Here is a 72,089-nt window from a genome sequence, read left to right as displayed (position 1 = left end):
TATCCCACTTGGTGATCTAATCACCTCAATTCCCAAGAAATAACGCAGCTCTCCCAAATCCTTCATCCCAAACTTCTGCTTCAATAGCATTTTCACATGAAGGATATCTTCATTACTATCACCTGTCATAATCAAATCATCAACATAAATGACAAGTAGCATAATACATTTCTCTATTTTTCTCACATAAAGTGAGAAATTTGCCTTGGAAATCTGAAAGCCAATAGTGACAAGATACTATCCTATCTTGTCAGACCATGCTCTAGGTGCTTGCTTCAAGCCATACAAGGCTTTCTTCAACTTGCAAACAAACTCAGGATGAATGTCATGCACATAACCTGGTGGCTGCTCCATATAGACCTCTTCTTGCAAATCACCATGCAAGAAGGCATTCTTTACATCCATTTGATGTAAAGACCATCCCTTTGATGCAGCCATAGCAATGACTGCTCTTACGATTTCCATCCTTGCAACCGGACTGAATGTTTCTTTGTAATCAATGCCATATGTTTGTGCATACCCCTTGACTACTAATCTTGCCTTGTATCTATTCACAGAACCATCTGTATTGTGCTTCACCTTATAAACCCACTTACAACCAATTGCATTCTTATCTTTAGGCAAAGGTACCAATTCCCATGTATCATTTGCTTCCAAGGCATCCATTTCTTCATCCATGGCTTTCTCCCATTTTTCTTTTCCCATGGCTTGCTCAAAAGAAGTGGGTTCTAGTTCCTGTATCACTTTGACTATATAGGCATAGTGAATGGCTGTAAATCCATCATATTTCATCCTATCCACAGGATACCTAGCTCTGGTAGACCTACGCAAAGTAGGCTCACGTCCAGGTGCTCTCAAAACATCCATGGTTTTCCTTAATCCAGGTGTAACAACAGAAGGAATACCCAACTCATCATCAATGCTCTGTTCTGAGCCACTGGATTCACCATCCACATAAAAGTGACCTGCATTCACATCAAACATGGGCTAATCTACCTTCTCTTTTCCTGTTCGTGATACTTGCATACCACTATCTGCATTGCTTTGAAGAGATTCTCCTGATCTCAATCTACCTGTCCATGGCGAAGAATGTGAACCACTGCTAGAGGACACTCTAGGTCCACTAATATCTTGTGACTGCTGTTGTGAATTCTGTGCAGCATTACTATTTTATGCATCTACATTATCAATCACATTTACTGGTTTATACCAACTACTCATCTCATTAAAAAAAACATCTCTGTTCACTGTAAGCTTATGAGTAGAAGGGTTATAGCATCTATACCCTTTCTGCTGCAAAGAGTAACCAATAAAGATGCACTTCTCAGCTTTTGGATCCAACTTGGATCTCAACTCATCTGGCACATGAACATAGACAATGAAACCAAGAATTTTCAAATGAGAAATATCTGGTTTCCTACCAGTATCGCTCTCCTCTGGAGTCATCCCATGTATTGCTGCAGTGGGAGTCCAGTTTATTATGTAGACTGTTGTAGCAACTACTTCAGCCCAGTAAAAATCTGGCAAGTCTTTTTCGTTGAGCATGGCACGAGATACCTCTCCAATATGCCTATTTTTCCTTTCTGCAATTCCATTTTGTTGTGGGGTATGACTGCATGAATATTGTTGTTTTATGCCATGCTCCTGCAGGAACCTTGCAAACTCATTTGAGAGGTACTCTCCCCCTCCATCTGACCTTAGGCATTTTATTTGCAGGCCTGTTTCTTTTTCAACCATAGCTTTAAGAGTTTTGAAATGCCCAAACACTTCACTTTTCTTTTTCATAAAATACACCCAAAATTTTCTGCTATAGTCATAAATAAAAGTGACAAAATAATGACAGCCTCCAATAGATGCAGCTTTAGTAGTCCACACATCAGAGTGGATTAATTCCAATGGCTTCTTATCCTCAATAAAGCATCCATGAGGATTAAATCTAACCTGCAAGCCCTGCTAAACCATTTGACCACAGAAACCAGATTCTTGATGATATTCGGGACATGAAATACATCTGACAGGTATTTCTTTTTCCCATCCTGCATAGACAAAGGAAATTTTCCAATCTGCACGATAGGATGTGCAGTATCATCACCAGTCTCCACAAATCCTAAATTTTTCATTTTCCTTACATCCTACATCCATTCTGCATGACCTGTCATGTGGTTTGACGCACCTAAGTCAACATACCACACTTCGTTGCTTTCTTCTGCACTTGTCACAGAATTGTTCATATGTTGCACCATAAACAAATGTCATTTCTGTCATCACCCTGTCTACTAGAAGATGCATAATTCCCTTGTTGCAATTTTCCATTCATGATGTCATTCTGCTTTTTATAGCATTCTTTAGCCATATGACCCATTTTACCATAGTAGTAGCATTCAACATTGCTGTTTGCATTTTAGCCTCTTTCCCATCCACCACGACCTCTTTGGCTGCCCCTGCCTCTAGAGTTACCATGTTCTTCTCCATACGATTGATTTTCTTGAGTTTACTGCATATTCTGATTTCTACCACGGCCTCCATATCGGCCTCCTCTACCTCTGCCTCTACCTCTTCGAGCATTTGAGTAGAAGACAGTTTCTTTTGAAGTTCCTCCTGAAGAAGATGCACCACCATTTCTCTGCTCCTCAGAAATTAGAAGAGCAATCAGCTCCTCAAAATCAGAAAATCTTTCACGGACGGAAATGGATGTTTGGAACTGTACATAATCCTTTCCTAGACCATTCAAGGTCACAAAAACTTAATCATTATCTTCCACTAGCGATCCAATGGAAGCAAGTGCATCTACAATCTTCTTCACCTTCATGTGGTAGTCATTGATGCTCATACTTTCTCTTTGCACATTGTGCAACTCTTGCTTGAGCTGCATTTTTTTGGCTTGCGTATTTGTGCTATACATTTTTGACAAAGTATCCCATGCCTCCTTTGGCGTACTTGCATCCTGAATATGCACAATCATAGAGTCTGAAATACTGATAGACAGCCAGTACATAGCTTTTCTGGCTCTCTCATGCCATCCTTTAAATGCATGCATTTGTTGTTGATTGGGAACATCAGGAAGAACTGGTTCTTCTTCATTTCCTACAACAAATTCCCAATATCCTTTTCCCATAAGGAAATTCGTCATTCACAACTTCCATGCTTGGAAGTTGTTCTTGTCAAGCTTTTTAGTGACAATCTGTGAAAGAGAATCAGACGCCATTACAGAACACTGCAAAAAATTCTGTCACTGCAAAAAACTCTATCACTGCAAAAAATTTTGTCACTGCAAAAAGATTTTAAGGGTTGCATGAAATAGGTTAACTCTAGCTTAAATTAGCATGAATCTCAATTATCTACGTAGTAGTTAGGAAAGGTCGCATAATGACATTCATTGTACAAAAGAATTTCATTCATCAGGAGTCGTATTTAGGGAAAAATTGCATGGTTCATTTAAGCGTAAAATCCTAAAAGCTTAGTGGCAAGATTCGTGAATGCAAGTCCTAGTAGGATCAATGGAAATTATGCCATAATTTAACATGTGCTTTGGTCTTAATAAGAAAAGTTAGGGATTGTGAATCTAATCGTACGTAGAGACAATGAATCGCGTGCTTACGTGAATTGTGATGTAATGCAACTAGTTTTTCCCTTTTAGATCAAGACAACATCTTTAGGAATGGTTTGTCCTTATCGTAAGATAAGTAAACTGGATTACCTAAAACACCTAAACCGTAAAGGATTTGGATAGGAAGGTTAAATGGATACAATAAATACTCCAAGTGCTAACTAGGGTTTAGCACGTTGAGGAATTGACCTAGTTTGGCACTTGTTGCCAAGTCGAAACCCTCATACCCAAAGGTCCTACCCACATTCACAGAATGTAGGGACAATTGGACGCGCTTGCAAGAAACGATCTAGGGTTTCTACCCTAAGGATCACTTGATCAAATGTTGAAAATTGGATTGAGTTGGAACCCCTAGTCAGCCTAGTGCAATTGAGAATGGGTTGAATAAGAAGACACCATAAACCCTACTTCTTGTCTAATCATGATTTTGTGACCAAAAGACGTCGTTCGATGGGTGAAATGATCCCATGGAATAGATGTGACACTTGTGCAACAAGTTGAAATGTCGCATGATCTTGTGGTTTGATCATAAGAGAGTTGCCAATTCCTTGGAATGAGATTGACAGATTCTTGCGCAAGTTTAACTTGAAAGAGGATGAGTAGCCGTTCTGCTACAGTACCTTTCTTGGGAAAAAATTGCCAAGATAAGGGAATTAGGTATTTGCTTGGAAGCAAAGAACCAATCAATAATTCAGAGCGACATGGTCACCATGATTCACTGTTAATAAAACCTAAGGTATTGGTTAAGTTGGGTTAATAGGGTACGGACCTAACCCAAGGACAAAAGGGAGAACAGACAAACCCTTGGGGATCTTGCCAAGTTGCAATTGATCCCAGATTGAATGTTGGATGCATTCGGAGAGAAGGATTCACTCCTTAGCAGTTGGCCAAATAACGACCACTCGAAATGATTGTGCTTGTAACAGTTTAGGGAGCATTGTTTGCTTTGTTTGCTCAAGGAACTAAAGGATGGAAAGATATCTAATGCTTCAGGTTGAAGGCCTGAAGGGAGAGGCAGCCTCAGTTACCCCGGACTGCCTGCTTGACCCTAACCAAGGGGGTTGTTAGCTACACCAAGAACGTGGATCGAACCCGCTGCGTGAGGTCTTTCTGTTGGGCACTACTTGGAGTAGGAAGATGCTTGGGTGTCAGGGGGGGCTCTGGCCATAAATCCCTCGCCTTCCAGGCCCTGCACAAGAGGCCAACGTGGCTCGTGATTGGATCTGGAGGCCTGCATACTAGTCTGTGGGCAGAATCTTGGATTAGTAATCCTTGTGGATTGCTGGATAGCCTTCGCACAGATTATGGATTAGCCTACTGGTTGGACTTTATGGCTGTATTCCAAACATAAATAAGATAACATGTTGAAAATGAACTTGTTTGACACTGCTTTTGTATGTCAAGTGCTCCCATACATCTGTCAAAGAATCAACTTATTTGAATTAATGAAGCTACTTAATGCATGTCCAACTAAATGTAGTAGGTAATTAGATAACCAAAGCAACCTTGAGGAAAGTGCGATGGATGTGGTGATGGGTCCGTCCTATGGATGGGTGGTCCCGGTTGGCTGGGAACTTTTCTCAATCGTAATGGACAGCAAGGAGATCTTCTTAAAGGAAATGAATAGTAAGGGCGCTGACCTAGAGTCTAGGTTACAATAATCCCAGTTTATGCTATTTTAGGGGAACAGAATGGGACTATGCCTTATGGCAGAGAGGTCGAGCATTGCATCCCTCTCATTTTCCATTCTCCTTGAACCAAGTGCAGTGTGAATTCGCTTCGGCCTTGGTGTTTCTGCATAAAGTAGTTCGCTTGGGGTTTGATGCTAGTTGCCGTTTAGGAAAATGACCATTAGGGGAAAATCCTGATTCAGGTCGGTCCTAAGTGGGAACGACCGAAATACTTCCGCTACGTGGCAGACACGGAAAGTCCTAGATCACAAACCCCGTAACATTCCATGGGAGTGCTGGGCGGAGCTTTCTAGACTCTCTTTCCGATGGACTGCTAAGACGTGTCCTAAAAGGGAAGAGGTGGACAGGTTACACATGTAAAGCACCTTATAGACACAATAAAATTGAACACAATGAAATCCAAGCCCAAGTTGAAGAATTGTAAAGTCAAGGACTCATTAGGCCCAGTAGTTCTCCTTTTGGTGCACTTGTTGTATTAGTCAAGAAGAAACATACTACTTATAGGATGTGCATTGATTATCATGCCCTAAACAAGATCACTATCAAGAATAGGTATCTGATTCCTAGGGTACAAGGAGCCACTATTTTTAGCAAAATAAATCTCACATCTGGATATCATCAAGTACGATTGAATACACCTGACATTTTCAAAACTGCATTTAGAACTCAATTTGATCATTATGAATTCCTTGTCATGCCTTTTGGTTTGACTAATGCACCAGCTACATTCAATCATATGATGAATCAAATATTTTTGAAGTATTAGCATTGTATAATTGTTTCCTTTGATGACATATTGGTTTTCAATAAGAATGAGAATGAACAAAATGAAAATTTATCTTTGGTTTTCAAAATTATTGAAAGAGAATCATTTGTAGGCTAACCTTGAAAAGAGTGAATTTTTTCAAACACAAATTGAATATTTAGGTCATATTGTTTCTTTTGATGATATTCTAGTTCATCCTAAAAAGATAGAAGCAATTTTGAATTGGCTAGTCTCTAAAAATTTGCATGAGTTACATTCTTTCTTAGGTCTTGCTAGCTTCTTTATAAAATTCGTGAGAAATTTTTCATTACTTACATTACCTTCAACAAAACTATTAAAGAAAGGTGTTGTATATCATTGGTTTGATAATCAACAAAAGTATTTTGATTTATTGAAACATAATTTAACACATGCACTTGTTTTGCAATTACTTGACCTTAATAGACAATTCTTTCTAGTAGTCAACTGATGCTAGCGGATCAAGAATAGGAGTTGTCCTTATGCAAGATTCACATCTCATAGCCTATTCTAGCTACAAACTTAAACCCTATGAACTAAAGTATTCTACCTATGATAAGGAATTATTAGCTGTAGTATAGGCCTTACTTCAATGAAAACACTATCTAATGGGATCTCAATTCATGTTCAAAATAGACTAGCAAAATATCAAACATCTTCTTAGTCAGTCACAAAACTCTGATGATCATATTAAATGGCCTGCTTTATTCAAATTTTTAATCCACTTATCCAATATCAATCCGAAAAGGAGAATGTTATTGCCGATGCCTTAAGTAGAAAACCAAGTATCCATAATATCTCCATAATATCTTTTGATTCTCTTATCCCTATGAAGGATACCTATGATCAAGACCCCAATTTTCAATCTCATTGGAATAAATTAGTTGCTAATAACTAGATTCCAATTGATTCTTTCGCTTATTTTGATGGAATTATGTTTTATGAGAAAAGATTGTGTGTCGTTGTTTCATTTAGATAATTTGTGTTGCATAAAATTCATTGTCCCCTATATCAAGGCCATAGAGGTATTATTTTTCTTTTACGTACATTGATTGAAGATTTTTATTGGCCACAAATAGAATCTGATGTTTTTAACTTTGTTTTTGAATGTTTAACTTGTCAAAGAGTCAAGCGACACCATGGTAAGAAATATCATTTACTAATGCCTTTATCAATTCTTGAACGACCATGGGAACATATTTGAATGGAATTTATAATTGGTTTGCCTGACACACAAGCTAATCATGATATGATTTGGACTATTGTAGATCCATTTAGCAAACAAGCATATTTCATTCCATGCAAGAAAACATTAACTACATCTCAAGCTGCATAATTGTTTTTAAAGACTGTTTTCACTAACCATAGTTTGCCAAAAGTTATTATTTGAGATCGTGATTCTAGATTCTTTAAAAAAAATTGGACTATTTTGTTTGTTAATTTACGTACTAAGATTCATTTCTCATCTGCATCTCATTCTAAAATAAATGGGCAAACACAAGCTACTAATAGTACAAATTTAGATATTTTACGTGTGTACACAATTTCAAAACCACAAACATGGGATACACACTTGCATTTACTTCAATTTTCATACAATAATACACCACATACAACTACACATAAAGCACCTTTGAAATCATTTACGGACATAGATTGCCTACACATGTTACATTATTCACTATAAGGATATCATGCCATAGCGGCGTGGATTAGCGACGACAAATAGCAACGTCGCTATTGGCGTTGCATTTGCGACGCTAATAGCGACACAAATAGCGACCGTACCCAGAGCAAAAAAACGCAGGCCAAAATCAGAGCGCGTTACATTTCGCATATTCACGAAAGAGAGCGAGAGGGAGAATGAGAGGGAGATTGACCGTCTTGCTAAGAGGGAGAGAATGAGAGAAAGAAGGCTTCTCACTGCCACCGCCGCCACCGCCGCCACCGTCGTTGCTCGTGAAGAAGAGGAGGAGGTGTACAGAGGGCGAAGAGGATTTGCCAAACCCTTCTTCGAGTCTTTACAGTGAGTGTATTCTCTCTCTCTTTTACTCGTTTTTGGTATAATTTGTGTATATTGAGAGAGGAAGAGGAAATGAGAGAGAAAGAGAGGGAGAGGGAGGGAGAGGAAATGAGAGAGGGAGAGGGAGAGGGAGGAAATGGGAGAGGGAGAGGAAAGGGAGTGGAAATGAGAGAGGGAGAGGGAGGAAGAGAGAGAGAAAGAGAGGGAGAGGGAAAGAGAGAGGGGGAGGAAATGGGAAAGGAAGAGGGAGAGAGAGGGAGAGGGAGAGAGAAAGAGAGAGGGAGGGAGAGAGAAAGAGAGGGACAGGGAGAGGGAGAGGGAGGGAGACATTAAACATAATAGGAAAATGAGAGAGAGGGAGAGGGAGAGGGAGGAAATGGAAGAGGGAGAGGGAGGAAATGAGAGAGGGAGAGGGAGGGAGAGAGAGAGAAAGAGAGGGAGAGGGGGAGTAAATGGGAAAGGAAGAGAGAGGGAGACATTAAACATAAGAGGAAAATGAGAGAGAGGGAGAGGGAGAGGGAGGAAATAGGAGAGGGAGAGGGAGGGAGGGAGAGAGAAAGAGAGGGAGAGGGAGAGGGGGAGGAAATGGGAAAGGAAGAGGGAGGGAGAGGGAGAGGGAGGGAGAGAGAAAGAGAGGGGGAGGGAGAGGGAGAGGGAGACATTAAACATAATAGGGAAATGAGAGAGGGAGAGGGAGAGGGAGGGAGAGGGAGGGGGAAGAAATGAGAGAGGGAGAGGAAGAGAGCAAAAGGAAACGAGAGAGGGAGAGGAGAGAGAAAAGATGTTAAACATAATAGGGAAAGAGAGAAAGAGAGGGAGAGGGTGCGGGAGAGAGAAAGGAAATGAGAGAGAAAATTCATTAAACCTAATAGGGAAAGAGAGAAAGAGAGGGTGAGGGTGAGGAAGGGAAAGGAAATGAGAGAGGGAGAGAAAGAGAGAAAATGAAGTAAGACCTTACAATAAGCTCATCCTAGGCGGGTTAGGCCAATCCCAAACAAACCTAAGGGATATATGGCTAGAGAACCCTAGCACAACCATGAAGCTAGACATCATGCTTTGGTATCTGTGGAGATCCCAATCTCATGCCCTCATAGAGATAATTGTAGTATGCAATAGTGTGGAGAGAAGGTGGGTGAGTTATAAATGGTAAAGGAGAATTCTATTGATGATAGAGAGAAGATGAGGTGAATCGCCAATTCTATTCTTAGTGAGTGCAATCTACCCATAGTATGGCTTCCATGACCGATTGAAATCAGTAAGACTTTGAAATCCTACCTCGAGTATTATAACTATTGTTTTGTGGTGGATTTTCTTGCCATAATTCAATGTCAATTTGTGCTTGTGTTTTTCACAGTGTGTTGACTATGGGTGTCAAATGCTGTATCTCTCTCTTTCTCCTCTCTCTTCTCTCAACCCTTCTCTCTCCCTCAATCTTCCCTCTTTTTCTCTTCCTAAACTCTCTCTAAATCCTTCTCTCTCCCCCTATCTCTTTTCTCTCTCTATCTCTCTTTCTATTTGTACCTCTCTCACTTCTCTCCTCTTCTTCTTTAACTTTACTCTCTCCCTAACTCTTGTCTCTCTCTTCATCTCTATATAAGTAGTCGTAGCCGTAGTCGTAGTCATAGTCACGGTCGTCATGGTCACGGTGGTTGTGGTCGTGGTGGTCGTAGTCATAGTCGTGTTCGCCATGGTCATGGTCGTGGTCGTGGTCAGAGTCGTAGTTGTGGTCGTGGTTGTGGTCATAGTCGTAGTCATGGTCGTAGTCATCGTACTCGTTGTGGTAGTCATGGTCGTAGTCATCGTACTCGTTGTCGTAGTCATGGTCGTGGGGTGAAGAAATTCCGGCATTATCTTTTGGCCACTCCCTTTACCTTCTTCATGGACCATCAAGCCTTGCTCTATCTAGTAAACAAACCTTGCACTACAGGATGCATAGCTCGATGGCTCCTTCTGCTTTTAGAGTTCGACTTCTCTGTGGTGGTATGGAAGGGAAAATAGCATTACATGGCTGATCACATGTCACACATTCCCACTGGAGAAGCCGTTGGACAAGGTGTTGTTGATGAATTACCCAATGCCCATATGTTTAACCTTTCCAGTGAGAGAGATCTATTTAAGGCTGATCTAACGCCATATTGGGAAGATGACATAGTCCAAGTGTTTGAGCACGGACTGCTAGCTGAGATCAAGAGCTTCCAATCGCTACCCATCTTGTGCGAAGGCGGAGCTCCTGGAACGATCGGGCTCTACAGTCAATCTCGTCGCGAACCGTCGATACAGGCAGACTTCTGGCGATCAAGAACCCCTGTTTCTACTCTCAGATCGCGAAGGACCAGGCTGTACAGGCGGAGGACCACGCATTCATCTCCTTCATCAAGTCGTCAAAAACCAGAGCTAAGTTTCATCATTACAAGCCTAAAAGCTTTTTTAAAAAAAATCAAAAGTATTAAAGCTTAGTTAAGCTTTAATAAGCTTAATCTCGAAAATTCATCACGGGCGACGTCAGTATATTCTCGCCCAGTTCAATCACGTCGTCAACATGCCGCGATACCAGAAAATCACATTTGGCTTAGTAAGCCATAAGTCCCATAACTAAGCTAAGTCATTCAAAGCTCTTAACTCCAGCAAGTCAACAAACTTCAGGTCCTGCACCCCAGAAATCAAGTCCTGCAAGTCGACTGTGATCAAGTTCTGCAAGTTCACTAAGTCGACCTAAGTTCTGCAAGTCTGCAACTCTGCAAGTCGGCTAAGTCTGCAACTCTGCAAGTCAGACTAGTCAACTGGAGTCAGAACTGACTAGTGCTCAAAACTCCTAGAAGGGTTGTTCCTGCGCAGAAACTCTGAACTGCAAAGTTGTTCGTGGCAAGGTATTCTACCCATATGCAGGTTTGCTGAAGTATTTTCAGCATACAAAGAAGGAAATATCACAGATTTTCTAAAAATTGAGAAAGAAATACCCAAAAACACATAGCCTTATAACCCCGAATTTGAGCTACGCTCATCCCGCTAACCTGATTTTGAGTGAGAAAGGTCTTTTGAGTTTTACAGGATGATGACACCACATATGGACGATCCTATGGCTGAAGACGACCTACCTGAGCCTACTATGGAACAAAAGCTGGACCTAATCATGATGCAATTGGAAGAAGAACGAAGGGCTAGGCAAGCATTGCAAGCGTAATTGGCAAAATTACAAAGACCATCTACCGACAAAGAAGAACCTCAAGCTGAAGATTTCATTCGACGTACCATCGACACCACTCTTGAAGCTCAAACCATTCGCAAGGAATCAAAGATAAGTAAACGAAGTTTCAAATTTCGCACTTTCAATGGCATACGAGAAGGAAAGACTGTTTTATCATTCATTGGCCAGTTTGATGACTATTTCCATGAGGAAACCTATCCAGAAAAAGATAAAATCAAGTGTGTTACTAATCATTTGGTAGACAGAGCATCACTTTGGTGGACTGTAGTACGCAAGAGCATAGAATGTCCTGCTACTTGGGAAGATTTCAAGAAGAAGTTCATGCAGAATTTCCTTCCACCGCAATTTCATGAGAAGGCTATCAAGCAATGGGATCTACTTCAACAACGGGATCGTGAGCCTATTCCTCAGTATACAGAGCATTTTTGGAATGCACTCCTATAGCTACGCATGCTTGAAGACGTACCAGAGACGACACATAAGCGGAAGTATATGTTTGGACTTCTTGGACATTACTACGCTGAAGTGAACATGTTCAAGCCTGCTACCCTTGAAGATGCCATCTCACTAGCTCACGACACTGAAGATAAGTTACGCGGTAGAGACAGACGACCACAGCAATTCCAAGCCAATGGTAATTATGGATCTAAACAATTCAATTCCAATTTTAGAAGATTTAATCCAGGTCGTTTCTCTTCACCATCTTTCCGCAAGAATTGGGCTAAACCACCTGCACTACCATCCAATGTCAATCCAAATCCTAAGCCTATTCCACAAGCAAATCCAAATGTACATAGACTTCCAGCCATTTCAAATAATGTAACCAAAGCCAAGCCAATAGTATGCTATAAATGTCACCAGCCTGGGCATCTCGCAGCAAATTGTCATTCAAAGAAGCCACCAGCACATATCAACTATCTTGGAGCCATGGACGAAGACGAACATGAGGAAATGCCTGATTTCACTGAAGATGAAGATGACACTATTACTACTTCCGACACTTTACTAGGTATGCCTACTCCACATTCATTATTGACTATGAAATGTTTGGTGCATGGAAAGGAAAAGACTATCTTGCATGATGACGGTAGTACTCATGATTTTATTTCAGCAAAATTGGTAAAGGAATTGAAATTACAGACTGTACCTACGCATTATCGCATAAAAGCTGCATTTTTAGGTACTAGGTATAATGGTACACAAGAAGTACAAGACTTAGAAATTCAAATTGGTTCATACACTGAAAGAAAAAATTTCTTAGTTGTTCCATTACAGTCAAGTGACATTATTTTAGGAATGCCTTGGCGACACCAGTATAATCCAGATATAGATTATTCCACACACACAATGAATATTAATTTTCAAGGAAGATCTATTACATTATATGGTATGCATGCATCTAATGTTTTTCCACTGCTTTCGCATACTCAAGCAAAACATGCATTATGCAAGAGTACTAAATCATATCTCATTTGGGTGAATGAATTGCAAGTAAAGGAAAATCATATGCACCCTAGGCATAAGGAATTTCTTGCATATTTTAAGGACTGTTTTGCAGAAGACCTACCACCAGGTTTACCTCCTTCACGACCAGAAGACCATAAGATTGATTTGATACCTGGCACACAACCACCTTGCAAAGCACCATATAGGCACAATTAGATAGAGCAAAAAGAAATCCAGAGTCAAGTTGAAGAATTACTAAATAGAGGTTTAATTCGACCTAGCAGTTCTCCATTCGGTGCACCTGTACTCTTAGTCAAGAAAAAGAATAATACCTATCGTATGTGTATTGACTACCGAGCTTTAAATAAGATCACTATAAAGAATAGGTATCCTATACCTAGAGTTGATGACCTTATGGACAAACTGCAAGGATCTTCTATATTTAGTAAAATTGACCTTAAGTCTGGATATCATTAGGTGAGGTTAGATAAATCTGACATATTTAAGACTGCATTCAGAACATAGTTTGGCCATTACGAATTCTTAGTCATGCCATTCGAATTGACTAATGCACCTGCTACCTTCAGTAGAATGATGAACCATATCTTTTTAAAATATCAGTACTGTATGATTGTTTTCTTTGATGATATTTTGGTGTTTAGTCAAAATGAGAAAGAGCATTATGAGCATTTGTCATTAGTTTTTCAATTATTGAAAGAAAATCAACTGTTTGCAAATCCTGAAAAGAGTGAATTCTTTAAGACAGAAATTGAGTATTTAGGTCATATTGTATAATCTGAAGGAATTAAAGTTGATTCTAAGAAAATTGATGCAATATTGTATTGGCCTGTTCCTAAAAACGTGCATGAGTTACGCTCATTCCTTGGTCTTGCTAGTTTCTATAGGAAGTTTGTATGTAATTTCTCATTACTTGCTTTACCCTTAACCAAACTTCTCAAGAAAGGAATTGTTTATCAATGGACTGAAAATCAGCAGAAATCCTTTGACTTACTGAAACATGCATTAACCAATGCCCTTATTTTACAGTTGCCTGACTTTAATAGACCATTCTTTCTAGTTGTGACTGATGCTAGCGGATCAGGAATAGGAGCCGTACTAATGCAAGACAATCATCAAATAGCATATTCTAGTTGTAAGCTGAAACCCTCTGTGAGTTGAAATATTCCACATATGACAAAGAACTATTAGCAGTTGTATAAGCATTAAGACAGTGGAAACACTACTTAATGGGTTCAGAATTCATGATAAAGACCGACCAGCAAAGCATTAGACATTTACTTAGCCAACCCCAAATCTCTGACCGTCATATCAAATGGGCTTCCTTTATTCAAAGTTTTCATCCTATCATTTAATATCAACCTGGAAAAGAAAATGTAGTTGCTGATGCATTGAGTAGAAGACCTGCAATTCATAATATTTCTATCATATCTTTTGATTCTTTGATTGCTATGAAAGATACATATCACCAGGATGTTACTTTTCATTTTGATTGGAATAAATTAGTTCAAAATAATTTCATTCCTGTTGATTCATTGTCATATAATGATGGATTTATGTTTTATGAAAAGAGACAGTGTGTTACTATTCCATTCCGATCTTTTGTTTTGAATGAAATTCATTGTCCCCCATATCAAGGTCATAGAGGTATCATATCTACATTACGTATGTTAACTAAAGATTTTTATTGGCCGCATATGGATGCAGATGTATCTAATTTCGTTTCTGAATGTTTGATTTGTCAAAGAGTTAAGAGACATCATGGTAAACAGTATGGATTACTAATGCCTTTGTCTATTCCATCTAAACCTTGGGAACATATTTCTATGGATTTCATTACTGGTTTACCAAATACTAAATCTAACCATGACATGATTTGGACAGTTGTAGATAGATTTAGTAAACAAGCATATTTCATTCCATGTAAGAAAACTTTAATAGCATCACAAGCAGCACAATTATTTTTGAAAATTGTTTTTACTAACCATGGATTGCCAAAAGTTATCATTTCAGATCGTGATTCTAGATTTTGTAACAATTTTTGGATTACACTGTTTGCTAATCTAGGCACAAAGATTGATTTCTCATCTGCATTTCATCCATAAACTAATGGACAAACAGAAGCCACAAATAGCACCATTCTAGATCTTTTACGTGCATATACTATCTCTAAACCTCAAACATGGGACACTCATTTGCATTTATTACAGTTTGCATATAACAATACACCGCACACATCTACAAAGAAAGCACCTTTTGAAGTCATTTATGGATATAGATTGTCTACACCTGTTGCATCTTTGTCTAATAGAATTCAGAGTGCTGATGATATTGCTAGTATGCATAACAGTATTTTTGATGAGGTTAAGGATATGATTGATAAAGCCCAACAATCATATACCAAACAAGCTAACAAGAAAAGACAAGCCATGAATTTCAAAGTTGATGATTATGTTTGGCTGAGAATAGAAAAACATAGACTGCAAAGTGTAGATAGACATCCAGTTGTCAAATTAGCTCCTAGATTTTATGGACCATTTAGAATCATTCATAAAATTAATGATAATGCATTCAAGTTAGAATTACCATCTCATTGGAAAATTCACAATACATTTCACATTAGTTTATTGAGACCATTTAGAGGCCAATTACCTGTCCACCCTGTTTATGAAAACCCACCTTTATTAGAGGAAGAGACTGAAATACTTGAACCAGAAGCTATCATAGACACTGATTATATGACCACTAGAACTGGCCGAAGATATTCTAGATATCTAGTTAAATTTAAGAACCATCCTGTAGAGGAAGCACAATGGATGCACGCTAGAGACTTAAATGCTTTCCCCACTCTATTAGCTCCACATTGAGCTAATAGCAATTGAGGTCAATTGCTATCCCACCCCGGGGGTATGATGCCAGGAGGCATATTCCACGGTGGATTCCGTGAGATTTTACGGTGGATTCCGTAAACTTAGATGACTGAGGCTCATACACAAAGTGGATTCTTTGTGCGAGAAGTTGATGGGGACGCATGTCCTTTTCGGACGTTTCATTAATTTAGTGTGTACATGGGTGATTCCATAGCGGGTGATTCTGCAAAATACATATTAAATTAATAAACGTTTATGAGTTTAGAGTGCGCACTCGTAATAAATTAAGGTTAGGATTTATTTCTAACCAGTTGATTTATTTATGTAGCTGTAGACTGCTAGGTATTCACTTTTGTCGGTTTAATTGTATTATTTTACTAACGATTGTGAATGCTTCAGTTGATGTGTAGAGATAGCAACAGTGGCGGAGGAAAGCATTGGAGTCTAGCGAGTATTCGACCTATGGATTATATTTTGATAGGCACCACGCCTATATTTTGTCATGACTATAGAGGCATCGATTATTTATTATTATTTTGTATGCGCCTATGCGCACGGATATGTTATTTCTATTTGGGACATTGTGTTGGGCGTGCCAGACTCCATGGGCACCGTCCATTAGCTTTATTTCCTATTTTTGTAAAAGGCAAACTCAAAAGCTAAAAGCTTGTCATATTTTTGTAAATTGGGCTATTATTGAGCATGAAGATGGAAATATACATAAAATACATGCTTTGTGAAGCGCTCACACAAGGCATGGGGGGAGATTGAACCCAATTGGTCTCTTGCTCTTGTCGTTCATGCTTTTTACATTGTTTTTTTGTGCAAAAAGGTAGATTTCATTGTTCCTGGGGACCTTCCGGGATTCACTACGTGAGCATACTGCGACCGATCTGCGCACCAATGGACCTGAGACGAGATCATCTCATTAGTTTTCAGCAGACCCAACTAGGTTAGGACATCCAAGCCGCATCTTTACTTTGACCCCTAAGACATCCATTCTGTAAGATTTTGTTTCAACTAAATCCAAGCTTTTTCTTCAATCTCTTCAATTTGATTCATAAGAAAATGGGTAAAAGAGTCCCATGGTGTTGATGCAAATTGGTAGGGATAGATATACTAAGGATAATCCTTAAGCGAATAGAATAGAAAGTGAAAATTTTCACTTTGATCTTGACACTTGAAAATAGAATATCTTCATTATACAGTGTTGTAATATCAACTTTTTAGCAAGCACTAATGGATAAGACAAGGATAATATATTATAATTAGAAGAAAGGAAGTACTTTGATTTCTAGGAGATAAAAATATTTACCTAGTAATAGATTGAAAATGTTTATTATTCAATTTTGTCTCTTAAAATATAAAAAACATTAAACAAGTAATAGATAGAAGTATTAGTGATATTGTGTATCATATCAACTTTAGGACTAAGATGATTTTATGTGTGCAGGATACTTCGAAGAATATGAAGGATACAACTTTCTACTTGATATTAGCTCTTGGGAGTATTTTTCTCATCATACCCTCAACTATGATTAGCACTATGGGGTTTCAAGTTTCAATATCTTCAATTGTGATTCTTATTAGCACTATCAGATTTCAATACCTAAATGGTGGCTTGATGTCATGGGATGATACTACTCATGCTATCATATCCTAGCAAATCTCTTAAGATCTCTTCCCTTGATTTGTAAGAAGAAATAGAAAGGATTTGACTCTATTTCTTTCTCTCAGAACTCTAATTCTAATGCAGACTGATTTTATAATTGAAAGCATCACTACATTATTGATGCTTTATCCTTGTATATCTTTTTTCAAATGTAATATATCTCAATTTCACAAAAAAAGACCATCAAAATAATCTTTGTGATTATAGATATCCTTTACTCTATAGCATTCATGATCTTATTTATTTTTTAAAAATAGTTTAAAGAGTATTATATGATGTTAAACAAAGTTCTCTACATGAAATAACATGAACTTTTGACAAGTCAATGAAGTTAGATAAATAAATAACATGAACTTCCTTGAGTAGTAGAGCAAAAAAGAGCCTAAAAACGACCCCAAAAATCACAAAAAAACACCTAAAAATAGCATGTCCGATACGGCGCGACCTCGGACACCCCATTTTTGCACCGTATCGGACATGCTATTTTTGGGGTCTTTTTTAGGCTTTTTCAAACTAAAAATTTATTTTAAAATAGTAAACAAGCTCAAAAAATCTTAAAAAAATTTTAAACATTTTTTAAGAGCCTAATAAACTTTTGGAAATTTTTTTGAATTTTTTTTATGGGTTTCAGGTCTCACAAAAAATAAGTCATTACAAGGGGGTGTCCGAGCAGCTTTGAAGGACCCCTACGGAGATTTTGTTGTGCCACTCTCGCACCATATCAACTCATCCACAATACAGAGCGAGAAGTATAGTACCAAACATTATGCTTTTTGCCACGCTCGCGCCGTATGAGCTGCTCCACGATACAGCGCGAATATGACCCTGCGAAAATTTGGCTTTGCTGCTCTCGCGTCTTATCAACTTATTCTCACATGGTTGACTTTATGACTTTATGATTTATTCTTACATTGTTGCTGCTCATGCTCATAATATCACCCTAATAAATAAAGATTTTAATATGATTAGCAGAATAAGGTACCGAGGATGATGTTTGTAAGAGAAAAATCGATGTAGTTGGACCTGTTAATTATAAGAGAATGGGTGAGATGTATGGGCAAATGGTTATCAATGTTTCTTGCACTTTTGAGGAAGAGGACTATCTTAGCATATCTCATGAGGACAAGTTCATGCTAGTTGTAAAAATGATATTTAATTGTTAGATTCTATAGTTTATTATTGCATAAGGTAAGGCATTTTGACTCTAAAATTTTTTAGTATATAGAATAATTGTGCTATTGATTGCAAATAACACCCCTTTATTTTTGCTATTAGCTTTAGGACATTGATTGCATCTCTTAGCCAATAAATCTCTAAAATTATGTGTAGTGTTGATCCACTGTTATCAATGGAATTTTTTTCGAGATTTGGTTCAAATATAGCAATGTCTTTCAAAGCTTTTGATTCCATCACAACTACCATTTTTTTTTTAATTACATCGGATACACTCACCAGAGAAATTATCCTAATGAACTCTCCAAGTGGTATCCATAGCCAAGGAAGAATATGGGTTGAATGGAATACTACTTGCTTTTTGGTTAATTATTTATTTTATTTGATTGTCTATTTTAGTTACATGTTTCCATTTGCAGTGCTGGCAGGCTCATGACTACCTTCTTGGACACCACATATGAGGATATTGTTGATCCTAGAAAACCATATAACTCTCTCTAACAAGAAGTACCATCACAAAGTCACAAAGTCATACATATACTTGTGGAAAGAGAGTGCTTTTCAAATGTCTGCAGGACAATAGATTCAAAGATACTCAAGATAGATGGAGTGAATGCAAGTCTCTTTCATATTGTTGGTTTTTTTAGGGACCCTTTTTTACCAACTTGTCACATTTTTTCTCGTAGTGCTAAGATTACCCTAACTCATATATGCGATGGATAAGGAAGCAATGTATTGAGTTGATTTTGGATAGGGTAATCACACTAGTTGATTCTGATTCCCCTCCACAAAGCCACGAAACATGCACAATAAAAGAACCCACAATCTGATTAGCATACATAATGTCTGTGAACACCTTATGAATCGCATGGAAGGTTCCACTTAAGCTTGCCATAGGTTGCCATTCTGTACTTGTTGATAGAAATATATCTACAACCAAGAATTCATTATTAGTACTTGCTTAAATGAAAAAAAAAATTGTTATCAACTCAAGTCTTACAATGTGTTTGCTGCGAAACATACTCGTTTGGAGGCAAATGGATATCCTTCGCCATATAAACATGTTGCAGTTTGATAAACCACCCTTCGTGCATAATTTTGAAAGAAATGATACGTCCCTTCCAGTGATGTTTAATATCCTCTCGTTTTTTTCTTTTCACCTTTGAGAGTCCTTGCAAGAGGGCAGCATGGCAACCTAATCGTTTATACTAAAGATCTTTGGCTCCCAATTCTCATCAACTCTGCTATAGACAGTGCAAGAGTTTACTAAACGAGAAGAGCACCTTCTGGATACCATACTTAAATTAAATTCGCAGAGAAAGAAGCTCATCGAGAAAGATGAATGAACTAAAAAGCAGAGAAAGAAGCTCACTGAGAAAGGTGAATGAACTAAAAAGGAATATTAAGAAGACTAATGAAAATATATTGGGCGCCAAAAAGTATTTGACTTTCAAAAAAATCATCATTAACTTCACAGCAACTTTATTATGTCATTTGTCAGATTTTATAAGTAAATAAGGACTTCGAGACTACCAAAACATGTCAGACATTGGAGATTTTGGCTAAAAAGGAGGAGAGAATCACGAAGTGGACTCTACTATCTCCAAAAAAGAGGAGACAAGAATACCATATTCTTGCACACGTGGCAAACTCTCTTTGGCCCTTTTCTTAATCCCATGATTAACAAAAGTGCATTTTTTGAAGCGTTTTCGGCCCTAATGGATTTGGCGAGTTTCAATCTGAGATCATTGATTAGGCAATTGCGGATTTTCAGCAAACGGCCAGAAAAGTTAATATCAATCATGCATTGTACTCGCAAGCTAATTGAATACCATATACAAGAAGATTGGGTGTGGCTGGCAAATTTTCTATCCAGGGAGGTGACGTCTCGTCCCAAGGAGGAGTGCACCCTTTGCGGCCAATTAGAAGAGTTTGTGGACGTGCAATGGATGGAATGCATGAGCCAATCCACCACTTGCAAGGCACTACCCAATCTATACCGTCAATGCCAGAGGAGATAGGCAGTCTTCCAGAACTACCTACAATCTTGGAGCCTGAGATGGAGGCAATGATTGATGCATTGATTCCCATGGATGTCGAGACTTTTGATCTGCTTAGAGAGGAAGCATTCATACCATTATGTGATGGGTGCCGAGTATCTCGCCTGAAGACACTACTTGCACTCTTAAGTGTGCAAGCAAAATACGAGTGAAGCAATGCGAGTGTAACGGATTTGTTCAGGTACCTTGTACATACGCTTCGTTGATTTCTTTTCGGCACTATTATTAAATACATTTGTGCTTTTTCAAGGTGTTTTATGATTTTTTTCAGGTTATTGAAATATCATATATTACCACTTGCAAATACCATGCCTGAGTCTCGTGATGATGCACGACATGTTTTACGAAAGCTTGGCATAGACTACAACAAGATCCATGCATGTATCAACAATTGCATACTATTTCCAGGAGAATACAAGACTATGGAGACATGTCCAAAGTGTGTTGCTCATAGGTATTGACAGGAATTGCAAGGACAACACATCCCTCAAAAAGTTCTTAAACACTTTTTGCTTATCCCCCGCATAAACCACATGTTTCGTATGTTCGGCATGGCGAGATTGACAACGTGGCATGTGCAGAATAGATCTACAGATGGAGTTCAACGAATATCAATGGATTCAAATGCATGGATCCACATTAACTCTACCTTCCCAAGCTTTTCCCGAGAGCCAAGGAATCTTCAGATCGGTCTTGCCATGGATGGTGTGAACCCATTTGGTCTATGCTCAACTTCTTACAGTGTGTGGCCTATAGTCCTTGTGAACTACAATATCCCTCCATGGATTTCTACGAAGAAAGGATATCTCATCCTTAGCTTACTCATCCCCGACTGCTAAAAAGTCAAAAATATGGATGTGTATCTTTGTCCATTAATCGATGAGCTTAGGATTTTGTGGGAGGAGAGGGTCATCGTGCAAGATATGAGCAAGCGTGATGGTCGACGGTCCGCCAATATTCGAGCCATTCTCATGTGGACGATGCAAGAATTTCTGAGATTTGGAGAGTGCTATCTCGTTCAAGCTTGTATTCACTAGGTCGTGATCTTGGATCAGGTTTGGTTACCTCAGGTTATCATGCATGTCCATTGTGCAGGCCACAATTAGACTCCTGAAGGTCACGAGCCATAAAGAAGATGGTATATCAAGGAAACACCGCTTTCTTGCCAGAGGATCATGAACTCAAGGAAGGTTTTCTTGGATGACCTCCAACATGTATGAATGCCACAAGCTAGTACGAGCTGAAAATGGTCCACGCGGAGTCACATCCAAAGGGAATGCAGCGGTTCTCAATTTTCTATGAGTTGCCATATCGGACCCACTTACAGGTCAAGATCCCATGCATATTTTCAAGAATGTGGGCAGCTTGCTATGGGACCACATCAAAGGAAAGAGAGACACTATAGGGGCATGAATGGATTTGAAGGAGGTAGGAAAGATGGAGACGCTTTGGCCGCAGTCGAGTGCTAATGGTCGCATGCAGCTACCTTGCACTCCTTGGGTTTTGTCCACTAAAGAAGAGCGCATTGTGAAGCAAGTAGTCAAGTCTATCTGCACTTCGACGTGTATGATGCGTTCTCTCAGGTTTGCATTTTCTAAAGATGACCAATTATCAGAGCTAAAATCCCATGATTGGCATAAGATATGTCAGGTTTGTAGTACGAATAGATTGTAATTGGCGTGCACATTTTGCTATTTGGAGTGTAGCCATTGTTCATAATGCTTTCTCATTTGTGGCAGTTTGTACTCATCCTTTTGTGATGACATGTCTATCAACCTTCTAGTGTATGCAAAGTTGTGTTAGCAGATTAACATGGGACCATAGGATACTTTATACTTGGAGCATCCACTTACTCCATTCATTGAATAATCGCTTATAAGGGTACATAAGATATGCATTTTAAGTGAGATCATTTTTTTAGGATTTATATTTCTGTGCTTTGTATGATTTAAATTGATCATGCTAACATCAATTTTTATCTGTGCAGGTGACATTTTTAGGATGAGCATGTCTCCAGATCAGATCACGAGATTCAGAGACATGACAGACCAGGAGCTGTCTCGGACATCATGAGGCCGCTGTACTAGATCTACTTCAGCGCGATCAGATGCTTCAGCTTCGAGCAGATGAGATTGACGCTTCAGACTTGGGTGAGAGGGAGGGAGTACTTCAGGATCAAGGGGATGTTGTAGAGATACGGAGGCAGTGAGCCCACGATTGGCACGGGATAGGTGTGACTCCTCTTTCTCGTGGTGGTTCTAGGGAGCGTGGCTCAGGTGGATGCTGTGGAGGAACGGACGCAGTATCTTAGTTTCATCATTCTGCTAGAGTTGCATCACCTCCAGGATTTGTCACATCTTTGGGGACATCTACTCTAGTTACTCCGGATTTTTCTCAGCCATCTATAGGTGGCACCCCTGCCACTCCGATAAACATTACCCCGGTCGGTACACCGGATGTACAAGGGTCTCCTGGATATGCCCAAGAGCGTGGATGCAGGTGGGAGAGGACCCATCTTAGGCATACCCCAGGGGGGCATGCCTATCTTGTCGATGATAGGTCAAGAGCCATCATCATGAATGATGAGGGGAGGAGGGTGATGGCTCGCATGAGAGAGTTGTGCCAACAAGTTTTTTGGCACAACGTCTTAGATCATTGGAAAAACATACTGGAGGTGAGCAAGGAATACATAGTAGCATTCTTGCATGAGGATTTTCCGATTCCAACCTCAGCAAATAGATTTTCTACAGGCTGGATGATGGACTACATGCGTACATATATGCCACACAGATGATCGGACGCACACAAGGCACTCAAGAGTAGGGCTGTAAAGCCCAAGTGGCTAGATGCGGACGACTGGCACCGACTGAGGGAGGAGACTACAGATTCTCTAGGACATTGGAGTCAATTGTGCGAGGCAGTGAGGGCACGACTAGAGGCCGAAGTGGTCCATCATCTTGGGAGTGGCGGCCACAGGACATATTTGGAGAACTTTGTAAGTTTTTCTTTTATTTTGCTTGCTTATTTTTTTGCAATATCATTCGTATTGACAATCATGTTTCTAACAGTTAGTATTTTGTTTTCTTTGCAACACTCTATTACAAATCGCGATCCAATTGGCCTTGAGACTCGATATGCAGAGAGGCATGGTCTCACTGCATTGATTGACCAATTGTATAGACACGGTGGCCCTGTAAGTCACTCATCTTTCTTGTCTGTAGTTGAAATGTTTAATTAGAATGCATTATTTTATGGTGGATTGATGTGTTGTTGTTTCTTTTTTTGAAAAGTTCGTTCGATTCTCCTTTGCGGCGGGATGAGGTTTCGGATAGCGAGGATATGTAGCTCGCCCTTGGATCCCTAGAGTTCACACACCTTTCTTTTTTAGTCGCTTGATTTGTGTAGACATTTTCTATAGTATTGATATCTAGTCATGATTGTACCAATCACTTTTATTATGTGATCATCTATTTATTTCATGTATCAGTATTATTATTTCAGTATACTTTGTTTTTGTTTACACGAGCATTATACACAGTGCAGAGACTATTTTGTATCGCCCAAATAAAGCACATAGTGCTATATGTGGTAGGGCAACCACAAATTTTTTTTTCCCTATTACCGTCAATATTAGCGTCACAAATTTACTGCACGTGTCATTATTGGTGTCATTATTAGCATCGCAGAGGAGCGTCAGTATCAGCGTCGTTATTTGCGTCGGTATCAACGTCGCATTTATGATACCAACGCTGATACCGACTGTTCTGTGGCATCACCAATAATGACGCTTTTTGCGACGACAGGGGCAAATTTTGTTATTTACATTTTCATCGCTTCTAACGTTGGTATAAGGCCTATATCTTGTAGTGGGAATCTAGAATGGAATAAAAAAAGCTCACGGACTCCACCGTGGACTAGGCCTCCTGGCATCATACCCCCAGGGTGGGATAGCAATTGTCTTTAATTGCTATTAGCTCAATGTGAAGTGAGCAGTGAGGGCTAAGTACTTAGGTTGTGAGCATACATCCATTGAGCCTCTTCAACATGATGATTTTTAAACTTTACCAAATATCTAGAGTATCTATGACCAATTCTAGTGGTCATAAAGCCAGTGTTTAGAATAGTTTTAGGATCAAGGATGTCAATTTTGTCTTCTAACAAAGGAGGATTTTCATTGACAGGATGGACACGTAATTGACCTCTAAAAGGTCGGAACAAATTGATATGAAAAGTATTGTGGATTTTCTAATGTGCGGTAGTTCTAATTTGAATGCATTGTCATTGATTTTGTGAATGATTTTGAAAGGTCCATAAAATCTAGGGGGGCTAATTTAACAACAGGGTGTTTCTCAAGACTTTGCAATCTTCTCTTTTCAATGCATAACCAAACATAATTATCAACTTTAAAACTCATGGGTTTTCTTTTCATGTTATCTTGTTTCGTGTATGATTGCTTGGCTTTCACAATCAAGCCTTCAACTTCAGTAAAAATAGTAGTATGTATATTGGCAATATCATTAGTAGCTTTAACTTTGTTTGACAATCACTACAAGATATAGGCCTTATACCGACGTTAAAATCGACGAAAATGTAAATAACAAAATTTACCCCCGTCATCGCAAAAAACGTAGTTATTGGTGATGCCATAGAACAGCCGGTATCAGTGTCGTTATTTGCGTTGGTATTTACGACACTGATACTGACGCTGATACCGATGCTCTATGATGCTAATAATGACGCCAATAACGACGCGTGCAGTAAATTTGCGATTCTAATAGCGACAGTAATAGGGAAAAAAATTTATGGCAGGGTAACAAGCTGCCCTGCCACATATAGCACTATGTGCTTTATTTGGGCCATACAAAATAGTTTTTGCACTGCGTACAATACTCGTGTAAACAAAAACAAAGTATACTGAAGTCATAACATTGATACATGAGATAAATACATGATCGCATAATGAAAGCGAGTGGTACAATAATGACAAGATATGCTACATAGAAAATGTCTACACAGATCAGGTGACTAGAAAAGAAAGGGGTGTAAGCTCCAGGGATCCAAGAGCGTCTTGAGAGGAGGAAGAGGCTATCAGACAGCGTCGGACTGTGGAGGCTCAACGCTGCCATTGTAGACATGTGTGGAGGAAGGAGTGGAGCAACGAGCTGCAGCGTGGAAGGAAGTAAAGGACGGGAGGGGAGAAGCAGCAAATTCCGTGCGTGGAGGAGGAAGGAGCTGCCGCCGTGGGGTAGAGGAGCTGCGCCAACTAACGCCGAATTGAAACGCTACCAGCTGCCGCCGAATTTGCTGCCGCCAATTCCACCTGTCGGCCACCGTCAAGCTATTATTTTCCCCCTTTTTCCCACGTGGCCCTGCGCCCATCTCAAAAGCTTCTTAGAAGCTTCTTGGAAGCTTCTAAGGGAGCTGGTAACGTTCTAAAAATCTTTTCTTCGCGTGGACTACCTCTTATAGGAAATAAGGATAATAATATAGCAAATTTTTTTTCTTATATCTTTTCTAAGGATAATGGGAAATTTTTTTCTTATCCCCCCCAGCCGACGGTCATGCTGGAGGGGGAGAGGGGAATAGTAGGTCCAGCAAGCTCCTTGCTGGAGCTTGCTCACATTTGAAGGCCATGCAAGTCGACACATAGGAGGGGGAGGATCCCCTTTCCCTCCCCTATTTAAATAGGGTACGCTGTCGCCAGTGGGAGAAGGAGAAAAAGGGACGGCCTGCTGCTACCAGTTAGAGGGGATGGGGCTACAAGCTAGGCATTTTCTCTTCGACGTTGTGGGTTTTGGAGAGCTTGGCTATGACCGGTTCTGGCCACTTCAGTAAACCCTGAACTGGTTAGGAGTAGAAGGCCCGTGCTGCGTGGAGGGGACGCTGTAGACATCGCTGTCGTATCACGGCAAGACTAGGAGGACGTCGTGCTGCTGTGGACCGCCACCATCGGGGAGGGCGCCACTGCCGCCATTACCAAGACTGCTGCCAGCTCCGCCATGACAGGCCGCTGCCATTTCTCCCTGCCACGTCATCAACCATCCTTTTAAGCTCCTCCCCCCAACCCCCTTTCCCCTAGTTCAAACCCACCTTATCCCCCCCCCCCCCCCCCCCCCCCCCCCGTGTCTTAAACAAAAAAAACCCCCTAGGGCCCCTTCCTGTGGGATTGGAGATTTTCCCCCATAAAAGGGTTTTTTACCGTAAAGGTCTTATCTTCCCAGTTTTATTTCCCCCTTAGGGCCCTTGCTCATTATAACCCTCGGACTACCCCCTTACATCTTCTCTTAAGGCCTCCTTAGGCCCCCTTTTCCAATAACCTTTAAGGCTACTTTCCTCCCCCCCCCCCCCCCCCTTGGAGTTCCTCCCTTAGAATTCTATGAGGCCCTTTTCCCCCCAAGAGAATTTGTCCTTAGCCTTTCCTTCAAACTCGCAAAATACCTTAGATTTTTGTTCTTCTTCCCCCACTTGTAAAAAGGAAGAGAGTGCTGAGTGTTTTTTTTAATTTTAACACCTTCCTTTCCCGCTCTAAAGCCTCGACGGAGCCTTCTAAAACTACTTTCGACGGAAACGGTGCAAGGGAGCGACGGTGGAATTCTGAAAGAAGTGTAAAGCTGCTTCCACGTTCGACGGACTAAATTGCGATGCCTCCTAAGAAAGTCCAAGGCGTAGTCGCGGGAGGATCATCTCCCGGTATCCATGTGGATATCTCACCCCAAAACCAGGTTTTTCTTCTTGGCTTTAATTCCGTTTTAAGTCGATCATGCAAAGAGAAATTGTTAGGGATAGGATATATTTATCCGAGTTATTTGTAATGAAGGAGTTTAGCTTATTTGAATGAATGATAATGTATAGAACTTAGTTTCCTTAGAATTGCATCAAGCATTATAAATTACGAGCAAGATTATCCATTTACTATAGTAGTATATTTTAGTTAAATCCTAAAGGTATAGAATTTATATCTTGCACCATTAGTCTTATTTCTTTTCGCAACAGATCATTGTAAATGATTAAATTCATGATAGGTTTCTTTCGTTGCTCAAATTACTAGGAAGTTATCATTGCTAATTATACATCTTAGCAAGGGAAATGTTTGTTATTTGACATGAGTTCATCTGCAAGGAAAAAGGAAGTTTAAATTGAACTGTATTGACTGAAAAGTAAATTGTCACAAGGATAGCAAAACCGTGACAAGACGATTAATATTACCTTCCAAAAGATTACCAAACCAATCTAAACATAGAAATATTCATACCCAAAGCACTTGACTACTTTCCTTATTGTAGGGTCAAAAAAATTCGTAAAAATAAAGAACTAGGGTTGTCCCCTAGATTCTTAAAAAGAAACCCTAGGGCCGACATACGTCAGCTTAAAGGATCTAAAACGGATTATTCCATCACAGACTTGTGCAGCAAGTACGGAATCATTTAGTCTTGTGATTGATTCACAAGGAGAAAGGGTAAAAACCCTCAATAAGGATGGCAGATCCCTACGCAAGTTATCTTGCAAAAAGGACGTATTTTTGGATATCCTTCTAAATAAGGAAAGTTGTAAACTGAAAACTAGCATATCTAAGGAACTTTAGGGTTGACCAAGTTGGGTTAATAAGGTACGCCCTACACCAGAATGTAAAGGATCTTGCCAATTTACAAGACACCTTGGGAACGAGTGCTGATACACTCAAAAGGAAAGAACACTTCCTTAGCAGTTTGCCAAACAACACAGTTAATAAATGGAAATGTTTGTGCTTGCTAGAGATTTTAGGGCTCTGTTTGAATTATGAATTACAAATTAAATGAGTACCTATACTTCAGGTTAAAGGCCTGAAGGAAGAGGCAATTTCAGTTACCCCCGACTACCTGCCTAACCCTAACCAAGGGGGTTGTTCACCGTGCCGGGGACGTGGACCAAACCTGCCGCAAGAGGTCTCTCCGTTGAGCTCTACTTGGAGTAGGAGGATGCTTGGGTGCCAGGGGGGCTCTGGCCGTAAATCCCTCGCCTTCCGGGTCCTGCACAAGAGGCTAACGTGACTCGGGATTGGATCTCGAGGCCCGCATACTAGTTTACGGGCAGAAGCTTGGAATAGTGATCCCTGGGGATTACTAGATAGCCTTCGGGCGGATTATGGACAAGCCTACAAGTGGAACTCCTTGTATTTCAAAGATAAAACGATGAAATGTTAAAAAAAGAACTTGCTTGATATTGTTTTTCTATGTCACGTGATAAGATTACGTGAAGGAACCAGTGCTTAACAGGATTAATTAAAGAAGCTCATTGTTATATGTCAAATTAATGTGTTAGATAATTACATAACTAAAACAAACCGAGGAAAGTGCGGAGGATGGATCATGGGTCCGTCCTACGGTTGGGTGGTCTCGGTTAGCCGGGAACTTTTCTCAAAAATCTCGAAGAACAGCGGGATGATCATCATCATCAAAACGAATAACGAGAACGATGACCTAGAGTTACGTCTTACCCGATTTACACTGTTTCAGGGAAACAGAATGGGACTATGCCTTATGGCAGAGAGGTTCAGCCTTGCATCCCTCTCGTTTCCCATTCTCCTTGAACCAAGTGCAGCGTAAATCCGCTTCGGACCTGGCGTTTCTGCGTAAAGTAGTTCACTCGGGTCTGACGCTAGTTGTTGTTAGCTAATGACCAATCATGAAAACCCTAATTCCGATCGATCCTAAGTGCGAACGGCCAGGATACTTCCGCTACGTGGCAAACGCGGGAAGACCTAGATCGCAAAACCCGTAACATTCCATGGGAGTGCTGGGCGGAGTTTTCTAGACATCCTTTCCAATGGACTGCTAAGATGTGTCCTGGATGATACTAGTGGACACGTTACACTTTCTCTCTCTTCTCCATGTCTTTCTCTCTCCTCTTCTTCTTCTCCTACAATCGTTCTCTCTCTTCTCTCCCTTAGTTAGGCTAGTTAGATCTCTTTCATTACAAGTGGTATGAGAGCTTTGTCCTTGATCCTTTTCTTTTCCAATAGATTTAGGGTTCTCACAGTTTCTCACAGTTAGAAAACCTTAGTTACATGTCTCTCATGGGTACATAGGGAGTACCCAGCAGGCTGTCAGCCCTCTTGAAGACTATGGCAGCCTTTCATGGAGGTTTTCCAAGAACCATGGACACATCTAGAGGCTGGAAGACAAATTTGGTAGGTCGTCACTAATTTCCATGTAAGTTTCTTAAGGATTTTGGGCAAAAGGAGTGTAGTAGAGTTAGAGAAGCCCAAAAGCATAGTTACTTTTTCAAGAGAACCTTCTCTCTCCTTCTTCCTTCAAGCTGCCATGGAGCCTTCAGCCCCAAGAACAACAGAAATCTTGCTTCCCCCTCTTTCTCAGCCGCAATGACTTGTCCCAGACCTTCCCTCTCACCTTGCTTAGCATCTAGAGTAGCCTTGAGCCCTACCTGACCTGCTTGGAGCCTCCAAGGAGCAACGCGAAAAACACGACGTATTTTGCACTGAGTTGTCTAGCTTACTCCTCCTACTCTAGCTCAGCTCCATCCTTCCCTGCTTCATCCCTCAGCCTTGGCATACTCCTGGGCAAGCTTGAGCATGGGTATTGACCCCCCCATTAGTCCTTGACAATACCTCAAACTCTACTGTGGGCAGCAACCATGGCAGCCATGAAACCTTTATCCCAGCTCAGGACACACTGAAGCCCTTCAAGTTTCTTACTGTGAGAGCCGTGGGAGTAGCCACAAGCTTCAACAAGTGACGATATATGACATTGAAGGCCCCCATACAACCACGGGCTGTAAGAAGAAGGGTAACCACAAAGTTCTTGAAGAAGGCAACCAATAACTCTTCCCTAGGCTTGAACAAGGTATGTCAATCAGTTATTCCTCTCTCTTTTACATCCAATTGTTGAGCTCAATCACTTGATGAGAGAGATGGAGGAAATTCCTGGATTGGGAGTGCCAATTGGATTTCCATCCTCAGTCCACACCCTTGAAAAGTATGCATGGTTGGATGATCTTAAAATTTCTTTCCCATTGATCAAGATTTTACTCTAACCCTTAGCCGTACTCTTGTTTTGATTCTGATTGATAAGGAAAAAATCGTAAGAAGGGTAAGTCATGCAATCAGTGAGTCACTAATTTACAGAGGTAACCCCTTTTCCCATCCCATTTCCTTATTGATCATGCATATCATGAAAGGCCCAATCCTCAATTTGTAAATGCATATCATACTGGTTGCTTAATAATAAATATCTGCCATGTATATTCCAGGTGGTGAGGAAAAGCCAGGGGACCCCATGTTAAATACGAGTGGCAGAGAGAATATTATGTCGAATTTGCCTACATTGCTAGCTTCTTCTAGCATGACTATGCCTATGGCTAGTTAGGCGGCCTCACTAAAGAGTGGTGGAAACCAAACAATGAATCCTAATGTTGTCCCAGTTGGTCAGTCTAGATAATTCTGAATCAAGTGGTTAGGCCCATGGGGCGACAGACTGACGATCGTGGCTATGAGTTGAGTGCTTCTAATGTCCTTGGTGAAGTTAAGGATATGATGAAGCACTACACTGATATGATCTCTAAACAATATCGACAAATAGCTGTGGATGTGAGCTTCCTTAAGAAGCAGCAGAATTTGATAGGGAGCCGACCCCCTGAAGAGGGTGGCCCCTCAAGATTCAATTGTAAGTGGTGTGGGGGCCAACATTTCCCTAGGAATTGTCCGAATGCCAAATGTGATATTTGTGGAAAGTTTGGCCACTTAGCCGCTACCTGTTGGAGTAAGATCAGTTCTGTCTAACAAGGGAGTAAACAACGAGGTCTAGTTAACCAGCGCGCACAAGGAAACAATCTCCAACAAGACGATGGACCAAGACAAATACTGCAAAGAGGAATGGCGGTTGTAGAGGAGTTACCTCATGGCAGTGGAGTCAGCCTTATTGAGGTTGTATGTGTCAATGATGCTGAAACTTCTCATCTACGAGCTGTAACAAGAGGCCAAAAGGCTAAAGAGGGTGAAAAAGATAATGCAAAACCTATCAAGGGAAGCCCTAAGCAAGAGGCTAGGGAAAAGCGAGTCCTGAATCCGGATAAGGAAGGTGGACCGTTAAGACCTGTTGGTAGTAAAGTCGATCCCGAGGAGGATAAAGGATTGCCAAGAAATAAGGTAAAGGCTAAAAAAGAGGCACCAAAGCCGATGGAAAGACCAAAAGAGAGAATGGTTAGGGGCGAGAAGAGAACTTTGGCTAATTACCACGACTTTGATCTAGTAAGTACCCTCTGTGAAGTCAAACCAGATGTGAATCTCCTACAATTAATTAAACTTTCTCCAAGAGTAGGCAAGGAATTCAAGAAAATCCTACGTTGTCGAAGAGTTTTCGAAAGCCAAGTCGCGACCACTGAGGACTTTGAATAATTCCAGGATAGAAGATTCAACATGTGAATAATCTTAATGATCAATTTTCCATACAGCAACAAGTTCCAGACGGTTTTGTTTTATGGTTGTGAGTGTATTCCTTCAGATTTTATGACAGCATTACAATATGAATGGATTATGGCATCTACACATGGCACTTGTAAGCTTCGTAAAGCTGATTAAAACTAGACATCGCAAACTCCAACATACATGTGAATGCAGGAAATAATCAGCCTTCCACAAAGAATCATATTTGCATTCCAACAACTCTTCAAAAGATTTACGTAGTTTTGAGAATTTCAAACCCAATCTTCATGTCCAGAAGAACATTTATATTCAGTCCTTCAAATGTAATAATCATGACATCTCCTTACCCTTCTCTGCAGTCTCCTGTAGTAGAACTCCGTTCAAGCAACTGTTATTGGCTGTTACTTTCAAGAGAGTCAGTGTGGCTAATTCAGCAAAGAAGGTTATAAAAGTGGCAATTATCACAAGTTTACAAATTTTTCTTTATATCTATTGAGAATTTAGAGTCTTTAGACTGACACAGCAGCATTGGTCTAACTCCAATAGCTGTACAATGCTGGCAAAAGTACAAGCTCCACCATGACTTGAGTACTCTTAGATCAGCGCCACACAAAAATCAAAGAAATCACCTATTGAAGGTTGCTTGAAGGCTGAAGCCCAGGATGATAAACACAGCCAAAAGGTTGATTGTATTGAAAACCAAGTCTTCATCACCATCGACATCGTCTTGTCCCTCGTCTCCATCATTATGTCTGTATGCTGGAAGCAAGGTAGGAAGGTCTTCACCCCTTAGAAGTAATTGAAGTTATAGAGATGATGTCAAATGTAAACAAGTGAAGAAGCTTGTCGGAAAAGATGATGACGTCCTCCACAGCAGCAATAGAGATCATCAGTCCGTCCAGAATTACAAAGGGGAAACCAAAGCTGAAGATGATGGCTCAAGTTTGTCATTTCGTATCAGAATACATATGCCGCAGTCATTCAGCCCTCTGCGTCCAGCACTATCACCTTTAGTCGCTTCTTATTGTCATCGTCCAATTCAGCTTGTATAATTCTGCCATATTCAAACTATTACTACCATTATGTCCTCTGCGTGAGGAAGAAAACACCCTCTGATGCTCCTCTTTACGATGACGGAGATTCTGTTACACTGTTATTTAAAAGGATTGAATACGTTTCCCATAAATCAGCTTGAAAATTCACTCCCAGGTAACAAAGGTGATCGACATCTTTAGATTGCTCCAGTTCTACAGCTTTCGTCAAAGATTTAATGCTAACTTTCACTCGTTCCAATCCTCTGCTTCAGCTCCTTTGCGATGACGCAATCATAGTCTCCGAGCTCTGTCGTCGTCGGTTTGTCAAACTTCCTCATCCTCCTCGTCTTCAACTCCTCGTCACCTTCCTCGTCTTTATCCCCGTGCTTCTCCGGTAAATACCTCGGATTGTGATAGTACAACTTATTGATCAGTACCTGCGGCCCGTCTGAAAAAGAAACTACACAAGGTCAACAAGACGAGGATGAACGTGGACAACATATTAGTTGATGTCGAAGAAGGCGGAGGAGAACAACAGAGGCAGTAGAAAATAAGGAGAAGGAGGGGAAGGAGTCAATAATTGCAGGAACGGTAGGCTCCTTCATCGTTGCAAGCTTTTTCTTCCGCCTTCGACGTCTGCATCCCTCCTTTGTTTATAAGTCTTCGTCAGATCAAAGTTCATCGTGGAATGCAAACTGATGTCTGGGCTGTGCTCTAGTGAGGTGCGGGGCACGAGGGGCCAATCGAGGGCCCTTGCTTAGGAAGTCGAGCATGAGGCCGCTGTCGCAGAAGCATCCCCCCCCAAATCCAACGCCACACCATGTCTTCTAATAGCAACGACAACTTTTCCGTCCCCAGATTAGCGTCCTTTTTCCTCCCAGATTAGCGTCTTTTCTCCCCTTTTTCTGCCCTCGTATCTCAAATCCATCCATCCTGGGTCCTCTAAGTTCTTGACAAAGTGCACATTGTCAATGTTGATAGCTGCTAGGTTAAAAATCCAGTATGGAGCAGTACATAGAAGTATAAATGTCACTATATGGACATAGCGATTCCCAAATCCTAGCCTCTCCATATTCCACCCAAAAACACAGAATGAACACAGCACTGACAAGACTGCAACTGGTGGATCATTACAGCAATTTAAGAGTACCCATTGTTATTCTGGATCCTGAACAAGAGCACCATCTCTTGACATAAAAGAAACTTCACCACAACAAATCTTGGGAGCCCGTATGATCCTTAATGATGGTGTATGTTCAAGCTTCTCTTGCTGAATAAATCCTGTTTCCTGAATGTGAAGTTCAATTTCTTCATGGATTTGGAAGTCTTTCCCTAAAGGACTCAAAATACTATACACACCTGCTGCAGCTGGAGCACCATTAGCAACCGCAAGGCACAAACCAACCTCAAAAGGGCCTTTCTGACCTCTTAAAACCCCAGTTGAGAGTGTAATGAGATCATCTCATTCCATGCCACGACAATGTCCTGATCAAACAGCCCATCAAACATGCTCTCTGCTTCTAAATTGTTGCCACATTTACCATAAATATTAATAAGTGTGCTATTAACAAAAACATCTGAAGTGAAGCCCTTCATGGGAACATCTATACTCATACGCAGGGAATAAATGTAATCACAACAACTAAGTATGCATAAAGTATTAAATCGCACACACAACTTTCGGGTGGTTTTCACACCTCGAATGCGCAGCAATACGACAACGTATAGGTTATATAATAGAACCTTTGGGCATAGCTAGAGTGGGGGAAGATTGGTTCGATCATGCTGAAAAGCATTGCCCTAGGGTTCCAACACATGTGGATGGAATATTAGTGGAGCACGCTATGATCATGGACACTGGATCCTCCGTCAATATCATAAGTTTAGACTTGATGGAGAGGTTAGGTCTAGAGATCCAAAAAGATGGCTCCACACTTCTTAATATGGCTGATGATAGTCTAAGACAACCAGAAGGTTGCATTACTAAGGTCCACGTTACAGTTGCAAGCGTGGAATGCTATCTGGACTTTAGGGTGATAAGGTTTGTAGGATGTCTTAGCTATCAGGTTTTGCTAGGCAAGCCATGGATTCTACGGATAGATTGTCAAGTCAATATACCCACTGGTCGAGTGATTCTAGGTTGGGGTGCCCATGGTGTAATAGTGGATGCTTACTCTGAGTCTCATCAGAGTGAGAGAGCTCCACTATCCTCCACTGAACTAGAAACAGTAGATGATCCATCTAGTAGCGAGACGTCATCGAGCGATGGATCTAAGGAAGGGTCCACTACAGAGGATATTTATCAAATAACCTTGAATGAGTCGATAGAGCCTCATGATTGAATAAGAGATGCAGACGTTATTGAGCTGGATCTTGGTATGCTAAATGATTCACAGCCAATTAAATTAGGGTCCATGATTAGTGCGGAAAAAAGAAAAGATTACGTGTCCTTAATTTGAGAGTTCTGCGATATATTTGCTTGGAGCTATGATGAACTTTGGGGTATTCCTCCTAGTCTATCTATGCATACTATTCGTGTAAAGGAAGGTACCCACCCTGTACGTCAGAAAGTAAGGCGTATGCCTCTTGAATAAAGGGACGGGTTGTACGAGGAACTACAGAAGTTGTGAAAAGCGGGTTTGATCTTCCATGTTCAACATACTGAATGGTGCTCACCAGTTGTGATCAAGAAGAAGAATAATAATCAAATCTGTCCTTGTGTAGACTTTAGAGAGCTGAATAAGTAGACTGTTAAAGATTACTACCCGTTGCCGTTTATTGACCAAATTTTGGATCAACTAGCGGATAGGAAAATCTATTCATTTATGGACTGCTTTGCAGGGTATAAACAAATGGCGATTGTTGAGCAAGACAAGATAAAAACAACGTTTATTATAGTATTTGGTACCTTTGCATACCACGTGATGGCATTTGGGTTATGTAATGCACCTGGTTCGTGGCAAAGAACAGTCGATAAGACCTTTGGTGGCATCTCCCAAGAGGAGCTGAAAGTATTCATTGACGATCTGGGGGCAGCCATCGTAAGGGATAGATAGTTGATCATTTTGCGGAAGTGCTTTGAGCATTGTAGACAATTTTGTATAGCTCTTAACCCACAGAAGTGCGTCTTTGGAGTCCCTTATGGACTCTTGTTAGGCCGTGTGGTCAATTCCGTAGGGATTGCGACTGATCCTGAAAAGATCAAGGTCATAGTCGCCATGAGTCCGCCACGTACTCCAAAGGAAGTGCATAGCTTTCTGTCTACAGTAGGGTACTATCAAAGGTTTATCAATGCCTTGGCAGAAAGAACGTTGCTGCTGACCAACCTATTATCCTTTAACTATCAATTTTTATGGAGTGATGCTTGCAAAGTATCTTTTCATGATGTGAAGCAAGAGCTTGACAAAGCACCTGTTTTAAAAGCATCAAAAAGGGGCGAAATGTTCTATATATTTTCAGCAGCAACCATGTATAGTATCAGCTGTGCTATTTAGCCCAAATTTGGGAGGAAAAGTGGTGCCATTCGATAGCTTTTGCCAGTCAGAAGTTGGGCATATCACAAATTAACTACACCTATATGGAGAAGTTGTGCCTTGCGATGGTATTTGCGACCAAAAAGTTCAGGCACTACATTCTTTATGAGAGGGTGGTTTTTTATACGAAGGCAGAAGGGCTTCGATTGTTGTTGAATAAGTTATAGCCACTTGACCGTTTAACAAAGTGGTTAATCACTTTGCATGAATTTGATTATGAGATTAAGAGCAAGCTGCCGAAGCTACAGGGCATTGTAGAGTGTCTTGTAGATTTCGGAGAACCAAAAGAGGTCTTGGCTGAAGGAAGTGGCATGGACACTTTGTTCAAAATTGATACAGTATCTATTCCCTCCTAGTATGTTGCTATAATGCACTATCTTTGTTGAGATGACAAGCTCAACACATGTGGACATTGATGATGGACCGCCTGGTTAGATGGGTCCACACGTCTACACTTAGCACGTCGGTGGTCATTATGACTCTCACATGGCCACTGACTCATTACTTATTATATTCAGGTTGTTACACCTATTTACAGCTGGCATAGTTATAGCGCCAGTCGACTAGTGTAGTCGGTTATTCATTGTTTGACTTAGTAGGCCACTTTCCTTTATGTTGTATCTTATCTATACTTTGTGTACATTGTAAAGTGTGTGGAAGAAGAAGAAAAAATCAGCAAGAAAACGTTTTGGCCTCCATCTCTCTTCTTATCTCTTGAGTGAGCTTCTCCTTGTGCATTCTGTGTGTGTTTGGCGCAGTATCTTGAGCAAGTCCCCCCACCACATGATTCTTGACAATCTTTCTAGGGGAGAGATTGGAGCTACTATATCAAAATTGGAGAAGAGGAAAATCAAACAACAAGCATTAAAATTTTCCTTGATCGCAGGTACATTATATTGGCAAGGTGTTGATGATATCTATCACTGATGTGTGATGCCCGACGAGGTTCCCTTTATTTTGGAAGAGTGCCATGACTCCGCTTGTGGAGGGCACTTGATTGGGCGGTTAATGGCACAGAAGGCTTTAAGAGCTGGATATTGGTGGCCATCCATCTTCCAAGATGCCTTTGAATATGTTAAGAGATGTGATACTTGTCAAAGACATGATAGTCGAGAGAATAGGAAGCGTCCACTTACGCCTATTACCTCGTCGACTACTACTCAGAAGAGATATATTATAGTAGCAACTGATTATTTTACAAAATGGTCAGAAGCATGGGCGACGAGGTAGGACAATGCAAAAGAGAATACCAATTTCCTACTTGAGTAAATCATCTGTCATTTTGGTCCACCAAAAGAAATAGTATCGGACCGTGGAACTCACTTTTTAAATAAAGTAATTAAAATTTTGACTGAAGCTTGGAAAATCAAGCATAACAAGATAACCCCCTATAATCCACAAGAAAATGGAAAAGTAGAAAGTACCAATAAGCAACTTCTGGGTATCCTATCCAAGATAGTCTTCAAAAAGAAGTGGGATTGGGATACAAAATTATATGTGGCGGTTTGGGCATATAATATGATGTTTAAACGAGCCACCGGCCACATCCCATTCAAATTAATTTATGGGGAGGATGTATTACCCTTAGAAATTGAGTTGCTGACCATTCGATTCGCAATCAATCATTCTCTGGGTGATGAAGATGCCCTATTTGAGCGGTTTACGACTATAGCCCATTTAGACGAGCTCAAATTGTAGAGTTTGTTGCACCAGGAGATAGCTATACATCGGATGAAACAGTTGCATGATCTGAAAGTAAAGAAATATACCTTTAAGAAGGGGCAGTTAGTTCTATATAACGATGCACGTAGGGAGCTATTTCCAAGACTATGGTCTTATTTCTACATATGTAGCATATATTTTACCTATGTATAATAGTTCAGATAGGTAAAAATAAGTCCACAGTTATACTAGCTAATCTACAAGGGGTGGAATTTAAGAATAAGGTTAATCTTAATAACATTAAACCTTATTATTTCTAAATATGCTAATGCGCTAAATGCATTGCAGGTCCATGCTGGGGTTGATTGGAGACCTGCAGGAGAGCTTAAATTGGTTGATGGGACGGTTAATTCCTTATTTGGAGCACCCATATCTCAAGCAAAGATATTATCAGGGGAGGCTTATCTGGTGGAGCAAGGGATATAAAGTGATTGAGCAAGAAGACGGTACGTTTGTGTGGGAAATTAAAGTTTTCTTCCATCACTGCTTACAAATCTTGACAAGCATCTTTGTTGAGTTTAATAAAGAAGGTGTGATGGAGCCATCAGTTCATTCTCTAAATATGTTGAACTTTGAGTATCATAATTCTAAATAGGGGAGTTTTTGATGGTTGGTTGTGTAAATCCATTATGGACATATACATTATACTTTGATGGAGCATCTAGGGGCCCTAATAGAATTAAAGGAAGTGTTGGAGTAGTTATCCGAGATCCCTGACATAGAGTTACAATGAAATTAGCAGCTTATCTTGGGGTAGTATTTACTAACAACATTGCGGAGTATAAAGCCCTGATTATGGGATTAAATATTGCCAAGAAAGGTGGCATTAGGCGATTGTTAATAAAAGGGGACTCCTAGCTGATCTGAAATCAATTCAATGGGACATACACATTCCGGAATCCTCTCCTTCGTATGTATAATCGAACTGCTATAACCCTACTTGATGAATTTGAGAGCATATCTCTTCAGCTGATTCCACATTATTTGAATTAGTTTGCGGATTCCTTAGCTAATTTTGCTTATGAAGAGGACCAATTTTTCAACTGTGGTCCTAGTTCAGATATTGCTATTGATACTGAGACAGGACCTGGTTGCTTGTGGGGGATGTTATCAGACCACACATTATATGGCAGGTGATGGTTGATATTGGTAATGCAAAGAGTAGCCGAGACCCATCTACCATTATTATCTTGGACCCATAGGTTGATCTGAAGACATGTTATGTGTACCCCTCTTGCTATATATGCAGGAGGTATGGGTCATAATTTGATGCATTTAGTTTAGGGCTGAGTGCCCTATTTTTCCCCTTGGAATGGAGTGTATTTGTGTATATTTTCCTTCTTCAAAGGAGGGACCTCTATGAGATGTTTTGTTTGATCTCTTTAGGCCAAAAGGGCCAGTTGCTTTAAGTAGTTCATGTCTGATTTCTTTCGGCCAAGAGGGCCAATTGTTTATAGGTTTTAATAATCTATCTCTTAAGGCCAAGAGGGCCCGTTAGGTTGCAGTGAAGTGTGCTATTTCTTTAGGCCAAGAGGGCCGGATCTCTATTTGGTGCAGGTACATTTAATGCTTTGTTGTTTTAGTGATTGCACCATACAGGTTGACGAAGTCGCTGGAGGGAGCCTTTGCTGCGAAGAAGCTTCTTGTGGCCATTCCAGGTGGTTTCGTCCCCTTTTATTAGTTATTTCCCTTAAGCAATTAATGATATATGTGCATGTAAGGGTTACTTTCTTTTACTTGTTGGGGACCAGTACTTAAGGCATGAAGTCCCAGGTTTAGGCTCTGTATGTTTGAGGGAGGTCTAAGTAGTCATTGCCTCGTGCAAGGCATTGCCAAGCATTCAAAAGCCTGTTTTAGATGGGAGTTCTAGTGACCCTGTTCTACTGACCTGCTAGGCGGCCGTTCTAGGAGTTCCTGTTAGTTGTGAGGCAGTTAGAGAAGCCTTCCCAAACAAAATAATAATAATAATGGAAAGAGACAAAACCCTAAATATTTGAAAGACCATATATGAATATACGGAGGTGTGTAAAAAGGGGTTTTAACCCCCTATAAAAATAGAAAAGGAAAGAAAGGAAAATCCTTGAGCTATTGCTTATTGCCTTGCAAAGGCCTGGTAGGTTCCTGGGGACGAATTAGACCCGGGGCCGCTGCCTTGTCTTCCTTGGGGTGACATCTTGCCATAAAAGAAGAAAATAAAAGCAGGTTGGAGCGAAAATAAAAGTGAGTGTTAGAAAAGGATTAAGTTTCACCTTGTGAGGGCTTGGTAGGTTCTTGGGTACCGAGACAAGACCTGAGGCCAATGCCCTATTCTCCTTGAGTCACTACGCTCAGCTCCCCCCTTTTTACACCCTCGAGTATGGAAAATGAAAACTTAAAAGAAGAGTAATGTGTTTAAAGAAAATATTTCTTAATCAGGCTATAGGAGTCCTCGCCTGATAGAAGCTCCTAGTTGAGTTGTCCTTAGTTCAGTCCGTAGTTCAGACCACCACTTAGGGCGACCTCTTTGATAGTTCTTTTCAACTTGACTGTGTTGGACCAGTTGGTTAGTGAGTGGCTTCAGACTTTCTATCAAATTATGCTCGGCCTACTCCTCGTGGATTTCATGCCTTGCTTTTGTCAAGGGGTAGGGTATGAGCTGTGATGTATTGTGTTGTGCATGTTTTGTATCAACTTGATGCTCCTTTTTGTTGTTTATATGCAAATCTATTCGTGGGATTTGACGGGCTGAGTTGCCCTATCCTGTGGTCACCAATCATAGATGATTTTTTATGCCGAGAAGTGCTTAAAAATAGCCAAAAATTACGAATATCAAGGGAAAAATAGACTTCGTCAAAGGTGGAGTGGCGATCGGGAGGATTTTAAGCGGAAAGTCCCGAAAGCGCCAGTGCTTATTTTCATGGAAATCAAATGGTGGTGGATGGTCCACCTGAAGTTTTCCTAGATGTAAAACGATGCCATGAATCCAACGCAAGTGAGAGATCTCCATTCCGAGATCGTTTGATCCCCCATTTTATCCTTGCAAGGTTTGGGGTTGTGAAGCAGCTACTGGATCCAGAAGCCATGAAGAGTGTGGCAAGGCCAAGCTTGATAGATTTTGACGTCATGGAGTCACCCGTCTAGACGGATCTCGAATCGGATGTCGTTTGCCCCCTCGAATCTGAAAAAACCACTTGGCGAAGAGTGTGAATGCAAAAACATGAGCTAGATAAGTTGGGTATTTGGTTTAAAGCTCTAACTAAAAGAGCTTAAGGCCTAAAAGGCAATGATTTGAAACCATGGGGGAGGGGGGGGGGAGGGAGGGAGCGCCAGTTTTTTTTGCACCCCCTCTTTTCTCCCAAGATGGTGATTTGCTGATCAGAGGAATCAAGAGGAACCCTCCTGGGCTTGGAATGCATATATCCTTCGCCCTCCATCACCACAAACAAATCAGGAAATGATGCACTGAGTAAAGAGAAAAAAACCAATATTTCTCTCTCCTCCCTCTCTCTCATGCATAGAGGCAATTCGTGTGCAACAAGTCAAGAAGAGGAGGGCTAAAGAATGCTTCTCCGGCTGTGATCGGATTGCTTCAAGATGAAGAGAAGGCATAAGAAAGAGGTTCAGCACTGAAGAATGGTTGTTGATCGTTCTGTGGGCTGCTCAGAATAATGATTAAAAAACCCGCAACACTCAAGACACGCAGTATGTTTCGATTTTACAAAGAAATTTGATTGTTTTTGTTGTTTCATGGTTCAAATGTTGTTCATATGCAATGAAATTTTGTTTGAACCTTGTTTGCATCATGATGGAGGGCTGGAATTATATAAATATAGAACCTGTAATGATTTAGAGTCGTTATTAATGCTTTAAAACCCAAAAATATCGTTTTTAATGGAAATTAGTGGTTTTTTTCTATTTTGAGTTGGAGAAAATAGATGAAAATGGAATAAAACTAGAGAAAATGTTAAGTCTCAGTCAAAACAATGAGCTAGTACAAATAAATCAGAAAATTCCTATTTTTCATGAATAATAAATAGAGAAAAATAGTAAAAAATAGGGAAATTTGAGTTTTTTGCACTAAAAAATTATAGAAAAATAAGATTCATGTGTGTGAATGTGTGGCAAGGTTAAAGCATGAGGTCAAGCCTCATTTTGGACTTGTCTTTTATGTTATAGTCCATGTTTATCATTTTTTACATACAAAAATGATACAAAACAACCATTTACACCTATGCACCGCATCAACACCTAAATGATGAGGGGAGGATGAAGGTTGTGTGATGAGTTAATTGCTGAAAAGATACAAATTATGATCTCCCTCTTTTTGGATAGCATTTAGGAATCGTTTCATAATTAACTAGAGGTGACTAGTAGCACGAAAGTCCCGGTGCTAGTCCCGAAAGCAGCGCAGTACGTAACTCTTAGTTAAAATTCATGAAAGGGTTGTTTTCCACATCTCACATGGCTGTTTTTAATCATAAAATGGTTGTGCACAATTTTCATACACCTTGCATCAAGCATGCCATGTGGTATCTCCTGGAATGCATTGCACTTGTTTGATAAACTTTGACCAACGCTGAGAGGACAGGAAACCTAAGTTGTAGGTTAGACGGGTGTTTCCATTGGGGAAAGTTTTGTGAGGTAAATAAAAATCTCCTAGAATGCTGAGTTATGAAAGAGTGGAGTATGCACCAGTGTTTTATGTGTTAGCGATGCATCTTGCGGCTAATCCCTGAGGTGTAGGAGAGTCACAGTGGAGCCGCGAAAATCAGCCGAGAGGTGCTTCCCTATGTGTGTATTACGAGGCATTATGCCTATATGTTATGGGATCTCCCTTTGAGGAGAAGGGAAGGTGAGCGTTGGACTACATATTGGATACAAATGCAAAATTGTCATAAGCATTTAGTGCAAAGTGGGTTTTAGACGCTCTTGGCCCGCAAGGCCGTGTGGTGGGGTTTTCTGTCATATGCATGAGGTTCGGCTAGTGCCATAGTCAGTGCCGACCAATTTTAGGTCCCATCAACCTATCACTGAACTCCACCATGATTGGATTGAAGAGCTCCAATAGGCCTACTTGCTTGATGCTGAATTCAGCCCTCTTTTTCAAAAATTACAGTAAGGTGTTATGGATGATAACTCTCAATATCAGCTCCACAATGGCCTCATTTGGATCCATGGCCGTATTATAATTTCCCATGCCTCTCCTTTTATCCAAAGGATCCTTGAAGAGATGCACTCTTCACCGATTGCTAGCCACTTAGGGGTCTTCAAAACATATGACCGCATTTCGAAAAGGTTCCATTGGAAAGGCCTATGGCGAGATGTTAAAGACTTCATGTCTAGATGTGTGCCTTGTCAACAAAATAAAGATAGCACTCTTAAATCGGGTGGATTGTTGCAGCCCTTGCCTATCCCCGAAGGAAAATGGACCCACATTACCATGGATTTCATCACTGGTTTACCTACAACCATGAAGGGTTGGGATAGCATCTATGTGGTGGTTGACCGATTCACTAAAACAACCCATTTCATCCCTACAAAACCTCAGTTTACAGCATCTCAAGTTGCCACTCAATTTATGGAGCATGTATTTAAGTTGCATGGCTTACCCCATGTCATAGTACATGATCGAGACACCAAATTTATGAGTCACTTTTGGCAGACAATTTTCAACTCAATGGGGACCAAATTGGCTCTATCTATAGCCTTTCATCCCCAAACGGATGGGCAGACCGAGCGAGTCAACAGGTGGCTTGAGACTTATTTGCGACATTTTTGTCATGATGGGAAGATTTCTTGGGATGTATGGTTGCACTTGGCTGAATTTTCTTACAACAACTCCACTCATTCGAGCATTGAAATCTCCCCCTTCGAAGCATTGTATGGTTATTGGGTGCCCCTCCCAATCGTGATCTTCAATGAAAAGCTCAACCCCCTTGGAAAAGAAGACTTGGACCACATGCAAGCTTTACTTCAACAATGCAAGGCAAACCTCAAAAGGGATCAAGAGCACATGAAGCTCCATGTTGATGCAGAAAGAAGACCCCTTCAATCTCAAGAGGGTAAATTGGTACTCCTCAAGGTCCCCAAGTCCCATTATGCTACACTAAAGGACAGTTCTTGCAACAAGTTGGCACACCGTTTTACTATGGGCCCTACACAATCATTAAGAAGGTCAGGGAATTGGCCTACCATCTCCAACTCCCTCCCACTACTAATATCCATAATATCTTCCATGTGAGACAATTGAGCCCTTTCATTGGCACTCCCAAAGATTATGTAGAGGAGCTACCCCCCATAGATGAGGAGGGCCTTATCCAGTGTATTCCTGAAGCGATCATTGGGCAGCGTGAAAAGCAACTCCGCACCCGTTCTATCCATGAATACTTGATCAAACGGCAAGGCCTACCAATAGATAAAGCTTGTTGGCGCACAGCATCAATCTTGGATGAGTTTCCACACCTCAAGGATGCCTATTTTGGGCTGCAGTCTACGTCTGGACAGCCAATTGTTTTGCACCAGTTTTGGTCCTGACCCATTTTCAGCCCCATTTCCCATACATGGGCTGAAATTACACCTTGAGGGCTCCGTGCCAACACCTCACTTGCCCCAATCGGAGTTTCCTAGAAGAAGTTATGGGTGTTTTTCTCCAACCATACTATCTTGGATAGCACACTGGTAACTTCTGCACAGCCCTCTATTTTGCAACAGTTTTGGTCTTGACCTATTTGCAGCCCCCCTTGACCCACATGGGATGAAAGTATATCTTGTGGGCTCTGTAATGACACCTCACTTGTACCATTCGCAGTTTCCCACACAAAGTTATGGCTGATTTTCTACAGCACACCCTTATAGGACAACATCCCTTGTTTTTTAGGACAAAAACTTTATGAGACGGGATGGTTTGTAATGAGTGGGGATCACGGGAACATGGCATGGGAACATACCAATCACACTGTCAGTATATAAGGTGTAAGAGAGTATTTTGAGGCATCACAGAATTATCAAGAATCTCTCTTTTCACCTTCACAAGCTTTCATGGCTTCTTCTTCTTCTTCTTCTTCTTCCTCCCTTTCCTCTCTTTCTCTCTCTTCTCCCTATCTTTCTCTCTCCTCTTCTTCTTCTCCTGCAGTCCTTCTCTCTCTTCTCTCCCTTAGTTAGGCTAGTTAGGTCTCTTTCATTACAATAGCATTCTAGATTAGATTTTTGGTCATGAGATGTATTCCTTCTTCGAAGGACTTAGAGGTTATAATTAGGTCCAACTTGCTTCAAAGGATCAATCCAAAATTGATTTCATCATGTATAGTAATGTGGTTTGGGTTGCCCAACTTTCTTCTAATGGAATATATAGGAGATTTTAAAGCCCCATTTGACTAATTTGATGCAACTACTCCTAGACAACTTTTAGTGTCTTCAATATGCTCTTACTTCACTTGCATTACCTTTAGTTTTGTTTTATCAAATGCAAGGAAGTCACAATCAAAGTTTAAACCACATAGGATATGACTTTGCTATGAAAGGTGATATTCTTTTGGGTCACATTATTTCCCATGATGGAATTGCTCTAGATCCCAACTGGGTAGCTCTCACTATATAGGCCCCAATACACATTTTTCCATCTATGGCGCTATAGTTTCTTGGGCAAGTCTATGGGCATGGATCGCATTTATGTCCCCTAGCCTACGTGGCTTTCCCTCTCCATTGGCTATACCACATCCCAAAAGCAGCTTCACATGAATTGAGGTAGTGGATTTAGCATTCGAACATCTCTCACCACTGCTATTTGAGACCCTAATCTTGGTCTCATTTGATTGGAAAAAACATTCCCATATCTTTGTGGATGCCTTTGATATTACAACAAGTAGTGTAATTGTGTGACAAGACACCAATGGTGGCTAGTTTTGGCCTATTTTGTATACCAAGAGATGGTTCTCGATTGCATTTTTCTACTTATTTATGCAATAGAATGTCATATGAAGATTGATTGAATGGATCCTCTTGCCCCAAGAATTTGATTTCAAGGTGGTGCATAGATTGAGATCCTTTCATCTTCAATGCTATGAATAGTAGACCATGGTTTCCAATCTCTCAAAGGTTTACTATTCTTAATTAGATTGTTGGTGGTTATCTCATTTGCATGTTGCAAGTCATCCTTATCGTCCAAACCCTACAATAGAAACTCCTTTACCTCCATACTCTTGTTGATAATGTTAGAAAAATTACTTTCATCATACACTTAAGCGCTTCGAGACATTGATAGTACAGCACACCACCAGCGAGGTTATCCTAGGTTTGGATAGAAAATTATGGTTCAATAATATGTAATGAGAGCTTTCTATGAACAATGAGGTTGTCATAAGTTTGGGTAGAAGATTACATGTTTACAGTGAAGACAAACATGTCATGTAGATCATTCTATCTTTTCTCAAAGTTTAACTCTAAGGGTCCTTGTTGAACAGTTACCCCTATTCCTTTCAATACTAGTTTAAATCATTGTACATCCAATATGATAATGGAGAAGCTACATTAGTCTGCTAAAAGAGCACTTTGTAGGTTACCAAAATACTCCATCTCATCCACTATAATGTTTGAATCTGTGACTCTAGTTAACCTTCTTGCTCAAAATTTTGCATGACCCATCCAATAAGCAACCATGGAGCACATTTTGTCAATGTGCTCAACTCGAAGAGGTTGTCCTTGTAACTATGCTACATTGTTGATTTTGTAATGTACATTTAAACACATAGTTTAGTTACTATTTACAATTACTACATACAATAACAAAGATTGGTGGCTACCTCTGGATTGCATCCTCTTGAGAACTCCCACTCCTCCCTACAGACATCCTCCCCTTGGTGTGAAGTGTTGGTCAAGGCATCATATAACCATCTCCTAGACATGAACCACACCATCTACTACTCCATGCTCTTAGATAACAAACTAGCTACTAGCGTGTACTACAACAATATTGTGATCATGATATCTCTCATTCTCTTCTATCTTGTTCATACCTATTGAGCCAATTCTTCATGGATGCATGGTGCAACATACAAAAAAATCACTTTCTACTTGAATGCACCATCCATTATCCTCTCTATTCCATATCCAACCATCACATATCTTCTTATTCGATCTTCATCCTTCAATATCCATAGCATCTTGTGATCTATTTCACTATTGACAACCAATCCAAAATATACACTAGGGCCCCTGACTATAGCCCCTACTTCCCTCATGATGAGCCCATTGTCGCATTAAGCCTTTCACGTTTTCCATAAAGCACTCAAAGAAGAACATCCATATGGATTGGTCTTGCAATCTTCACTTTATCCACAAGATGTACTAAGAGGTGAGTTTGTATTGTGAGTATATTGGGTGATAAGTGCTTCTCAAAGAGACAGACTATCTCCATTGCTCCTTGCCTTGTGGACTCAATGGATAAAGTCTTGATCTCCTTTTGACGAGATCCATAAATTTCATAACTTATAAATCATTGAATATATCTCTAGAGTGAGACACCCTACGATTGCAATCAATAATATGTACTGTGAGAAATTCAAAGCATTAAAAACTATGCAACACAATATAATGATGTACTAGACGTGTGGTACCAATCATGTGATTTTAGTATTGTTACTTTGTTGTCTTTAGAAAATGCAAACATGAGCGAACATATCATACCCATCAATGTGAAAATAGATTTGATAAACTACTTCACCATGCACTTCTCTTTATTGGATAGGAGCCAAGGATTACATGATAGTTGCACACGACTCCCAAATCTTGTTTGTGCTAAAGCACCTCCATCTTCTCTATGTTCTTCAAATCCATTTGTGTCCCTAGGGTGTTGTCGTGCCGCTACGCACACAACGTGTAAAAGAAATCTAGAGTGTGGCTTCCTTTTAGATTTAGAGAGCCAATGCCACTTTAGGCATTAGTGTTAGTGTCCATCATTCAAAATCTTAGATTTCTTTGGACAATTTTTTAGTCAACTTTTGATATTCTAGATATTATCTCTTGTAAAAATCCATAAAACTATAGACAACTTCTAGATTAGGATAGCATGTAAAAGAAAGCATGTAGCTTTCAACCAATTTGAGAGGATTTTATGTAAAAAGAGAGATTGACAAAATCATGCAACGCATTATCGCTGTTTTCAGGCAGTGAAAACAACACTCCGAAGAAGTGGGAGATGAAGAAGGAGTGATCTGGTTGAATTTTGGCCAGGTATCCTTGTATTTAACTCCCCTTTTGGAGCTAATGGAGGCATCAGATTGGCGATTTGAGAAGCATAGAGGAAGGCATTATTTTGTACACGTTTTTGTCTATTACAGTTATATTTTCTCATAATGCTGAGAGAAACTGACATGCTTCATCTTTGTTAGTATTCTTCTATATTTTCTAACTCTTTTTGGGAGTATTCTTCTATATCTTCAATCTCTTTGAACCCCTTCTCTTCTATCTACTCTCCCTAAATCTACCTTCACCCTATTGTCTCTTATCTTCAAGAACTTGGCTTGAAACCTTCAACCCTTCTCTAATCTCTACCATATCCAGAGTAAAAGCTCTTGAACCCCCATACATTATTCTCTTGTCAAACTCCTGTGTTGACCTTCAACCCTATGCGTTACAACAATGTCTCTATTTCTTGTGATATGGTCCCATAACAAGCTGTCAATATTCTTAAAAATATATATAGGATCCAACAAATGGTTGATGGGTCCAATATGGCAATTCATAGAAAACTCAAAATTGTTGCATTCCACTTGGAAGTGACTCTTCGTGGACTATATTCTTTCACTCACACCAGCGTTGGGCATTCCTTCATGTGGAAGGTCATCCAAGGAATTCCACTCTCAAATCATGGCCCTCCCATAAGAATACATCGTTCCCGTGATAGACCATCTTCTTCATAGTCCACAATATTTCTCGAGAGTTCAACTCCTAATGGACACATATGGTAACATGATGTGATGAGGCCTATCAGAATATCTATATCTAGGCAACACAAACATAAACAAGCCATTGGACAGAGATAGATGTCCACATTCTTGACTTTGTAGCATCCGAGAATGAGCAAGCTAGTCCTTATGAACTACAACATCCTTCAATTAACTTAATGCCATAACAATGATGCGGGTAATGTGAATTTGTATTATTATGTCCATTGTTTTTTGAAATATTTACAAGTAGGTCCCAACTTAGGCCAAAAACCCTTTAATCTTTTGAGGTAGCTTTTTAAAGGCTACTTTGCAAATATAGTTTTTCTTTTTTACTACACTCACAATAGTCAAATAGTCAGTCTTGTGATAGTTTTAGATGCTTAATGGTTGTGCCTTTTGGGAAGTGGAACTAAGGCTAAAAACGGCTAGACCCACACACATACCATTGGGTAATCAGTCCCTAACTTATGATACTTTTGATTGTATTCATTGATGATATTTTTAAGAAGAAAAAAATTAAAGTATTATCATTCTTGTATACCATATGCCGAATATTCCTCATGCAATCATCATAAATAAACATGCAATTATTATTGATCTTAATGGTGTTTTACTCAGCAAAGAAGACAAGAGGCATCCATGCATAAATTGTGGCTGAATTTACATAGGTCACACCAAACTTATTATTCCCACAAGGTGTTTTGAAGTTTTGAATGAAATTGGTTAGCACAATTCTATTGAAATTTGGTCAATCAGGCTGTAGAAGAATGTTTCCACTTTTGTAAATAGTCTTGAAAACCATGCACATAAAAAATGCCCTTTATTTCTGGTGTGGGGACATGAAGATTACTACATTCATCACCCTTGAAAAGTATATAGGCTAGATAACCCTAATGTTGAAGCTGTGTTTAAGCCTTTGTTGAGGGTCCACTACCAATGCAAAAATATTTGAAATAAGAATAATACATTTCTTTTTTATGATAGCCCTTTCCAAGGATGTATTAATCCAATAGATAATTTTCTATATCCCAAAGTTTTTAGGGGAGGTCACTTTGTTTTGTGCAATAAGCTTATACCCTTCCTTTTAAATATTAGGTCTATTATTTCACTCAATCCTCTAGGTCCATCACAAAGAATCATTTCCTATTTTTAGAGTATCAAGTCCTAATGGGGGAGAATGGGATCAATTCATCTCCCACTTTCTACGAGAAAAAATGGCGATGTTAATGATACTTATTTGAATTGTTATCTTGGTGTTTTAAAACACCACACTCTTTTGAGATCCATTCGATTCCTACATCCTTAGTTAAACCCCTAAAGGTTTTAGAGGCTTCAATAAATCTCAAATATCACAAAAGAGCACTAGAAAGCTAGGGTTTTTTTTCTATATTCAACAACAATGTTAATAGATATACCTAGATTAAAGTTGAAGGCCACGCTCCAATGGTGCCATACTTTTACTTGTGTGTGTGCATGCCCATAAAGCTTGTATTTGTAGAGATAAATGTTTGTATGACACAACATTTGATAAATCAAATTAAACAAAAGCAATACTATTTCATGTTCATTTAGAAAAAAATGGGACTTAAATGATTCCCACGACTCCAAAATATGTTGCAGTAATCATAATTTGCAACATTTTGGTGGGCTAACAAAGACTAAGGTGGCATCAAATGTTGTTGACTAGCTCTATCATTGTCTATGTACAATAATTGCATTTGGAAGAAGTCATCTATTCTAGAATCTAGCTCATTGCCACTTTTTCTTTATTGATTCTCAAGGTGACGTACACGATGGGAGGTGGCATACAACTATATGATTACTTCACACTTTAGTTAGGGTAGCACTAAAATTGATAGTAGCTGGCATCCATGGAGGAGACAATGGTATGTTATTTAGACATTTGAGGGTGGCTACAATCATTGTGAGGCAAATATGACTATCTTTACATAGGTGACTGATGAAATTTTTTGCATGTAGGGAGTGATCATGGAAAATGTGGTAAGACATTGATCATCTTTATGATGAGAGATGATGTTGCTTATGGTGGAAGTTTTCATATGCTAGCATCCATCAAGGGCTATTTTCTATAGGTTTTTGATTTTTTTATTAGATTTTTTTATCATGGTGTTGATATTTTGGTGTGGTTACATTGCATAAAAACTAATGAAGGTGACGACAATTAGTGGCATAGTTAGAGAGTATCATGCCTATGCTTTTTATTTTATTAAAGGACTATATGGGATGCATCAATGTTATGAGATATATGGTGAAAATACTTGTAAGTCTCCCTTATGATAAAAATTCACTTGCGATTTTTGGTCTCACAACATGAATGTATCATTTGGTTTGAAGCTATGGGTTTAATATTCAAATATATTGTTCATGGTCTTCACGCTATGGCAGTAGTAGCAATTATCATTCCTATAAGAACATATTTATGGGAGAAATTGGTGATTTGAAGACACGTGTATACAAATGTTGAATGCATGATCAAGTGATTGCTCATGATTTATTTGGATTCTTGGGTTTTTAAAATGTTCAGGTATTGGAAATTGAATATAGGCTTATGCTACAATATAGAAATTTGGAAATTGTCACAGTGGTAATCTAAAGGTTGTGAATTGAAAACAAGTGCCTGATTGTTCAACCTCTCTTTCATCACTTCATGAAATCTCGTAGCGAAAGACTGAACCATGCTTAAACATAAATTTCCTCGACGTCCTTTTAGGAAACCGGACCAAAAACCCATCAAGGTGGGGGTTCATGCATGGTATTGCAATTTGATGTAGATGTGTTTTGCAAAGACATGGGGAAGAAATTGGAGTAGATGGGTTTTGCAAGGGGAACATGATGTAGTTGCTTCCAACATTTGTGATTTATATGTATTAATAAGAAGCACAGAATTTATGATAGGAAAATGCAACTATGTTGTGTTTGAGAATATCAAATGATGGTGAATTTAAATACATTATGGTGAGTGAAATCAAGATGCATGCTTCAAAAAAATGGATAAAACATGGTATATCTAGGAGAACTTTGAGTGAGCTCTAAAAGAATATTATTTTATAAAGAATCTAGAGGAATACCAAAAATTATAGGAATTCATTGCAAGCTCTTGAGAATTATCATTTAAAGTAGAACTATTACGAGAAATGTAAGAGTTGTAGTTAGAAATTACATGACTTAAAGAAGATGCTTCACATCAACATGCAATAATGATTATGCAAGACGAGCTTAGAGGTTTATCTATTACTTCTTTGGTTTGACAAAGATGTAGATGACTTGTCTGATATGTTGTTTGGTGTTGCATTTATGTTTTCTGCTATTTCATTAAGTTAGGTTAAAGATGATACAAATGCTTTGACTCATTATGCAAATGTGTTCGTTGAGGATCCTATTCAACTTGATATATGTGAGGAGCACCTAGCAAAAATTCAAATGGAGTCACCACTCATTATGACTGTTTGAGACAATGATGTACGTTCTTTATAAGGGTTTCTGATACAAATGATAAGGGTTGCTAGGATCAAGACAATAAGAGAAGGATGACATTGATCTTACATCTAAGTAGCTATTAGACATTGAGCTTACATCTGAGCATCTTTTAGATTTGATTCTAGAAGATTATGTACTATGGGCTTGTTTCATCTAATTTCATTGTAGGACAAGTAGAAATAGATGCTAGATATATGGCAAACATGATTTTATATACACAGTGATGGTGCAAATGTAGGTTTGTTTTGTGGGTTGAAATATTTAAACTAGAGTATACAAGGGACGTAGGAGTACTTGGTCCCGACCTTATGCTCTAGGAAGTGTTGGACACTATGGTATGCTTCAAAGCCACTATGTATTACATGTTGTTTGATGAAAATATGTTATACAAGCCACATGTTTTTGATGATATATGAACTAGGAGGTGACAACTAGTTTGGCTGCATGTTTGTGTGGGTGACACGACTTTGAGTTTTTGACCCTATAGGTGATAGCATATTGATGTGCATGAGACATTGGCAGTTAGGATTTTGGATTCAGGATCTAAGAGGATACTCTAATTCACATGACTTATGGGAGATTACTATCTTTCCTTTTTATCAAAGATATGGAAAATGGTTTGTATCTTGGTTTTTCGAGAGATGAGTCTTTGGCATTGATCCACATAGGTGTGAGATAGATCATCCTAGTGATTAAGACATTCAACATATATCAGAGGATGTGTGGGTTTAACTACATGATTATGTTGAAAATCATTCATGGTAGTCAAATTTTCTAACAGATTCTTCATGTCTACGTGTGCTTGGTGCACAAATCGGATGTTGGATGCGTACATAACGAGTGCGAGAAGGTCCCCAAGAATAAAAGAACTCTACTAAAGCTCATAAAACAAGAATGAATATTTGCACGACATGAAGAAAAGATACAAATGGGGTACAATCTCCCCCCATGCCTTGTGTGAGCACTACACAAGGCATGTATTTATAAATTTATTCATCTCAAAGCTTAAAAGTAGCCCAATTTTACAATTAGTATGCTTTGGCTTTTGTGTTTGCTTTTGTCCAAGTAAAGAATAAAGAGATTGAGCACCCCAAAAGTCATGTTGTGACTAAATAAAATGTCCAATAATGAAATATTTAAACCGTGTGCCCATGCGAATAAAAAATAATAAGTATTTATCAAGTGCTTCAATAAATAAGCGTGCCTAAATAAATATTAGCACCATGCCTTTAATAATAGGGTGCATGCCCATCAAAAATGATAATTTCTCCTACGTAATCTGAATGCACGCTATCAGCTAGTGCTTCCCAATGCCACCATTGCTTGCTCTACATATCAAGTGAAGCATTCACAATTGTTAGAGAATAATAAAATTAAACCGATAAAAGTGCATACCTAGTAGTCTTTAACTAATAAATAAATAAATAGGTTGAACCTCTGTCCTAACCTTAATTTTATATGAGTGCACTCTAAGCTCATAAACACCCATTAATTTAAATATGTATTTTGCAGAATCACCCATGTTCACATTAAATTAACATGATGCCCGAAAAGGACATGCATCCTTGTCAACATCTCACACAAGGTATCTACCTTCTATACGAGCCCCGACAAATAAATATAGTTTTACGAAATCCACCTCAAAACTTCACGGACACTACAAGGATATCAGGCCATAGTGACGCCGATTAGTGACGCCGATTAGTGACGCCAAATAGTGGTGTCACTATTTGTGTCGCTATTTGTGACGCTAATAGCGACGCAAATGGTGACTGTATCCAAAGCAAAAAAAAAGGGCTGAAACCTGAGCCCGTTACATTTCGCGCATTCAAAAAAGAGAGCACCAGGGAGAGCGAGAGGAAGAGCAATCGTCTTGCTGAGAGAGAGAGAAAGAGAGAAAGACGACTTCTCACTGCCACCACCACCACTACCGCCATTTGCGAAAAAGAGGAGGAGGTGTATGGAGGGCGAAGAGAAGCTGCCGTCATGAAGAGGAGCTGTCAAACCCTTCTTCGAGTCTTTACAGTGAGTGCATTCTCTCTCTCTTTTACTTGTTTTTGTATAAATTGTGTATATTGAGAGAGGGAGAGGGAGGGAGAGGAAATGAGAGAGGAAGAGGGAGGGAGAGAGAGAAAGAGAGGGAGAGAGAGAGGGAGAGGGGGAGTAAATGGGAAAGGAAGAGGGAGGGAGAGGGAGAGAGAGGGAGAGAGAAAGAGAGGGGGGAGAGGAAGAGGGAGAGGGAGATATTAAACATAGTAGGGAAATGAGAGAGGGAGAGGGAGAGGGAGAGGGAGGAAATGGAAGAGGGAGAGGAAGGAAATGAGAGAGGGAGAGAGAAAGAGAGGGAGAGGGAGAGGGAAGAAATGGGAGATGGAGAGGGGGGAAATGACAGAGGGAGAGGGAGGGAGAGAGAAAGAAAGATAGGGAGAGGGAGAGGGGGAGGAAATGGGAAAGGAAGAGGGAGGGAGAGAGAGAGGGAGAGAAAGAGGGAGACATTAAACATAATAGGGAAATGAGAGTGGGAGAGGAAATGAGAGAGGAAGAGGGAGAGTGAGATGAAATGAAAGAGGGAGAGGGAGAGGGTGGTGCACAGATCGGATGCCATAAGCGCGTGTAGTGAGCATCAGAAGGTCCCCAAGAACAAAAGAACTCTACTTTTTGCACACAAATAAATGTAGAAAGCTTGGTCCACATGAACAAGAGATCAATTGGGTGCAATCTCCCCCCATGCCTTGTGTGTGTGCTCCACAAAGCATGTATTTCATATATTAATCATCTTCAAGCTCAAATAATAGCCCAATTTACAAAATAGCACGCTTTTGGCTTTTGAGTTTGCTTTTGTGCTAAATAGTGAATTAAAGCTAATGGGTGCCTAAGAAGTCAGGTGTACCCAAATACAATGTCCAAATACAAATATCTAAATCATGCGCCCATGCGTATACAAAAATAATAAATAAATATCAAGCGCCTTGATAAATAAGCACGACAAAATATAGGTGTCATGCCTAAGGTATGCGCCTTTTAAAATATTGACGATAATTTGAATACACGTTATCCTCCAATGCTTTCCACTACCACTGCTGCTATCTCTATACATCAACTGAAGCATTCAAAATCGTTAGTAAAATAATACAATTAAACCTACAAAAGTGAATACCTAGCAGTCTTCAGCTACATAAATAAATTAATTAGTTAGAAATCAATCCTAACCTTAATTTATCATGAGTACGCACTCTAAACTCATAAACGTTTATTAATTTAAATATGTATTTTGCGAAATCACCCGCTATGCAATCACCCATGTACACACTAAATTAACAAAATGCTCAAAAAGGATAGGCGTCCCCATCAACTTCTCGCACAAAGAATCCACTTTGTGTATGAGCCCCGGTAAAAAAAGTTTACGGAATCCACCGTAAAACCTCACGGAATCCATCGTGGCACGGAATCCACCATGGAATATGCCTCCTGGCATCCTACCCCCAGGGTGGGATAGCAATTGTCCTCAATTGCTATTAGCTCAATGTGGAGCTAACAGAGTGGGGAAAGCATTTAAGTCTGTAGCGTGCATCCATTGGGCCTCTTTAACAAGATGGTTTTTAAACTTGACCAAATATCTAGAATATCTACGGCCCGTTCTAGTGGTCATAAAGTCAGTATCTATAATAGTTTCAAGCTCAAGGATTTTAGTCTCTTCATCTAGCAAAGGTGGGTTTTCATAGACAGGGTGTATAGGTAATTGGCCTCTAAAGGGTCGTAATAAACTAATATGAAAGGTGTTGTGAATTTTCCAATGTTGTTGTAGTTCTAGTTTAAATGCATTGTCATTGATTTTTTGTATGATCTTGAATGGTCCATAGAATCTAGGTGCTAATTTCACTACTAGGTGTTTATCTACACTTTGTAATCTACGTTTTTCTATTCTTAACCAAACATAGTCATCAACTTTAAAATTCATAGCTTGTCTTTTCTTATTTGCTTGCTTTGTATATGATTGCTGGGCTTTGGCAATCATATCTTTAACTTCATAAAAGATAGTAGCGTACATGTTAGCAATATCATCAGAAGTTTAAATTTTGTTTGATAATGATGCAACAGGCGTAGGCAATCTATAACCATAAATAACTTCAAATGGTGATTTCTTTGTAGTTGTGTGTGGTGTATTGTTATATGCAAACTGAAGTAAATGTAGATATGTATCCCATGTGTGTGGTTTTGAAATAGTGTAAGCACGTAAAAGATCTAAAATAGTACTGTTAGTAGCTTATGTTTGACCGTTTGTTTCAAGATGAAATACAAATGAAAAATAAATCTTTGTTCCTAAGTTAGCAAACAAAGTAATCCAAAAAATATTACAAAATCTAGAATCACGATCAGAAATAATAACTTTTGGTAAACCATGATTAGTGAAAACAATTTTCAAAAACAATTGAGCTGCTTGAGATGCAGTTAAAGTTTTCTTGCATGAAATGAAATATGCTTGTTTGCTAAACCTGTCAACAACAGTCCAAATCATATCATGGTTAGCTTTAGTGTTAGGTAAACCAGTAATAAAGTCAATTGAAATTTGTTCCCATGGTCGTGATGGAATAGATAAGGGCATCAGTAAACCATACTGTTTACCATGGTGTCTTTTAACTTGTTGACAAACTAAACATTCAGATACAAAGTTAGATACATCAGTATCCATATGTGGCCAATAAAAATCTTTAGTCAATGTACGCAAAGTAGATATAATACCTCTATGACCTTGATATGGAGGACAATGAATCTCATGCAAAACAAATGATCTAAATGGAACTATCACACATAATCTTTTTTCATAAAACATGAATCCATTATGGTAAGACAGTGAATCAATAGGAATCCAATTATTTGCAACTAATGTATTCCAATCAACTTGAAAAGTAATATCCTGATGATAAGTATCTTTCATAGGGATAAGGGAATCAAATGATATCATAGAAATATTATGAATTGTCGGTCTTCTACTTAAAGCGTCAGCTACAATATTCTCTTTTCCTAGTTGATATTGTATAATGGGATGAAAACTTTGAATGAAAGCTGCCCATTTAATATATCTATCAGATATTTGGGGTTGACTAAGGAGATATCTAATGCTTTGTTGGGGTCAGTTTTAATCATAAACTCAAAACCCATTAAGTAATGTTTCCATTGACGTAAGGCTTGTACTACAGCTAGCAATTCTTTATCATATGTAGAATATTTAAGTTCAGATGGTTTTAGTTTACAACTAGAGTAGGCTATGGGATGATTATCTTGCATAAGGACGGCTCCTATTCCAGATCCACTAGCATCAGGAACTACTAAAAAGAATGGTCTATTGAAATCAGGTAGTTGTAATACAGGAGCATGGGTTAATGCATGTTTCAATAAATCAAAAGATTTTTTGTTGATTGTCAGACCAGTTATACACAATACCCTTCTTTAAAAGTTTAGTCAAAGGTAATGCAAGTAATGAAAAATTCCTTACAAACTTTCTGTAAAAACTAACAAGACCTAGAAAAGAACGTAACTCATGCATATTTTTGGGTATGGGCCAATTTAAAATTGCTTCTATCTTTTTAGGGTCAACCTTAATACCTTCTGATGAAACAATGTGTCCTAGATATTCAATTTATGTTTGAAAGAATTTACTCTTTTCTGGATTAGCATACAATTGATTATCTTTTAACAACTTGAAAACTAAAGACAAATGTGCATAATGCTCATTCACATTTTTACTGAATACCAATATATCATCAAAGAATACTATAACACAATGTTGATATTTTAGAAATATGTGATTCATCATGTGATTAAATGTAGTAGGTGCATTAGTTAGACCGAAAGGCATCACTAAAAATTCATAGTGTCCAAATTGTGTTCTAAATGCAGTTTTGAATATATCAGATTTATCCAATCTTACTTGATGATAACCAAATTTAAGATCTATCTTACTGAATATGGCAGAACCTTGTAGTTTATCCATAAGATCATCTACTCTAGGAATTGGATATCTATTCTTAACAGTAATTTTATTCAGGGCACGATAATCAATGCGCATGCGATAAGTATTATTCTTCTTCTTTACTAATAAAACAGGTGCACCAAATTGAGAACTACTAGGTCTAATTAATCCTCAGTTAAGCAATTCTTCTATTTGATTTTGAATTTCTTTTTGTTCAATTTGGTTATGCATATATGGTGCTTTATATGGTGGTTGTGTTCCAGGAATTAAATCTATTTTGTGATCTTCAGGACGTGAAGGTGGTAGTCCAGGTGGTAAATCATTAGCAAAACAATCTTTAAATTAAGCAAGAAATTGTGTATGCCTAGGATGCATTTGTTTTTCTTTAGCTTAAAGTTCATTCATGCATATTAAATAAGATTTGCTACTTTTACGTAATGCATGTTTAGCTTGAGCATGAGTAAGCAGTGGAAAATTATTAGAAGCATGCATACCATGCAATGTGATTTGTTTTCCTTGAAAATAAATTTTAATTGAATGCATAGAATAATCTATGTCAGGATTATACTGATGACGCCAAGGCATACCTAAGATAATATCACTAGACTGCAAAGGTACAATTACGAAATTTCTACGTTCAATATATTCACCAATTTTATTTTCTAAATTATACACCTCTTGTGTTCCATTATATCTTGTGCCTAGGAATGCTGCTTTAATGCGATAATGTGTAGAAACATTTTGTAAATTCAATTCTTTCACTAACTTTGCAGAAATAAAATCATGTGTGCTACCATCATCATGTAAAATAATCTTTTCTTTACCATGCACAAAACATTTCATTGTTAACAAAGAATATGGAGTTGGCATACTTGGCAAAGTATCCGAAGTAGTACCAATGTCATCATCATCTTCCGTAAAGTCAGGCATTTCCTCACGTTCTTCATCTTCCATTGCTCCAAGATAATTGATATGGACAGGTGGCTTTTTCGATTGGCAATTGGCTGCTAGATGTCCAGGTTGATGGCATTTATAACAAACTATGGGTTTGGCTTTAGATACATTGTTGGTAATGGCAAGAAGTTTAGGAATATTGGGATTTGATTGTGAGGATGTCTTAGGGTTTGGATTGGTATTTGATGGCAAAGCAGGTGGTTGTGTCCAAGACTTACGGAATGAAGATGGAAGAAAACGACTTTGATTGAATCTTCGAAAATTTGAATTGAATTGCTTAGAACCATAGTTACCATTAGTTTGAAATTGTTGTGGACACTTGTCTCTTCCTCGAATCTTGTCTTCAGTGTCATGAGCCAAGGAAATTGCATCTTCAAGGGTTGTTGGCTTGAACATATTGACTTCAGCATAGTAATATCCAAGTAGGCCAGACATAAACTTGCGTTTGTGAGTCGCTCAGGTACATCTTCGAGCATTCGGAGTTGCAATAGGGCATTCCAAAAATGTTCAATGTATTGGGAAATGGGTTCACGATTTCTTTGCTGTAGAAGATCCCATTGCTTAATGGCTTTTTCATGGAACTGAGGAGGAAGGAAATTCTGCAAGAACTTCTTTTGGAAACTCTCCCAGGTAGTGGGACAATCAATGCTCTTGCGAACCAGAGTCCACCATAAAGATACTCGATCAACTAAATGGTTAGTGACACATTTAATTTTGTCTTTCTCAGCATATGTTTCTTCATGAAAGTAATCATCAAACTGACTGATAAATGCAAGTACAGTCTTTCCATCTCGAGATCCATTGAAAGTACGAAATTTGAAGTTTCTTTTACTTATCTTTGTTTCTTTACGGATGGATTGGGCTTCAAGTGTCGTATCGATGGTACGTCGTATAAGATCTTCGGGTTGCGGTCCATCTTTGTCGGTGGTAGTTCGTTGCAAATTTGGTACGCAGATCGGTCGCAGTATGCTCACGTAGTGAATCCCGGAAGGTCTCCAAGAACAATGAACTCTACCTTTTTGCACAAAAAACAATGTAAAAGCATGAACGACAAGAAGCAAGAGACCAATGGGGTTCAATCTCCCCCCATGCCTTGTGTGAGCGCTTCACAAAGCATGTATTTTATGTATATTTCCATCTTCATGCTCAATAATAGCCCAATTTATAAAAATATGACAAGCTTTTAGCTTTTGAGTTTGCTTTCTACAAAAATAGGAAATAAAGCTAATGGACGGTGCCCATAGAGTCTGGCACGGCCAACATAATGTCCAAATAGAAATAACATATCCGTGCGCATAGGCGCATACAAAATAATAATCAATAATCAATGCCTTAATAGACATGACAAAATATAGGTGTGGCGCCTATCAAAATATAATCCAAAGGTCGAATACTCACTAGACTCTAATGCTTTCCTCCGCCACTGCTGTTATCTCTACACATCAACTGAAGCATTCACAATCGTTAGTAAAATAATACAATTAAACCAAAAAAAGTAAATACCTAGTAGTCTTCAGCTACATAAATAAATCAACTGGTTAGAAATAAATCCTAACCTTAATTTATTACGAGTGCGCACTCTAAACTCATAAACGTTTATTAATTTAACATGTATTTTGCGGAATCACCCGCTATGGAATCACCCATGTACACACTAAATTAATGAAACGCCCGAAAAGGACAGGCGTCCCCATCAACTTCTCGCACAAAGAATCCATTGTGTATGAGCCCCGGTCATCTAAGTTTATGGAATCCACCGTAAAACCTCACGGAATCCACCGTGGCACGGAATCCACCGTGGAAATATGCCTCCTGGCATCATACCCCCGGGGTGGGATAGCAATTGACCTCAATTGCTATTAGCTCAATGTGGAGCTAACAGAGTGGGGAAAGCATTTAAGTCTCTAGCGTGCATCCATTGTGCTTCCTCTATAGGATGGTTCTTAAATTTTACTAGATATCTAGAATACCTTCGGCCAGTTCTAGTAGTCATGTAGTTAGTGTCTATGATGGCTTCTGGTTCAAGTATTCAGTCTCTTCCTCTAATAAAGGTGGGTTTTCATAAACAGGGTGGATAGGTAATTGGCCTCTAAATGGTCTCAATAAACTAATGTGAAATGTATTATGAATTTTCCAATGAGATGGTAATTCTAACTTGAATGCATTATCATTCATCTTATGAATGATTCTAAATGGTCCATAGAATCTAGGAGCTAATTTGACAACTGGATGTCTATCTACACTTTGCAGTCTACGTTTTTCTATTCTTAGCCAAACATAATCATCAACTTTGAAATTCATGGTTTGTCTTTTCTTGTTGGCTTGTTTGGTATATGATTACTGGGCTTTAGCAATCATATCCTTAATCTCATCAAAAATACTGTCATGCATACTAGCAATATCATCAGCACTCTGAATTTTATTAGACAAAAATGCAACAGGTGTAGATAATCTATATCCATAAATGACTTCAAACGGTGCTTTCTTTGTAGATGTGTGCGGTGTATTGTTATATGCAAACTGTAATAAATGCAAATGAGTGTCCCATGTCTGAGGTTTAGAGATAGTATATGCACGTAAAAGATCTAGAATGGTGCTGTTTGTGGCTTCTGTTTGTCCATTTGTTTCTGGATGAAATGCAGATGAGAAATCAATCTTTGTGCCTAGATTTGCAAACAGTGTAATCCAAAAATTGTTACAAAATCTAGAATCACGATCTGAAATAATCACTTTTGGCAATCCATGGTTAGTAAAAACAGTTTTCAAAAATAACTATGCTGCTTGTGATGCTATTAAAGTTTTCTTACATGGAATGAAATATGCTTGCTTACTAAATCTATCTACAATTGTCCAAATCATGTCACGGTTAGATTTAGTATTTGGTAAACCAGTAATGAAATCCATAGAAATATGTTCCCAAGGTTTAGATGGAATAGACAAAAGCATTAGTAATCCATACTGTTTACCATGATGTCTCTTAACTTTTTGACAAATCGAACATTCAGAAACGAAATTAGATACATCTGCATCCATATGCGGCCAATAAAAATCTTCAGTTAACATACGTAATGTAGATATGATACCTCTATGACCTTGATATGGGGGACAATGAATTTCATTCAAAACAAAAGATCGGAATGGAATAGTAACACACAGTCTCTTTTCATAAAACATAAATCCATCATTATATGACAATGAATCAACAGGAATGAAATTATTTTGAAGTAATTTATTCCAATCAGAATGAAAAGTAATATCCTGGTGATATGTATCTTTCATAGCAATCAAAGAATCAAAAGATATGACAGAAATATTATGAATTGCAGGTCTTCTACTCAATACATCAGCAACTACATTTTCTTTTCCAGGTTGGTATTGAATGATAGGATGAAAACTTTGAATGAAGGAAGCCCATTTGATATGACGATCAAAAATTTGGGGTTGGCTAAGTAAATGTCTAATGCTTTGCTGGTCGGTCTTTATCATGAATTCTGAACCCATTAAGTAGTGCTTCCACTGTCTTAATGCTTGTACAACTGCTAATAGTTCTTTGTCATATGTGGAATATTTCAGCTCAGAGGGTTTCAGCTTAGAACTAGAATATGCTATTGGATGATTGTCTTGCATAAGTACGGCTCCTATTCCTAATCCGCTAGCATCGGTCACAACTAGAAAGAATGGTCTATTAAAGTCAAGCAACTGTAGAACAAGGGCATTGGTTAATGCACGTTTCAGTAAATCAAAGGATTTCTGCTGATTTTCAGTCCATTGATAAACAATTCCTTTCTTGAGAAGTTTTGTTAATGGTAAAGCAATTAATGAAAAATTACGTACAAATTTCCTATAGAAACTAGCAAGACCAAGGAATGAGCGTAACTCATGCACGTTTTGAGGAACAGGCCAATGCAATATTGCATCAATTTTCTTAGGATCAACTTTAATTCCTTCAGATGATACAATATGACCTAAATACTCAATTTTTGTCTTAAAGAATTCACTCTTTTCAGGATTTGCAAACAATTGATTTTCTTTCAATAATTGAAGAACTAATGATAAATGCTCGTAATGCTCTTTCTCATTTTGACTAAACACCAAAATATCATCAAAGAAAACAATCACACAGTACTGATATTTTAAAAAGATACGGTTCATCATTCTACTAAAGGTGGCAGGTGCATTAGTCAATCCGAATGGCATGACTAAGAATTCGTAATGGCCAAACTGTGTTCTGAATGCAATCTTAAATATGTCAGATTTATCTAGCCTCACCTGATGATATCCAGACTTAAGGTCAATTTTACTAAATATAGAAGATCCTTGCAGTTTGTCCATAAGGTCATCAACTCTAGGTATAGGATACCTATTCTTTACAGTGATCTTATTTAAAGCTCGGTAGTCAATACACATACGATAGGTATTATTCTTTTTCTTAACTAGGAGTACAGGTGCACCGAATGGAGAACTGCTAGGTCGAATTAAACCTCTATTTAGTAATTCTTCAATTTGACTCTGGATTTCTTTTTGCTCTATCTGATTGTGCCTATATGGTGCTTTGCAAGGTGGTTGTGTGCCAGGGATTAAATCAATCTTATGGTCTTCTGACGTGAAGGAGGTAAACCTGGTGGTAGGTCTTCTGCAAAACAGTCCTTAAAATATGCAAGAAATTCCTTATGCCTAGGGTGCATATGATTTTCCTTTGCTTGCAATTCATTCACCCAAATGAGATATGATTTAGTACTCTTGCGTAATGCACGTTTTGCTTGAGTATGCGAAAGCAGTGGAAAAATATTAGATGCATGCATACCATATAATGTAATAGATTTTCCTTTAAAATTAATATGCATTGTGTGTGTGGAATAATCTATATTTGGGTTATGCTGGTGTCGCCAAGGCATTCCCAAAATAATGTCACTCGACTGTAATGGAACAACTAAGAAATTTCTTCTTTCAGTGTATGAACCAATTTGAATTTCTAAATCTTGTACTTCTTGTGTACCATTATACCTAGTGCCTAAAAATGCAGCTTTTATGCGATAATGTGTAGGTACAGTCTGTAATTTCAATTCCTTTACCAATTTTACTAAAATAAAGTCATGAGTACTACCATCATCATGCAAGATAGTCTTTTCCTTTCCATGCACCAAACATTTCATAGTCAATAATGAATGTGGAGTAGGCATAGCTGGTAAAGTGTCGGAAGTAGTAGTAGTATCATCCTCATCTTAAGTGAAATCAGGCATATCCTCATGCTCGTCTTCGTCCATGGCTCCAAGATAGTTGATATGTCCTGGTGGCTTCTTTGAATGACAATTTGCTGCGAGATGCCCAGGTTGGTGACACTTATAGTATACTATTGGCTTGGCTTTGGTTACATTATTTGCAATGGCTGGAAGTCTGGGTACATTTGGATTTGCTTGTGGAATAGGCTTAGGATTTGGATTGACATTGGATGGTAATGCAGGTGGTTTAGCCCAATTCTTGCGGAAAGATGGTGAAGAGAAACGACCTGGATTAAACCTTCTAAAATTGGAATTGAATTGTTTAGATCCATAATTACCATTGACTTGGAATTGCTGTGGTCATCTATCTCTACCGCGTAGCTTATCTTCAGTGTCGTGAGCTAGTGAGATGGCATCTTCAAGGGTAGCAGGCTTGAACATGTTCACTTCAGCGTAGTAATGTCCAAGAAGTCCAGACATATACTTCCGCTTATGTGTCGTCTCTGGTACGTCTTCAAGCATGCGTAGCTATAGGAGTGCATTCCAAAAACGCTCTGTATACTGTGGAAAAAGCTCACGATCCCGTTGTTGAAGTAAATCCCATTGCTTGATAGCCTTCTCATGAAATTGCGGTGGAAGGAAATTCTGCATGAACTTCTTCTTGAAATCTTCCCAAGTAGCAGGACATTCTATGCTCTTGCATACTACAGTCCACCAAAGTGATGCTCTGTCTACCAAATGATTAATAACACACTTGATTTTATCTTTTTCTGGATAGGTTTCCTCATGGAAATAGTCATCAAACTGACTAATGAATGATAAAACAGTCTTTCCTTCTCGTATGCCATTGAAAGTGCGAAATTTGAAACTTCGTTTACTTATCTTTGATTCCTTGCGAATGGTTTGAGCTTCAAGAGTGGCGTCGATGGTACGTCGAATCAAATCTTCAGCTTGAGGTTCTTCTTTGTCGGTAGACGCTCTTTGTAATTTTGTCAATTGCGCTTGCAATGCTTGCCTAGCCCTTCGTTCTTCTTCCAATTGCAGCATGATTAGATTCAGCTTTTGTTCCATGGTAGGCTCAGGTAGGTCGTCTTCTGCCATAGGATCATCCATATGTGGTGTCATCATCCTGTAAAACTCAAAAGACCTTTCTCACTCAAAATCAGGTTAGCGGGATGAGTGTAGCTCAAATTCGGGGTTACAAGGCTATGTATTTTTGGGTATTTCTTTCTCAATTTTCAGAAAATCTGCAATATTTCCGTCTTTGTTTGCTGAAAATACTTCAGCAGACCTGTGGATGGGTAGAATACCTTGCCACGAACAACTTTGCAGTTCAGAGTTTTTGCGCAGGAACAACCCTTCTAGGAGTTTTAAGCACTAGTCAGTTCTGACTCCAATTGACTAGTCTGACTTGCAGAGTTGCAGACTTAGCCGACTTGCAGAGTTGCAGACTTGCAGAACTTAGGCCGACTTGATGAACTTGCAGGACTTGATTCCAGTCGACTTGCAGAACTTGACTTTTGGTGCGCAGGACCTGAAGTTTATGATTTGCTTGCCTTGTCTGACTTGAGTAGCTTGGCTTGACTTAAGAGAATAAGAAGCTTAAGTGCTTCTAAGAAACGGCGTTTTGGAGGACAAGAGGATGTCCACGGCGCAAATTTCGGCCGTGAGAACAGCCCGTCGTCCTCACAATTGACGTTTTTTTTTTTATGAAGCTTAAAGCAAAGAGCTAAAGCTTTTGAAATTTTAAAGGTGAAACTTATTTAGCTATGAAGATATGAGGTTATCTCTCACTGTTTCACGACTTGATGAAGGAGATGAATGCGTGGTCCTCCGCCTGTACAGCCTGGTCCTTCGCAATCTGAGAGTAGAAACAGGGGTTCTTGATCGCCAGAAGTCTGCCTGTATCGACGGTTCGCGACGAGATTGACTGTAGAGCCCGATCGTTCCAGGAGCTCCGCCTTCGCCCGAGATGGGTAGCAATTGGAAGCTCTTAATCTCAGCTCCGCTCTGATACCACTGGTGCGCAGATCGGTCGCAGTATGCTCACGTAGTGAATCCCGGAAGGTCCCCAAGAACAATGAACTCTACCTTTTTGCACAAAAAACAATGTAAAAGCATGAACGACAAGAAGCAAGAGACCAATTGGGTTCAATCTTCCCCCATGCCTTGTGTGAGCGCTTCACAAAGCATGTATTTTATGTATATTTCCATCTTCATGCTCAATAATAGCCCAATTTACAAAAATATGACAAGCTTTTAGCTTTTGAGTTTGCTTTCTACAAAAATAGGAAATAAAGCTAATGGACGGTGCCCATAGAGTCTGGCACGCCCAACACAATGTCCAAATAGAAATAACATATTCGTGCGCATAGGCGCATATAAAATAATAATCAATAATCAATGTCTTAATAGACATGACAAAATATAGGCGTGGCGCCTATCAAAATATAATCCAAAGGTCAAATACTCGCTAGACTCCAATGCTTTCCTCCGCCACTGCTGCTATCTCTACACATCAACTGAAGCATTCACAATCGTTAGTAAAATAATACAATTAAACCGACAAAAGTGAATACCTAACAGTCTTCAGCTACATAAATAAATCAACTGGTTAGAAATAAATCCTAACCTTAATTTATTACGAGTGCGCACTCTAAACTCATAAACGTTTATTAATTTAACATGTATTTTGCGGAATCACCCGCTATGGAATCACCCATGTATACACTAAATTAATGAAACGCCCGAAAAGGGCAGGTGTCCCTATCAACTTCTCGCACAAAGAATCCACTTTGTGTATGAGCCCCGGTCATCTAAGTTTACGGAATCCACCATAAAACCTCACGGAATCCACCGTGGCACGGAATCCATCGTGGAAATATGCCTCCTGGCATCAAAATTGGCCAATTGAACTTGCAAAGCTTGTCGGGCTCTTCGTTCTTCATAAAGCTGCATCATAATCAAATCCAACTTTACTTCCATTGTTGGTTTGGGTAAATCACCTTCAGCCATAAGATCATCCATGTTTTGTTCCGTCATCCTGTAAAATCCAAAAGACCTCACACTCTCGAAATGTGATTAGCGGGATGAGCGTAGCTCAAAAAGTTGGGTATACAAGGCTTATATATTTTTGTTTGGCTTTTATGATCTTTGTCTTTTGCAATTGCCGTATTCGTTGTCTTCGTAGAAACTGCGTATGACCTTCTACGTTTGCTGAAATTGGTTCAGCAAGTCTGCAAATAGAAACAAGGTCTTCCAAAGAGCAATAAACGGTTTCTGTGCTTCTACGTATGAACAACCTTTATGGGAGTGGTTGAAATAAGTCTGTAGTGACTTCTGTGACTTGCAGAACTTGCAGGAGTAAGTAAGCTTGGTGGACTTTGGTGATTAAGCTTCTTTAAAGCTTAATTGACTTAGGCTTTAGGAAGGAAACTTATCAGCGTTGATTTTTTATTTTAGGAGGGGGGGCCGTTTTTCGCCATCGACTCAGACATGAAGATGCTGCGTTACTTATTCGAAAAATTGGGGCTTTAAGCTTTCTTATTAAGCTTAATAATAATTTTTTTAACCTTTGAATTAAAGCTTTTAAGCTTTTAAGCTATGGAGTCTTATCTCTGTTTGAAGATGACTTGATATAGGACATATCCACGTGGTCCTCCACCTCCTCAAGCCGGTCCTTTGTGATCAGAGGATTTAGATAGGGGTTCTTGACCTCCAAGAACACACTCGTATCGACCGTTTGTGATGAAACTGACTGTAGAGCTCGATTATTCTAGGAGCTCTGCCTTCACGCAAGATGGTAAGCGATTGGAAGCTCTCGATCTCAGCTTCGCTCTGATACCACTGGTGCATAGATCGGATGTCGTAAGCACGTGTAGTGAGCATCAGAAGGTCCCCCAAGAACAAAAGAACTCTACTTTTTGCACACAAATCAATGTACAAAGCTTGCACGACATGAATAAGAGATCAATTGGGTGCAATCTCCCCCCATTCCTTGTGTGTGCGCTCCACGAAGCATGTATTTCATATATTAATCATCTTCAAGCTCAAATAATAGCCCAAATTACAAAATAGCACACTTTTGGCTTTTGAGTTTGCTTTTGTGTCAAATAGAGAATTAAAGCTAATGGGCGCCCAAGAAGTCAGGTGTACCCAAATACAATGTCCAAATACAAATATCTAAATCGTGCGCATACAAAAATAATAAATAAATATCAAGCGCCTTGATAAATAAGTGCGACAAAATATAGACGCCATGCCTAAGGTATGCGCCCATCAAAATATTGACGATAATTTGAATACATGCTATCCTCCAATGCTTTCCACTGCCACTGGTGCTATCTCTACACATCAACTGAAGCATTCACAATCGTTAGTAAAATAATACAATTAAACCGACAAAAGTGAATACCTAGCAGTCTTCAGCTACATAAATAAATAAATTGGTTAGAAATCAATCCTAACCTTAATTTATCACGAGTGCGTACTCTAAACTCATAAACTTTTATTAATTTAAATATGTATTTTGAGGAATCACCTGCTATGAAATCACCCATGTACACACTAAATTAACAAAACACCTGAAAAGGATAGGCGTCCCCATCGACTTCTCCCACAAAGAATCCACTTTGTGTGTGAGCTCTAGTAATAAAAGTTTACGGAATCCACCGTAAAACCTCATGGAATCCATCGTGGCACGGAATCCACCATGAAATATGCCTCCTGGCATCAGAGGGAGGCAGACATTAAACATAATAGGAAAATGAGAGAGGGAGAGAGAGAGGGAGAAGGAGGGAGAGTGAGAGAGACGAAATTAGAGAGGGAGAGGAAGAGAGAAAAAGGAAATGAGAGAGGGAGAGGAGAGAGAAAAAAATGAGAGAATGAGAGGAGAGAGAAAAAAAGAGGAAAGATGTTAAACATAATAGGCAAAGAGAAAAAGAGAGGGTGAGGGTGAGGGAGAGAGAGGAAATGAAAGAGGGAAAGGATGAGAGAAAAGGAAATGAGAGAGGGAGAGGAGAGAGAAAAAGAAATGAGAGAGAGAGGAGAGAGAAAAAGAGAGAAAAATCATTAAGCCTAATAGGGAAAGAGAGAAAGAGGGGGTGAGGGTGAGGGAGGGAGAGGAAATGAGAGAGGGAGAGGAAAGAGAAAAAATAAGAGGAGAGAGAAAAAGAGAGAAAAATCATTAAACCTAATAGCGAAAGAGAGAAAGAGAGGGTGAGGGTGAGGGAGGGAGAGGAAATGAGAGAGGGAGAGAAAGAGAGAAAAGGAAATGAGAGAGGGAGAGGAGAGAGAAAAAAATGAGAGAGGGAGAGGAGAGAGAAAAAGAGGAAATTTTATTAAACCTAATAGGAAAAAAGAGAAAGAGATGGTGAGGGTGAGGGAGAGAGATGGAGAGAAAGATCATTAAACCTAATAGGGAAAGAGAGAAAGAGAGGGTGAGGGGTGAGGGAGAGAGAGGAAATGAGAGAGGGAGAGAAAGAGAGAAAAGGAAATGAGAGAGGGAGAGCAGAGAGAAAAAAATGAGAGAGGGAGATGAGAGAGAAACAGAGAGAAAAATCATTAAATCTAATAGAAAAAGAGAGAAAAACACAATATTAGTGAGTTTGGGAATCTCCCAATTCCCATTTTTTGAATACTAAAAAGGTGGCACCCGGATAACATGCCCATAAGTTTCTCAAGACCATATGATATGACCTATCATTGGAAAGCACTTAAAAATGGAATCTATTGAGCTATAGAGCGCTGGATTTGGAGTTATACTGTTCAAGCTATAACAAATCCAAAGATTTGACCATGTGTCCCAAACTTATGGAAATTTCCCATATTCCCCAATATGGTGTTGAAAGAGAGAGTGAGGGTGAGGGAGGGAGAGGAAATGAGAGAGGAAGAGAAAGAGAGAAAAGAAAATAAGACCTTACAATAAGCTCATCCTAGGCTCATAGGGGTTAGGCCAATCCTCAACAAACCTAAGGGATATATGGCTAGAGAACCCTAGCACACTCGCGCCTCTTAACATAATGTTCTTCCTACAAAGAGACCTCTCATACATGGGGCTTGTCCTAGCCTCCGCCACATAAGTATACAACAAAGGCAATCAACCTATCAGTTAGAAAAACATTCATTTTTCATAACGTAAATCCAAAAATAACTTTGGATATTCCATAAAAATCAATCTCTTCTTAAAAAGACAAATACAAATAACTAAAATAACATCATTCATATGCTTTGCAAAACTAAAACAGCATCACCACAAGATCTCTTAGGAAACTCATCTTCAACTATCAATTTTAATTTAAAAATATAATATAAAATCACTTGCAAAGAAGGATACTCTTTTATCATTAACCCTCTTTCTTCCTTAGAATAGTCTTAGGAATAAATTTATGCTCTAACAAGCATATATTTGAGCATAATAACTATTTTAAGGTTCATTCCATGAGTAGTAGTAGTATATATGCAACCATGAAGCTAGAGATCATGCTTTGGTATCTATGGAGATCTCAATCTCATGCCTTCATAGAGACTTTAGTGTGCAATAGTATGGAGAGAAGGTGGGTGAGTTATAAATGGTAAAGAAGAATTCTATTGATGATGGAGAGAAGATGAGGTGAATCGCCAATTCTATTCTTAGTGAGTGCAACCTACCCATAGTATGGCATCCATGACCGATTGAAATTAGTAAGAATTTGAAATCCTACCTTGAGTATTATAACTATTGTTTTGTGGTGGATTTTCTTGCCATAATTCAATGTCAATTTGTGCTTGTGTTTTCCACGGTGTGTTTACTATGTGTCTCAAATGCTCTATTCGGATCTCTCTCTCTTTCTCCTCTCTCTTCTCTCAACCCTTCTCTCTCCCTCAATCTTCCCTCATTCTCTCTTCCTATACTCTCCCTAAATCCTTCTCTCTCGCCCTATCTGTTTTCTCTCTCTATCTCTCTTTCTATTTCTACCTCTCTCACTTCTCTCCTCTTCTTCTCTAACTTTACTCTCTCCCTAACTCTTGTCTCTCTCTTCATCTCTATATAAGTAGTCGTAGTTGTAGTTGTGGTCATGGTCGTGGTCATGGTCGTTGTTGTGGTCGTGGTCATAGTTGTAGTCGTAGTCGTAGTCGTAGTCATGGTTGTAGTCATGGTCGTAGTGGTCATAGTGGTCATGGTCGTGGTCGTGGTCATGGTCCTGATCATGGTCGTGGTCGTGGTCATGGTCGTGGCCGTGGTCGTGGCCGTGGCCGTGGTCGTGGTCATGGTCGTGGTCATGGTCTTCGTA

Source organism: Lygodium microphyllum, chromosome 21 (assembly GCF_053477565.2).
Source record: "Lygodium microphyllum isolate KBCC chromosome 21, Lygodium_microphyllum_v1.1.10, whole genome shotgun sequence".
Taxonomy (NCBI): domain Eukaryota; kingdom Viridiplantae; phylum Streptophyta; class Polypodiopsida; order Schizaeales; family Lygodiaceae; genus Lygodium; species Lygodium microphyllum.
The sequence above is the reverse complement of the archived record's forward strand: the minus strand, read 5'-3'. Positions refer to the sequence as shown.